Source organism: Cottoperca gobio, chromosome 9 (assembly GCF_900634415.1).
Source record: "Cottoperca gobio chromosome 9, fCotGob3.1, whole genome shotgun sequence".
NCBI classification, from domain to species: domain Eukaryota; kingdom Metazoa; phylum Chordata; class Actinopteri; order Perciformes; family Bovichtidae; genus Cottoperca; species Cottoperca gobio.
In genome coordinates this window covers 17,491,297-17,563,385 of record NC_041363.1, presented here as the reverse complement: position 1 = coordinate 17,563,385, position 72,089 = coordinate 17,491,297, and the positions used below count along the sequence as shown (strand labels likewise).

Sequence of the window (72,089 nt, the reverse complement as noted above, 5' to 3'; positions counted from 1 at the left end):
CCTTACTTTTAATTGATGAAAGGTTGATGTTTCTCCTCACGATCACATGCTCAGCTTAGTCCAGCTCTTCATTGAAGCTATATGATGCGAGCGTCTAGTGAAATGTTCATGTTCTGTGGGTTTGAGGAAGGGTTAGCTGAACATCATTTTATAAAGACAGACACACAAGGTTTTAAGAGCAGTTTCACCACCTTATGGATTCTGTGTTCGTTACGTAAACCTCCTCCTGTTCGCTTAAATTTAAAGCATAAGTAAGAAAAAAGATGATTGGCAGTGAGGGCTATTCATGCAAAAAATGTAAAGAGTCTTCTATTGGTCCAAAGTTGCTGTAACGAGTGAGGAAACGTGAGGAAACGTATTCCAGCTGCCTGAAAAACAACCCTAGAGAGAGTGGATCACATATAGTTGAATATATGTATTCACATCATATGTGCATATATCTTCAATGTTTTGATGCACATCAATTATTAACAATGTGTTCAATTTATGCCCGGGAGCCCCAGGTTGTCTTTACAGCCATTATGAGATTCTGAGAGTAGAAGGTAGAGAGATGTTGATTCATTGTTGGTTTTGAGACTGATGCCACGCTCTATCCTGTTCTAACACTGTCTCTTCGTCATAGTTGCATCTTGTCATCTCCCTGCCTCTGCCTGCGGGGCCGTTCCCTGTGTCCATGCAGTTAACCGTGCCCTCCTCCTTCTCTTTCCCTCAGGGAAGAGTGCAGTGGATCCTGTCCACCCCACTGGGAAGACGCGTGTCTTGGCACAAAAGTGGAACGCTGCAGGCAATGTATATATCTCCATTTGTGTGGAATTTCATTGATTTTTTTGATGTGTGAGTCTGTATATATATATATATATATATATATAATAGCTGGAGGATGTGGCCCGGAGAAGGGAAGATTGGGGTTCCTTACTGGAGCTGCTGCCCCCGATCCCGGATAAGCGGTAGACGATGGATGGATGGATGGATATATATATATATATATAATAAATATATATTATATATATATAACAACACCTTGCTTAAGCCCTATCTCATTACACACACACACAGGTTTCCCAGGCAGTACTGGATTCATGATGGTGCGGTGCAAGGATTCACTCCCTCCTTCATCAATAACCCATCAGTATTGATGGGGGGCTGAGTACACTCTCTGAATCAATACCTGATCTTAAATTCAGTGGGTCTGTTCATGAAGCATGGGGAGGATGTCCAAGGCCTCTGTTGCAGGTATGGCAACAAGACGAGGTCAAACTAGCCACAGATAGTGACTTGCATGAGATATACAAACTAAAAATTGCAGTTCCTGAAATTGTGGATTTCTGGAAGAGAGTTAGTTACAAACTATGTCTTTGTTCAACATCCATGAAAATCACTTCATAATCCAGAACCAGGTGCAGCTTAGGCCTCTCTTTCAATGCAAAACAAAATACAGTACCTATGTATCTGCCTGCTTCTTTCACCCCTTTTCACTCTCCCACTCAAGAAATTAATCTTTTCTCTCTCTTTTTGTACCCTTTTTTTTTTTCTTTATTTCATGAGGCCTCAGCCTGAATTGAACCTGGACTGCTGAGTCACCGAGCGCTTGACGGTGAAAGGCAGAGAAAGAGAGCAGAGCGAGAAGGGAGAGATGAAGGAGAAAGCGCTCAGCAGGTGGTGGGCACCGCCACAGCTTCAGCCCGCGAAGTCTTTTCAGCTGGCACACAACTGCTAGGCTGCCACAGAGGCCCTGCTTTCCATCAGAATATTCCCCTCTTTTCCCCCTCTTTAAACGATAAACGAGGAGAACAGGCTTGGGCCGGGATAATAGGATCCTTTCTTTCTGCCTCTGCCATGTGTGAGGACAGGAACAATGGCAGGGACCGGGAGGGGAAATGATTCAAAGTGAGATTTTCACCTGCTCCCTTCAACCCCGGCCCTGCTCCTTTCAGAGCATGCTAATGCCAGTTCATTTACAGAGTAGTACTGTAAGCTGTAACACACAGGCACACACACACACAAATGCACAGATCCTTTTTGCTCTTTGTGATGGACAGTTTAGATTATTGTGCTCCAAGACGTCCATTTCGGTAATTATACTCATTATCATCATTATCCCATTTTCAGAGCTAAATAAGAATTAGAGACTGGCTGACCTGCTTTGTGGTACAGTCTCTGCTTTTGGTTTTTGTTCGGTCAGAATGGCAACTGTGGATTTTTTCCTTTTATTTTCTGTGTTGATGCTCTGATTCTCAGAGTGGCTTTCAGTAAACTTGTTTTGTTATAGACGCTCACTTGTTTCCTATTCTACAGTGAGCAGAGAATTGAGATTTTGGACACATGCATATTGGGAAAGTAGTGAACATGGAAAGTAGTCACTTCTTTCCCCCAGTTTCTGAGGGCACAATAGTGATCTTAGATTTACACACTCAGAGTTCGGACAATTAAACAAATAGGCGGACAGTGAAAGTAGCTTATTATAGTTAATAGGGAGTGATTTTCGACAGTCACAATCTTCCTCAGCAGTTAAATGTTCCCAGCTGTTGCAGACATGTAGCATTTTAGAACCCTTTGGTCCACATTAGCTTGAACATTGAGTTTCAGCAGCAGTTGACAAAACTATTTTAAAACATTGAAGTTCTCAGAAAAGTAATAAAAAAAAATAAAAAAAATGAAATGTCAACTCGGTAGACTTGTCATTATCTGCTGATGAAGATCATGTGTATACGATCAAAGCTCAAGCAGAGCTTAAATGGATCTTGAGGTGGGATTGTTTGGTTCTTCCAAACGTCGAGAATGAACGTTGACACTCAATTGATTAGTGAGTCAATAGGAACATTAATCAACTACAATTTTGACAATGGAATAATCATGGAGATTAAGTAAAAATGACGTTCTCTGGCCCCAGCTTGTCAGATGTGAGGATTTGCTGCTTCTCTCTCTTTTATATAATTGAAATATGAATATCTATGAATTTCTTTGCACTGTTGCTCAGACAAAATGATTAAAACGAAGTCGTCACCTGAGGCTCTGGGAATATTGCGAATTACATTTTTATGACATTTAATCAATTCATGAAAAGAATACTTCATATATAACTTCTACAACATCTAACATATACTCCAGATAACAGGAGTTTAATATTAAAGCCACATTTAGAGCCAACATTAACCTCCTCCACACCACAAAGTGTCCTCTAAACATGAGGTCATCCACTGTTTCTCATTCATTTGTCCTCTATAACGAGATGTGTGGAACAATCAAGTCATAAACAGTGGAAGGATATCATGAAGGGAAAGGTATTTGTCTCAGAGTAATCAGCGTCATGGCGTATGGGTAAACTCATTTGGTCTCTAATCTCCTCCCCTTTGTACTAATTTGTTTATCTCCTTCTCTCTCTCTCTGTGTGTGTGTGTGTGTGTGTGTGTGTGTGTGTGTGTATTTTGATTGTAATTCCCTTTGGTGGCGAGTGAATTAAAACTTGCCTAATTTATCATTCACTGGCTGACATTGAGTGTTAATCAGACTGCATATTAACTCATTGAAACAAACACTCGTCACACACACACACACACACACACACACACACACACACACACACACACACACACACACACAGATAATCTTGTGTGAAAACTATAAAAATGTAATTACAGGCCTTACTGCTTACATACAATGTGACAAATGTATTATGTGCTTCTGTGTTTTACAAAAATCATTAAAACAACTGAAAACACGGATCTGTGCACTCACAATAAGATTTCACGTAAAAAGTAGAACGTATTATTTTTGTCGGCTTAAATGCTTCCCTTATGCTCCAATCATTTGCCCTTTCTGACCCTCCATAAATAAAAAAATCAAAGCAGGATATGTGAAAGAAGAATAAAAAAACAAAACCTCTCATTTCAGAGTTGAATATTTTAAGCGGAGTAACGATGATGGCATGAAAGAGCCATGGAAGATCTGGAACTGTTAGAAGATCAAGCAGTGAGTCTGTGAAGAGACACGTGTTTCAATTTCAGAGACATTCCCCTTCTTTCCTTTTTGTTCCTCATTAAAGGCGTAAAGGATGCTTTATACGAAGCCGTTACATGGGCATGTTGTTGTTGTTGTGGGGAAATCAGACTTTGCATGTTAATTTTGAGTTATTACATGAGGAATCGTTCTTCAAAATCAACTTCTAGTTTTTCTTTTTTTTTTTTACAAATTCGATGGTGTGTGTGTTACAGTTTTATTACAGGCCCATTAAAACAATAATGGGTTCATTTAGCCAACATTTCTAGCTTACGCAAGGGCATCCCTATCACTGCCACATGTTTCTTTCTTTCTATATTACTATTTATGTAATTTAATTAACTTGCCTTTCTTTTGGACCTTAAAGCTTTAACTGTTTGTCCCTGTGGGTTAGAATTGGTCTGTTTTTACAGACTGGCCACCACATCAAGTGTTTGTCTTGCCATTGGTGCTAACAATGATTTAACTGTTTCACTGTTCTCAATTTAGTTTGTAAGCAGCTATAAGAACATTTAAAGTGCTCGTTAATGTATAGTATTTGTGTGCTATTCTTCTTCACTTATATTTCTACTTATTTTTTAATAACGCAGTTGTTAAAATAAACCGTTTAGAAATCAATTGTCAACAGGTTTCAATGATCATATTCAAATTCACTTCTTCAGCTGTTGCTGTACTCATCATTATTAGTTTGTTGTTTGCTGCTTTTGTCTTTTCTTTATGCTCATCACTTTTCACAATCCCATCCTTTTCTGCTCGGATTCAACATCCACTGGCCTCAATATCCTCTCGCTCTCGCTCTCTCGCTCTTTCTCTCTCTCTCTCTCTCTCTCTCTCTCTCTCTCCCCCCTCTCTCCCCTCTCTCTCTCTGTCTCTCTCTCTCTCTCCTCTCTTCGCTCTCTCCTCCCCTACTCTCTCTCTCTCCGCTTCTCTCTCACTCTCCCTCTCTCTCTCCTCTCTCTTCTCTCTCCCCCTCCCTCTCTCCCTCTCTCTCCTTCTCTCTCTCTCTCCTCCTCTCTAGAGCTCCCCCAACGGAGACTCATCTACAAAAATCTCCTCCCCAAGATATCACTCCACCCCCCAATCTAACCAAACCTCTCTCAGCCCTCTATCTCTTTATCTCTCCCCCCCTCTCTCTCTCTCTCTCTGTCGGCCTCTCCTTCCCCACCCCTCTCTCTCTCTGTCGCTCTCTTGCCCCCCCCCCCCCTCTCTCTCTCTCTCCTCTCCTCTCCTCTCCTCTCCTCTTCCTCTCTGTCTTGTTACATTAGGTTAGTAAGAATACCTCCTTCCACTAACCGTTTCACTTTACGCCTCAGCTCCTTCTGTAATTGGACAGAATTTGATCTGCTTCACTTTCTCTTTCTTTCTTTTGTGTTTTTCCTCATTTTCCCTTTTTTGGTGACTGCTCTCTTTCCCCATAATGCAATATATTCTACCTTCGTTAATTCTCTCTGTTGCTCGCTCTTGCCCCTCGCTCTTCCACTCTCTTTTGTGTCTTTACTTTGTGTTCAAAGACAGAATAAGGGACTGAAGAGAAGAGAGGAATAGAATAAAGGCAATGGCTGTGTGTTACAGGGCAGGAAGATAGCTCCCTTGCGGCACTGAGCTACACCCTGAAGCCCTGAAGCCACCACAGTGCATTGTGGGAAGCAGGTCAGTGGAGCCTCACCCCAGGGAGTAACAGTGATTAGGGAGTTTTCTTACTTCCTCACAACAATATTAATGCAATCTAAGCAGCCATGTATTATGTATATCTAGAAATATACTGTAGAACATAATAGAAAATATATCACTTTTTGGATGAAAAGGTATAAAAAATATTTTATTTTACTTTTGAGCACTGAAGATACTTTTCTGCTTCCTCCTACATAGAAATTCAATTATTTTCACTTAACGCTGATACAATTGACCAAGACTTAGCAAACCTAGCTAATGTTTTTCCATTTATCAATGTTCATGAAGCCATTTGGCAAGCTGAGCAAAGCTTTATTGCTCTGGGTCCGTCTCTCACTTTATTTATTTTTTAGGCAAGAATCCTAATCTGTTCCTGCTCGAAAACCTTTTCACATACACACCTTATGACATAGTTAGCCTTCTTTTCGTATAGTTACATCTATTACATGAATATCAGAGAGCCCTTAGAAAAATGTTGCATTGACACATAAAATGAGCCTGCAGCCACGGCTGAATGGGATCAGTTTTAGATTTGAGGCACCTGGAGTGGGTCTAATAACCTAAGAGCTGTACCTCACCCAGTATTCAAGACACCATTACTATGCTAATGCTTGCACAGCAATTGTGGCGGTATTGTTCAGTGAAGGCTTCCTTGAGCATGCTTGTATGTGTGCATTAAAGAGAGAGAGAGGGTGAGGGGGTGAAGCTACTGTATGTAAAGAGTGTGCGTGTGTGTGTGTGTGTGTGTGGGTGTATGTGTATGTGTATGGGTGTGCCTGCAGTGGAATCAGATACTTCCGTGTCTGATACCTTTCAGGAGATAATGGAGCCCACCGTGAATGAGTGAGTGGCAGCTTCTCGCGGAGCCCACAGATTCATCAGCTCTTTCTTCGCTCCAAAGTTTCTCCATGCCCTCCCCCAAGCCTCCTCTCCTCATTCTCGGCTTATGGTGATTGGCTGGGCGCAGGAGAGGATGTTATAGTGTATGAATAATTGAGGCGAGGGGGAGAAAGAGAGATGTGTAAACTGACCCTTAGCTGTCCTCATCACCCGTAGCCAGCCTTGCTCAGGAATCCACGTTCAACAGTACACAACCCAGGTATCAACCAGCTACTTATTGGAAAAGGTTAAAGACACATAGAGTTGAATGGTGATGCTGGATTCCCCTTTGAAACCTGGTGCTTGAGTTAAGTGTGCGTGTGTGTGTGTGTGTGTGTGTGTGTGTGTGTGTGTGTGTGTGTGTGCGCGCATTTGTGTGTGTGTGTGTACATGTGTTGGTCTGCACGATTGCATGCACCTTCAATCAACCAAGGGTCAGTTTGAGGTTGCGTTGCACTTATCCTTTATCCCCACGAGACCACCATATTCTGCAGCTGTACATGTCCGTGTGTGTGTGTGTGGGTGTGCAAAAGTGAGTGGGTGAGTCAGTGAATGAGTTTTATGCCCTCATGGTTTCATTTAAGGAGCCCGGAGAGCCACAAAGGAAGAAGAGATTGTTGCCATGCAGGCTTGACCCTATTCATCTCCTGAAAGACGAGGAGTTGCTCCAGCGAGGGTCGGTGCAGCCAGTCGGACTGTGTGAGGCTGATGGGCACTGGAAATCCTTAAAGGCAAGTAAACGCACCACACACCCTCTCACTATACCTAGGTTGCCATGGTTTCTGGGGAATGTTGTTGGGCAAGTTGAAGCACATCTCTGGTAATTCCACCCGGCCTGGAAACCTGTGTGTGTGTGTGTGTGTGTGTGTGTGTGTGTGTGTGTGTGTGTGTGTGTGTGTGTGTGCATGGCAGACAGGAGGGTAAATATGCTGTGGCTTGCAACATAGGAGTAGATTCCAGATTTCACATGAGCAAAAGATGAGCCGCTTATCTATTTAATGTTAATATGTGCTTCTGCAGCAATATCAATTTTCTCCAGATGAGCACAAAAGAAGTGTGGATGATCTGTATCTAGAAACTCATTGGTGCAATGAGTCATAAAAAGGGCTCCGTGCAATCGATTAGAGGAAATATTTCAGCTCCTCCTTTGTGTGACTCAGTGTAGTGCTTTGAACATGTTACGTATGTCATTAACATTACATAGCTACAGTGTTAATGATTATTGATTCAGTGTGGCAGTGAGGCTGTCGGTCACAAGACCGGCCTCCACTGTGGAATTTCTTTATGTGGTGTCATCGGTCAGTTCTCTTTGAACCCTGATGGATCTTATTCAGAAAAACAGCCACACCTGCCTTCTCTCTTGCTGAATGATTCCACTTATTTTAAAGAATTATACTGTACCATTTGTCTTGCATGTTTTGGCCTATTTTCTAAAAATAGCATATGCTTATATCTAACTGCTCTGTGACTGCTGTTGTGTTGCATTTCTAACATTCCAAGCAGCCTGGTTTTCATCAACATCAAGTCTGCATAGCTGTTATGAATGCTATGAATCAAACCTGCACACAAATACCTAATTTATTGTAATTACCAAACATATTTCTCATTTACTCTCGTGTATCTAGCCAAGTACTATAGATCATTTTTGTTTTATTTGTCAAAGTGTTAAGATTTCTGTTTCGTTTTTTTGCAATGAAGGTGAATGGAGCTTCTTTTGTTGTGTTCACAGCATTGAAAAAAATCCATTTAACCCTCTAGGTGAACAATAGACTTTGCCAAGGCCTCACTGTGAACAGTTTTCTCTGCTCTTACTAAAGCAAAGGTCTCTATGAAAAGAGTTGCATCTTCTGTGGATTCTATTTACCTCCATTATATCAGGATTCATGGGGGCAGAAATCTCAGTAACAAATACAACCAAACGTATCTGCAAGGAAAGTTAAGTGAGAAAATGTGTATTTTTGGTCGGTGTATTGACGCTAATGTAACTTTTAACAGATTTCATATTCCCTGTTATTATTACAGCATGCGTTTTGATTGTAAGCTAAATGATTTTCATACAAACAAAAATTATGAAAACCAAACACTGACAGGAACAGTAGAAAATATTCCTTAATACATTTATAAATGTGTGAAACTTTTCAGCACAAATGTAAAGAAAATGATAGTTAGGTCGCTAGAACTAGCAAAAATATCAGTGTGGTCCTTTATGTCAAAGGTTTGCCTGCAAGCCTATACCCACAAATGTATAGCAGTATATAAAAGTGCTACACACACACACACACACACACACACACACACACACACACACACACACACACACACATGCATAAAAAGCTGCGTCCTGCAGCTGGGAAGTGGCCTCTTGACTTTGACTGTTAAAACAATAAAACACAACTTCATTATGGTCTCACCCCAAGCGATTGGACAGTTACACTGTGGCAATAAGTCGACAGGCAATAAAATCATGAACTACCTCAAGGGGACAGAGGAACACACACACACACACACACACACACACACACACACACACACACATACACACACATTAGAGGTAAACTCAGTGTTTCCTCTACCAAAGCACTTTTTCTTTTTGTGTTTCTTCATGAGTCTGTTGAACCTGTCCCCACAAGAATACACACCACGACCCTAAACATACTAACAGCTACTTGCTCCAGGCTTCCTCTTCAGCCTTTTTCTTCAAGTGTTTAAAAGGGGTCGAGCTCTGTATCTGTGACTGTGACAGCGTCTGTGTACATGCCTGAACTCCCAAACTCTGCTCCAAACACTGCAGTTGTATAATATATATATGTCATTTCCTGACGTGTTTCCTGTGCAGGTCCGCCTAATGCACAGAGTGCAGGAAGGAGATGATTTTGCCTGTAATGGCTTTACTCGGCCCACCTCAGCACTTCTTTCTCTTGGTGGGGTCTCAGTGGCCCTGTCCCCTTCTTCGCTCTCCAATCCACAACACCCACCCTCCCCTTCCCTTAATCATAGTGACCCAGCCCACCTTGAGCCTATGTGCTTTAGCATACTCAGCAGTACTGTGGTAATCAGTAATCAGCCTATGGGTCCAAGCCTCTTTTCGCACCAACAGCCCGTGCTCCTCCGTCATCACATCCCAGTCAGAGGCATTTGAGCATCACAGTGCATGCGTATGGCTCACACAGGAAACTGCTATTGTCTTTTTTTTTTTTTTTATCATCAATGGGAAATAACTGCTATGATTGGCTTTGAATCACTGCAAATAATTGATCAACTGAATTTGAATGACAGCAAGAACCTAGTCATAGTATTCTTACCCTGCAGTTAAACTGAAAACAAATGGCCACAGCGTTGTTTGCAGATTGACACAAGGTCACAATGTGCAGACACATGTATGCATATGTAAACACACATCATTCAGCAAAAGGAATACAGCATTAGTAAATATTGAGCATGAAACTTGCTTCATCCGTGTTTTTCACATTTTCACTTCATTGTGAAATGTCTTTTCTTTGCTCATGAAAAACACGGCAGTTTAGAGAGGTTGGTATATTCACCTGACAGTGACAACATATAACTGTGTTTCATAAAGACACACTCCGTAAGACCTTTCCTCAACTGGTTATCTAATTTCGTTCGTTGTTCCAATAAGTAATTTCATCAAAAGAAAACGGTCTGTATCTGCACACTGGTTTTCTAACTGTAAAATGTTTGTTTCAGCAGCCGCATGAATGTATTTTATAGGTGTACACACTCTTCGATCAGATAATGAGAACATGCTCCATGAAAATGCCTTTGGTGTTTTGTTGATGTTGTAATAGTTTTGTTCCGTCTCGATTAAATCAAATATATCACAGTCTTGACTATTTCATTTCAAGTGGTCTCGCTTAATCACAAATCGTAACTGTGTGAGGAAAAAAAGTGTATTGAAACATCAAACACCACCACACGCACACGCACACACACACACACCAGGTTAAATCAAAGAATCTTCCATTAGGGTTTGCACTACCAACCTCTGCAGCAGCCGCAATTATATACTATCTTGAGGAAAGGACCATCACACATAGACAGAGGGGGTGGGTGTCATTAGGGTTGCCACAGCAACCTCCATCACCTCCCACCCCCCCCCCGCTCCCTTCCTCATTTTATAAATTTCCCCCACTAATCTAGCCCAGATACAAGGAAACGGCAGTAGATGATTTATTAACAAGCTGATGGAATTATTTCTGATCATCATTCATGGACATTAATTTTCAAAGTGCTCAAATGTGACATTGTACATGCATTAATTTGCTGTATAAATAGGCATTTACTGGTTGGGCATTCGCCAGGGTCATCCTTATCATCCTACCTTGGTTCTCTTTCATTTAACACAGAATACACGAACACAACATCTGCAGCGCTATCAGATTTAATAATCTTGTCATCATTGTTTCACTCAAGGCTGACTGCAGCAGCGTTGAAAGCTTCGCTGTAAAGTCTGTGTGGTACAAGGCTGTTTGAGAGATGAAATGATCCCACTCCCTTCCTACGTTTACCAGCAGAAGATGACATTTCTGCAGCTCTTCAATATAAATATGATGTTTTATTGTGCGCAAAATAAGTATACACAACATTTGTTCGAGGAAAGAAGGAGGGGGAATTTGGTCCTCTACAGGTCTGAACAGCAAGTGTGTTTACAGGAAATGACAAAGTAGCTTATCATGGATTGATATGTTTTTATTGTATGCTTAAATATACAGCATAACTTTCTACTCTGCTATAAAACCTGATGCCTCTTTTGGTCCTCCAACATATGACAAACATTTAAAACAACACTTCTGCATATAAAGCAGAATAATTCATCTTACTCGCTCCAAGCTCTTTTCATAATACAAAGTATAATACAGTTTACTGACAAACCATCTCATCATAGATGCGTTGAAGTTGCTCTCTCACATGATCAGACTTGTAGAAAATTGATTGCTTTGTACTTAAGAAGAATAAAGAAATCAAACTGTTGACCTCTTCTTCTACTGTGTAATCATGGTAGAGAATCAGTCCACTATTGTTTGTCTTTTTTTGTTTAATAATCTTATTACCGCCAATAGCACCGTGTTGGAATTTATAATAATGACAATTATGTTCACTCTCTTGTTACAGTATGTCCACTCCCATAATTCAGACCCACAGTGTTTTTGGGTCACTTTTTGTTTACATTATTTGCTTTTTTTGCCCCCTTATATGCAGGTCAGGCCATCTCCATTCATTGTGAGGCTTTGTTCTCCCTGCTGTCATAATAAAACCTGATTGCTACAAGATCTGATGGCTGACTATGGGAAATTACATCCTTCTGATCGCCCCTTTTTTCTGTATCCTCCTCTTTTCTTTCCGCTGTCCCCTCTCACTCTATTCCCCCATTAATATCCTTCCTCATATCCTGCAATCTCTCTCTCATTCCACATCTTTCATAACCACCCCCTCTCTCTTTTTCCTCCCGCTCTTTTCTGTTTCTCTGCTTTCTGGCATGTTCATTAGTCTGACAGTGAGTGCTGTTAATCGTGGCGAGCGGAGGAGGGAGGTGAGAGAGGCCCGGGTCCATAATGGGAACCAGCATGGTGCATATGGTACATAAACACATCAATGCTGCCACCTCAGACGCCCTGCAGAAAGGGAAGGGAGGACTGTATGTGTGCACATCATTATCATGACCTTAACAGGTATGTGGTACACTGAGAGCTGGTACAGATATCTGGAATAAAAACAACGATCAACACTGCCCCGAGCACACTCACTATACTGTACAGTACAGGTCTTTACTTGGAGGTGCTGTTCCTCTCATAATTGTTAGCTACATCCTGCTGAATAATCACCTCAATGCTGTAGCTAACCATTACGTTACATTACAGTTCATTTAGCTGACGCTTTTGTCCAAAGAGACTTACAATAAGTGCAACATACAGAAACGATAGAATACAAACCCCAACCATCAGCTTCAAAATAAGCCAACCAATTTAAATGCTACACAAAAGAAAGTGCTGTCGAAACATATGGGTTTTCAGTCACACAATAAGCAAGATCCAAACACCTCCAATGGAAACATTAAAAACTAGAAAAGGTCTCGGAGAGTGCAGACCTCCGCCAAGACTGTTTCCATGAAAAATAATGCATGTATCCATCCCGTGATTTGCATCCACTTCAGAACTGAATGGGTTCTTCCTTGGTCCATGCTACACCCTTCCACAATGTTTCATGAAAATTGGAGCAGTAGTTTTTCCGTACTCCTGCTGCTAAACAGACAAACAAACCAGCGAACCAAAACCGTAGCGGAGACAATAAAAAAGGCCTGAATAGAATATTTAAGAAGTCTTAAGATCTAGTCTTTGTATACTATGTGTATATTTATTTTAGCCTGTAGCTTAAGAACTAATTAACCCATTTAGTTTAATTTCAGATGAATAGTAGGACAGAATAAGAAAGACAGAGATCTTCATCTAATTTGATGTATAGTCCATGTAATGCTGTGTGTTGCAACAAACTTACAAGCTTATTTCCACTTTAATCAGATTGTAAAAGGACCCTGAGCTGAAACAGGCCTCCTGTTATCAGCAGCGCAGCAAGCACCTAAAAATATTTGATTCTACTTTATTTTTCTAATTGTTCCTTTCTTTTAGAATTTTTTTTATCGAGGGAACAATTTTGTTAAGTAATGGATAACACCAAAGATGAACACGTTGGCTCTTGCCAGTCCAGCTCTGGTATGGGAATGTGACAATGAAAGCACGAGGAGAAATCATGAATAACCCTTCTTATGAAACCTTCATTAGGATCTGTCAGGGCTGTTTGATTAACATTAATGGGACCAGCCCTCATTTCTCAAACCTTCCTTACTGCTCGCCATCTCCCCTGTTTTTCCTCCTTCTTCTTCTTCTCTTTCCTGCTCAACTCTATCGCTCCTCCCTCTGGTGCAGGTGAATCTTTTCTCCCCCTTTTCTTTCCTCTCTCACTTTATTTTGTCTTCTTTCAGTATCGTCATTCTCTTGTCTTTACCATCCTCTTACCTTAATGATCTCCTCCATCCTCACCTCCATTGCAGATTGCCTCCCTCCCCTCTTCTCTCTCGGCCGAGTCCTACACCTGCACCCTCCCCGACCTCCCTCCCTTCCTCTTTCTCCTCACCCCTACAGTCTCTCCTCTCTCGCTCTTTTTCTCTCTCCTCACCTACATGTTCACCATCTCTCCTCTCTTAGCCTTTTTATGCAGATAACTCCCTCCGCTCTCTGCTCTCTGGACCCCTCGTTGCTGGAAGCCGTGTGGTCCAGCTCCATTCATCTCTGTCAGACTTCATTAGTACCATAAGAAACACACACACACACACACACACACACACACACACACACACACACACACACACACACACACACACACACACACACACACACACACACACGGGTCCCTCGTCTGGTCTGCCATGGGGGGGTGGGGAGGCCATGACAGCAGACCTCTCCAAAGCTGGCCAATGAATATAGATCACCTACCTATTCTCAACCACAGGGGCCCTGAGACCCTCTCTGGCCCTCTGGGACTCCAAACCTTTGGACCAGGTCAGACCTGTTCTATGAGGACATGCAGATAAAGCGTTCACCAGCACAGCACCAGCACCCTTTGTGTGTGCGTGTATGAACATTTTGCAGTCAATAAATGGGCAATTTTTGCAATATATATGTGATGTTATTCGACAGCAGACTCCAATTAGATATTTTTTTATAGGAAACTGTAGTGTTGCAGTTCTGGTAGGAAACAACAGTCTTGGGACTAGAGGGAAACATAGCCAACAGCTCTGTGTTTACTTTTCCCTCAGCAGAGCAGATGCGGATGAATCACATGAGGCATTTTCTGCCAGTGTTCCATAGTTCAAATGAATGCTTGTGCTCGTAATATAGACAGGGCTGTGTTACCACTGAGGACACTGAGGTTGTGTATTTTTTGTTGGAATTTAGTGCAGTCCAGAGAGTTTTGAAGTCCTGTTACTGGACTACAAGCCAGTAGGCAAAATATCCTACGCTCGATGTCTATCTGAAAGTGCTGTGACTAAATTTAAGGAAGTGATTCCATCAGCACTTAATTCAATACCAGGACTCAATATCAATATAACGGAGGACTCCAATGCTAACTTTAGTCCCTCCCAAATAAATCATCTTGTTGATAGCGCTGCAGCCTCACTGCGAATAACACTCGACTCTGTCGCTCCTCTAAAGAAGAAGATCATAAAACAGAAAAAGAAAGCTCCATGGCTTAATTTACAAATCCGCAAACTAAAACAAAAGTCGAGAAATCTTGAAAGTAAATGCCGTTCCACTAAATTGGAAGAATCTCGTTTAGTTTGGTTAGATCATCTTAAAACGTATAAGAAGGCTCTCCGTAATACCAGAGCAGCTTATTACTCTTCCTTAATGGAAGAAAAATAAGAACAACCCCAGGTTTCTTTTCAGCACTGTAGCCAGGCTGACAGAGAGCCACAGCTCTACAGAGCCTTCTGTTCCTATATCTCTCAGTAGTGACGACTTCATGAGCTTCTTTAACCATAAAATTATAATTATTAGAGACAAAATTAATCTCCTCCTGACCTCAATTGGTAATGACTTAACTTCAACTGTTGGAATTTTAAAAACATCTGTAACTCCTGAAATATATCTAGACTGTTTTACTCCAATCAACCTTAACCAACTAACTTCAACAATCTCATCGTCTAAACCATCAACCTGTCTTTTAGACCCGATTCCAACTAAACTGTTTAAAGAAGTTTTACCCTTAATTAACACCTCGTTATTAAATATGATCAACCTGTCTCTATTATCTGGCTACGGACAAAAATCCTTTAAAGTAGCTGTAATAAAACCACTTCTTAAAAAGCCTAGTCTTGATCCAGAGGTTTTAGTCAACTATAGGCCGATATCTAACCTTCCCTTTCTCACTAAAATACTTGAGAAAGCAGTCGCAAAACAGTTATGTGATTCTTTACATAATAATAGTTTATTTGAGGTTTTTCAATTTGGATTTAGAGTTCATCATAGCACAGAGACGGCACTGGTGAAAGTTACCAATGACCTTCTATTGGCATCAGACAAAGGACTTGTCTCTGTTCTTGTCTTGTTAGACCTCAGTGCTGCTTTCGACACTGTTGATCATGACATTCTACTACAGAGACTGGAACATTGTGTTGGCATAAAAGGAACCGCACTAAGCTGGTTCAAGTCCTATTTATCTGAGCGATCTCAATTTGTACTTGTTAACGATAAATCCTCCATGACAGCCAAAGTCAGTCTTGGAGTTCCGCAGGGTTCTGTACTTGGACCTATTCTATTCACCTAATATATGCTTCCTTTGGGCAATATTATAAGGAACCACTCTATAAACTTTCATTGTTATGCGGATGATACCCAATTATATCTATCAATTAAACCAGACGAAACCAATCAATTGGCTAAACTTCAAGCATGCCTTAAGGACATAAAAACCTGGATCTCTAGCAACTGAAGTTATTATACTTGGCCCTAAATGCCTCCGAAATGCATTTTCTAAAGACATAGAAGCTCTGGATGGCATTCATTTGGCCTCCAGCACCACTGTAAGGAATCTTGGCGTCATCTTTGAAAAAACTAGTCCATGCATTTGTTACTTCAAGGCTGGATTACTGCAACTCATTGTTATCAGGTTGTCCCAAAAAGTCGCTTAAAACTCTTCAGTTGATCCAAAATGCAGCTGCACGTGTATTGACAAGAACAAGGAAACGGGATCATATTACTCCTGTATTAGCTGCACTGCACTGGCTCCCTGTAAAATACAGAATATAATTCAAAATCCTTCTCCTGACTTACAAAGCAATTAATGGTCAGGCTCCAGCATATCTTAAAGATCTCATAGTACCTTATAAACCAACTAGAGCATTGCGCTCCTAGACTGCAGGGTTACTAGTGGTTCCTAGAGTCTCTAAGAGTACAATGGGAGCCAGAGCCTTCAGCTATCGAGCTCCTCTCCAGTGGAACCAGCTTCCAGTTTGTGTTCGGGAGGCAGACACCCTCTCCACATTTAAGAGCAAGCTAAATACTTTTCTTTTTGATAAAGCTTATAGTTAGGGCTGTCTCAGGTTTGCCCTGGATCAGCCCCTAGTTATGCTGCTATAGGCTTAGACTGCCGGGGCACACCTCCCTGCTCTCCTCCTTCTCTTCCTCTCTCCTCCCCTCCCTCTCTTCTTCTCCCTCTCTATATGTATGCATTTATGTAAATGTATGTTACCAACTCATCATCCGGGGCATCATCCCCGGAGTGTCTGTCTCTCATGTGGCAGGTTGCCTCTGATAAAGTTTACGTCAGGATCATGAATCGTGACAGCGCCTGCTGACCTGGTCCTGCTGGACACCGGGAAGCCTTATTGACATTTTCCTGGATTCATCCAAACTTTCTATTTTTCAACACAACATCATTTTCTGTCAAATGTTGTATTTGTACTATGTTTATCCTGTACACACGACATCTATTGCACGTCTGTCCGTCCTGGGAGAGGGATCCCTCCTCAGTTGCTCTCCCTGAGGTTTCTTCCATGTTCCCCCTTTAATTTTGCGTTTTCTTTTAGGAAGTTGTTCCTTGTGCGATGCGAGGGTCTAAGGACAGAGGGTGTCGTAACCTGTACAGTCTGTAAAGCACACTGACACAAATGTATAATTTGTGACATTGGGCTATACAAATAAATTTGATTTGATTTGATTTGATTTACATTCTACAGCTAAAACCTCACGAATGGTGTGTAGATAATTTCAGTATTTTTAGTACTTTACAAGTATTATTTATTAAGTAATAACTAAATAAATAAATAAAGGATTCAGTATTACCTGGTCATAATATAAATCACGACAGTGTGGAGGAGGTAACTTTATGTTGTATGTAAAAAAACAAAACAGAAAAAAGTAAAATACATTTTATTCATAAACCAATACTTATTTAAATTATTTAGCAGACATGTCTAAGAGGAACCCACATGTATGTAAAAAACACATATTTGAACCCATATTCAAAAGTCAAAGGGAAATCATAAATATTAATTTCTCCTGTGAGTGCAAGTGCAGCAGACCAGCATGCATTGCAGCCAATATTGATTTGAGTATAGTTTCCACTCTCTAAACTGTATATTACTTTGTCTCACTACTCTGTTTACTTGCTTTCTACATATACTGTATAACCAACAGCTGAATAAACACATCTGGAACACAGCAGGAAGTGTAAGTCAAAAAATGGAAACACAAAAATAAAATACCTTTTTGAATGCACTGTAGAAAATCAATGTTGGTATTTCCCTTTAAATAAACATCACACAACAGAGGAGATTATCTCTGAGGTGAAAACAAGCAATGTGAACGCTCATATAATTGTTTGTGTAGATAATACTATGTATTGTTGAGAATGCGATATGACCTCTGTACAAACAGAAGAGATCAGCACCAGATGATCAGGCTCAAGTGCTCGGGTGTGAGCATGGTATGTGTACATGTGTGTTCATGTCGGTGTGTGTGCTAGCATGTATGCTTTTGTGTGTGTACAGCATTCATGTGCTGCATATCTGGAAAGAGTTGCACCATGTGTGTTTATGAATGCCTGCATAGTTTTAAATGTAAGAGTATAAGAGGAAGAAATGAGCAGTAATAAGTCTTTCCTGTAGCTGTGGTCAAGCGTGTGCCACTGCAGAGGTAATCTGTCTTGCTGTATTGTTGGCTGTGCTTGTTTGCCCAATCCCCTGCAAGCATGCAGTAGGCATCCTAATCTGCTTGGAGAATTACTAAACCAGCTCTAAGCTCAATGCTGCTGTTTCTTGAAAAACAGCAAAGGAACAAAAAGGGACGGGTGTTTTGGACCTTATCTAAAACCACACTGTCTATTTACAGTTATTTATACAAAATGGGATTATTATATTTTTTTAGCTAATCTGCCACGTTCATCACATTGTATCATATGTTCCAAATAAATATATGATTTAAGAGAACTAAGTACTAAAAGGAAGCGGACTCAGTGTTTTAAGTACGTATGTGTTCAAATCAAAAGAGCTGTTGGTGTGATCTCAAGCTCAAAGCATTGGATCCCCTTCCTTGATCTCATTAGGAGCAAGTGACCCAGTTGGTATAAGCAGATTGCTGATGAGTGGGCCACTTTGAGAGCTAAATGGCACCAGTGTAATAGAAGGACAAAGTAGAGTCAGAATTATTGTGAGGCAGAGGGCAGTTATACAATGATGGTAAAGGCCTCACACTATTGTTCCTCTGTACCTTTCAACAATTTGTTATTATGTTAGTTTTGTCCCACATGCTTTACGCTACAAACATATAAACAGCAAACTGTGAAGCTCATTCAGCACATGCTATAACTTTTGTTTTTTCATGCATATTCCATTAATTTATAACATTTATAAAATACATTTATGAGAGGAATGATCCAACTTGGTTCAAACCTACTCAACCTTTAAAAGAACGTATGTTGGCCTCCAGACTCCGGTCAAACTTTAAAATGACGTTGACTTTGAACACTTTGTGCCATGTGATGTGATGTTTTTTCTGCTCTCACTCCCATAGTTTTAACTCTTAAAGCGCTTATTATACCTGAGATGTAGCCACGTGCTTCCTCTCTCACACTGTTCACTACCATATTAACTGCAGGCTGACACCTTCCTCGCTTTCCCCTTTCTTCAACTAATTTCATTATATACAACATATATCATTATGCTCATCTTCTCCTGCTGCTATTATCTTAAGGCCCTGTCACACATTTAAAACAAAAGGTGCCATTTGGTTCACGTCATGCTGATGCTGGAGAACGGCTAGAATGTACTCTTGTCGCAGCCTCTCAGCATCCTCCATGCTCTCTGATGATGGGTTGATGTATTCATCAAGACCTGCTGTGAAGAACTGAGGACTCACAGGGACCCTATATACTATATTCAAATCCCAATAAGATCCCAAAACGCTAGCTGTACTGTAGAAACACGTTTAATAAGTTACTCCATCGTCAGGCATCATCTTAACATAGGGTAGGAATAGGTTATCCACTCGTTATCAATACATTGGCTGTAGGATTCACCGTCAGCCGACGTAGCCTATATCTAACGTTCCTCTAACGTATTCACGTACTGTATTCACGTACTGCATTTACGTAAGTATTCACGTACGTATTCCGTATTCACGTATGTCTAACGTCACGTCTGCATATCTTATGAAGCACACATCGGGTACGTCCGGTAATTTTGAACATGCTCAAAACATCAGCGTTCAACAACGCGCCCCAGCGTAACACCGTGAGCTCTTAACAAATACTACTTATACCTTACCTTATATCTACGTACACCAGCGTGTTGCCCATATTTTGTATACGCCATATTGTTGTATACGTTATGCATTCGTTGGGTATTCCTCTGATACATTTTGTATAAGTAAGTGATGCACTATCAATAGGTTAGACATGCATATCTGTATACGTTCACTTTTCCGATCCGATCCGATGAAAGGTTGGACGTATTTGGACTATGACACATTTTCATATACGCCAGCATACGTTTCTGTCATACGGATATGAGTGACGGGGCCTTTAGAGCTGCAAGCTTTAGTTTTGGGCCAATTAATTTCTCCTCAAGAAAACAGCTCAGTGGTCAGCTCTGTTCTCTGGTTGTGTGTTAGATCAAAAGGTTCAGAGCTTGATCCATGCTACAGACAGAGCATTGCTTCCACTAATATTTGTAAACATCTTGAAACTATAAGCTTTAGCTCTGGGGCAATTAAACTTTTCATGAAAATGTGAACCTGTGCAGTGTTTTCCATGGAGACGTGTTGCCTCAGGGTGGCTTTGCTCATGGTTGACAGAGATGCTCCTATAATCCTGTTCTGATTATTGAAGTTGGACACAATTTCATGTTTTCACAAACTATCAGGCTCTCACGAACGAGAGGGGTTTGGCTTTCCCCTCTCCCAATATTCACTGCCATTGTATTAAATTCATACTTTTCCATGGGTAGTCCACTTGCTCTGACATGTCCATGAGTGTGTATTTTGGCTCTGTGTGCTAATATATGTAAAAATATAATAACAATAGAGAAAAGAAATTGAATTTCTCCTTGTGGGATTAACAAAGGAATGCTTTCTTTCTTTCACCCATCATCCTTTGTTTTGAACTTATATCAATTTTAAACATTGTGTAAATGTTGCTCATATGAGCATCACAGTTTATACTTGTTCCTAATTTCTTTATTTTGTTAAAAATTCCAAAAATGTCAAATAAATGTCTACAAATGACTTTTTCTCTGTTTTGCATCATCGTAAACTGAATATGTTTGGGTTTTGGACTGATGGTCTGGAGATGTCATCTTTCTCTCTCAGATGAGCAATTTTTCCAAATTTTGTAAACTAAACTCTTAACCAAGAATATGATTGGCAGATTATTCAGCAATAAAAAATAACTTTTATAAGTTTTCTGCAGCTGTACAGACATGCATCTTAGGTGCATCGTGAGCCTCGTTGATTAAATGTTGCTCGTTCAAAACTTGGCTGTGCAAGAACTGTCCTTATGTGAAGCATAGTTAAAAGCTTTTAAAGTCTTAATCTTCAGCCCATCAATGGATATCTCTCTATAATTATAAATATATTATAGATAACTAAGTACAGCACATGTTCTCTATAATGGAATATCATTATATATCTTAACAAAAGCAACCACTGAAAGAGAAGTACATATTTTAATAAACTTCATTTGTGCTCACGTATGGATTACAGTTAGTCTTAACGATCAAATATTTTTTTATGTTTCTCATAAAAGTCCTAATAAGGCATGTAGTTTAAGAAAACACTTGAGTTGACTTTATGGGTCACACGTGCTAAGCCTGTAAGCCACTTGTGTCACAGCAGGAGCCGTCCCCTCGCGTGTTTGTCACTAAATCAAACTAAATGTGATTAGTTATGAATAAATTATGTTAAATAACATTACAACTAATAAAAAACCCCACAGCAGTCTATTGTATAAAATGTTCTCATTTGACAACAATCGTGTAACTTGTTTTACATCTGCAAATTTACCTCCAGGGGAGTACAGCATGCTGGTAGAATAGAGCAAGGACGTTGTGTGCATGTGAATATTTGTATTTCTCCTCTGCATATATTTGTCTGCCCATGTGTCTCACTCACATGCCTGATGTAAATGTGCTTTTCACTTCGGCACATGTTTGCTCACACGCACATATAGACACATACAAATACCCATAAAACCTATTGTATTGTACACACATACTGACAGGAACCGGTAGAAGAGGTGCCACTGGTTCTGCAGCAGTTAATAAAAACACGCACCAAAGTCACCAGGATACCAGGATCATGAATATTAACACTCTAACACTGTAAAATCGTAATTGTGTTTGGACAGCCCCAAAGGTAGTCAGTGTCACAGTTGAAGGTGTTTCATCATTTCTCCCAAGAAGCAGAATTGCCATCCAGTGATGAGTAGTGTATCCCTGGGCTATTTAAGATTCAAACAGACAGTTGAACTGCTCACACAACCACTCCTAACATGCAAATATAAAGGGAATGGCCCGCAGGTCCTCGGGGGGAAGTGCGGAGGGTAGCTATTAGAGAGCAAGAAAAAAAAACAGATTACAGAGAGACAACAGACAGAACAAGAGAGACAACGAGCCACATTCCTCCATGCCAGGGGTATCTTTGCTGCAAAGACAATTACTTCTTTACAATACCTGTCTATGTGAGCGAAGTGAAGCTGTACTTCAAACCTGTAGTACAGGTTGCCCTGCTGAGAGCCATCACTAACATGCTTCTACGGACAAAAACAGTCAAAGATTATTGGCTTTTACATAGAACCCGGTGGTACAGTTTGTCGAGCCGAACGTTGTGAAGCAGTGTGTGTATGTGCACACAGTTTAGTAGCCGTTAGTCCACCAGCCTTCAAACTCACACAGACAGCGAAAACCATCAACAAATGAGATCAACTACATCGTTGTGTAAACTATCATTATGCTCAGGTTTTTTATGTGTGGCATCACTTGGGGCAAAGCTGAAAAGTTATGGCTTCAACGTGTGCCAACTCCATTTCAGATGTCACTGTGCTTATAAACATAAATACCAACCTGGTAAATGCAGTCATGGTTGAGATGCAAGCAGGTGATGTTACACAACAACTACTTATTAAATCCAAAAATAATAGGTGACGAGGCAAGTTTTCTCAGTACTGCAACATTAAAAGGGAGCACATTTTCACACACACACACTGTATATAATAATCACTGGCCAAGCAAGAACATGTTCTGTGTTCATTAGAACAAATGATCTCAACCATCTCATTTGCACGGAAAATGTTGGCTATAATCCCAAACTGCACCAGCTGAGCCGCTCTGTAAACTGTGATTAATGTTTGGGTCATAATTTTATATAGTTGACATAGTTTAACTTTGTTTTCTTTCTGAAATAAGTTTGGCTCACCTGGTGCTTTGTGTACAACCTGTATGATCATGTGACCGCTTGTGTTTCTTACCCCTCGTCGCTTTCCCACGAGAGAGAAGGATCTCCCCGGGGGAGCTCAACACTGTTTCAGGGGAGGCTCAGTGAACAGAAGTGAAAACTTCAGAATCGAATGTATTTGGTGTAATCTGCAGCAATAGTATGTTATCTTGTGTATTATGTTATGTTATAAATTGTTGAGTGTCTATGTATGAAATAACATAATCATGATCCCACAGACATCCAGGACTACCAGGCAAAACTAAGCAAGTATACTAGGGGGGGTGAGGTGGGCCTTTTCCCAAGCGTTGTCTGATGGCAGGCACAGTATCAGACTTTGAAAGCTCTGTCTTACTGCTGTGTACATGTGTGACGATATTTGTCTTGAGCAAACAAAAATGACTGACGATGTCCTCACTGATGTATTTTCTTATCAGGCTACAGCGGCCTCAAAAACTCTTTCCCTTCTCTTCACAACATTTTGCCCTTTATTTTGTCATTTGGCACCACTGATCAGCGGGTGTCACTTATTGTTACCATGGAAACATGGCTCTTAGCTCTAAATTAGCCCCGGGTAACATTTTGGGCTGAACATAATACTTTATTTTTGTGAAGTGAGTCTAATCTAAGGGCCAAATTAAAAGTCTAAAGTAAATGTCTATGAAACGGGACCAGTTAATTGTTGAGAGCTATATTATTAGTAACATTTTGGACGATTAAAAACCATGACAATGTGGTCCAATAATCCAAAATGAATAACAGAGAATGATCCTTTAAAGCAGTTTAATGTATGTTGCTGAGTGTAGTTATGATTGAGGTGTCCATTTTTTTATGAAGGAAACTTAACCGCCGACCTACCAATCATACAATAGTATTTCTTCGATAAGCACATTATAAGATATATCTTTGACAGAATTAATGAAGTCCTTTTTGGTACCAAAACAGAACTTTTCAACCTCTTTCTGTCAGAGTGCAGAGCATACCGGTAATATTTTGAGTATGCGCCTTGTTTCCTTCTTGACCTCTGTTTGTGCATGTGCTAGTGTGGACATTTGTTTTTGTTAGAGTGTGTGTGTGTGTGTGTGTGTGTGTGTGTGTGTGTGTGTGTGTGTGTGTGTGTGTGTGAAAATGTGTGTGTGCGCATGTGTTTGAAGTGAAAGAGAGAGAGAGTTGTTGCCTGCTCCCTGACCCCTCTCATGTAAACACGGACACACTCCGGCGAGGTGCTGAATGGCAGTGATTATGAGAGAGCTCTGCACCACACACACACACACACGCACACACACACACACACACACACACACACACACACACACACACACACACACACACACACACACACTGGGAGCTCTGCCAAGGAGGGAAGACCTACAGAGTAAGGCTTCCCCTGGCTTGCTGCCAACACTCCATTAACAAGCAGAGGAGGAGGCGAGCAGGAGGAGAGCAGGAGGGAGGGGGGGGGAGTGGGAAAAAGAGGAGGTGAGGAAGAAGGGAAATGCAGTGGCAGAGGGAAAGGAAAGGGGAGTGGAAAAGGTTGATTGTATGGAGAAATGGAGGATAGAATAAACTACTCAGTGACTGTTTTCCTTTTATAATCTCTGGATTAGAGCCGGGTTGATAGGATAAGAACGTCGATGGAGTACATGGCTTTACTGAGATTAAAGTAAAACTAGTAGCTGTTCTCCAACACAGTTATTATACAATACAGTAATGAGATTATCAATACTTATATTTTTAAAGTTGATATGACTTTTTTAAAAAGCCCACCAGAGGGAGAAAAGGGTGATTTAGAAGACAGAAGCATAATTGTTATAATTTAATTAAATAATCTGTAGATGAGTTCTGTGGTTTAAACGCTGTATGAAATTAAACTAATTGTTAATTTAACAGCATGTTAATGGATTTTAAAAGCCATGTTAACCGAAAGTGAATAAACTAATCCAATAGTTTGTTTAAATGTTTCGAGGAAAATTGCCAGCATTAGTTTTGATTTGATTTGTGTTAACTAGAGTTTACTGGATTTATCTTGTCCACTGTGGTAGCTGATTTACAGTGTTTTTCTTTTTTGCTGATTTATATAAAATGTATATAATACAAAATTATAATCTAGATCAACAAACATTTGAGCAGTAACAATGTCAACATTACAAATGGAAATAATCCAAAAAGAAAAATGACAAAAAATAAGTACACCATCTGTTCTCATTACTTCCAGGTTGCCTGGAATAAGAAATTCAATACTCTCAAGAAAGCAATGCTACAGATCCCAACAACAAATCAACAATTAATCTCTGGAGCATTAGCTTCACTAAGAGAGATGTGCTTGGTTGAAAAGAGCTGATCATACCACTTCAATGGAGCCAGAGAGAGTGTGAGAGAATTACAGGGACAAACAAGGACAAAAAGACAAAGATATATGTCCGGGTCTCGTGTTGTTTACCAAGTCATACTTTTCCTGTCCTTTGCCCGTCTGGCCTGTTATCAGAGACTAGCTCGCCCTGTCAGCTGACCACAGAGGACCATACGTTGACCTCCAACCTCCAATCAAGTCATGAGATGGCTCCATTTGCTCCAGAAGCTAGACACGCTCATATTCATCACATTACATTACGGTTCATTTAGCTGACACTTTTTGTCCAAAGCGACGTACAAAAAGTGCAAACAATCATGGAGATACAACTCCGAACAGCAAGAATCTTGTAAGTACAATAGCTTCAAATAGGTATAATCGTATAAGTGAACACTGTCTTCAAATAAGCCAGTTTGAAGTGCAACATAAGTGCAACATACAGAAACAATAGAATACAAATTAAACTATTAGCTATAAATAAGCCAAACCAATATACGTGCAACATACATTCATATATTCCAACATAAGAGAACTTCATGAATCCTCTAAAAACAGCTGAGGTCACGTCGAGGCACTTAAGATGAGACCTCTGACTGACACTGACATGCTCTCTTTAGAGGCAGTAAATAACTGACAGAAAATGTGAGCGATATTGGGTTTAACACTCAGCTCTATCATTTGTCAGCTACTTCGGCTCCACATACATGTAGATTGTTGTGAAGGCAAACACTGCCATAAGATATGCACTTTAAAGTCTTACCCCACACCCCCCAATATCCAATTGACATGAGTCACGTTTGGTCATCTTCCATCAATGTGTCATCTTCATCTTCCATCAATGTGTCATCTTCATCTTCCATCAATGTGACCTGAACAATGTCGATTCTATTTATAGAAAAGCTCCTTTTAGGCAAAATTAAGTGGTTTTGATATTCTGGACTGGAAGTATACTATCCTTCAAAAGGATAATACAGTTTGTATACATACACTACGATCTAAACATCTATATCAGCTTCGCTTCCTGTGAAGAAGAATGTCTTCTCAGGTAAAAGGTGACAAGTTACATTTTCAACAACAATTTCAATTGACAAGCTTTTCATCATATTTAAATGTTTTAAATCCAACTCTTGCCTCTGGTATATTTTAATATAAAGTCACTGCAGATTGTCTGCAGTGACTTTAGATGCCTGTAAATTAATTTCGGAGCTGCCGTGTGGAGCTGTGGGAGTTGCTTTATTATATGATTCATGTCGCACCGTACACTTTTACTAAATTCAATTAGGAGGTGGTGGAGTGGCTTGTTGGAGCAACAAACAAGTGTACAATGAAATAGTGTATTCCTTTGCTCCATCTTCAAATATGATCTAATCTTACATGTGGCTATGTGTGTGTATAAGTGATTGCAAGCCAACTGCTACTCTTACAGCAAACACTGTACATGACAAAATCTGCAGGGGGAATGGAGCACATCAATTGCTGGAGTGAGATTTATTCAATCCATGCGTGTGCTTTGTAGTAGACACGGGCAACACAGGAAATCGGCCATAAAAACATGTAACACAAGACACAACAGTGTGGGTCTGGATCCAGAGTCAACATTTCTTGAGTGACATTTCAAACACTACTGCAAATGTGGCAGAGAAAATGAAGCCGTCGCTCTTATGACCAAATGCGGAGGATTGCATCCCTCAGTATCCCATAATCCACCATGCACCAGTGACTATTTGAGTCGTTTCTTCTGTGGGAGATATCAATCAACATGGATTACGACATGCGCTTAAAAATAAGATGAGCAGACTTCTAGGTATCTTCTACAAGGATGAGCCACCTTTCTCTAAAGCCAATTTCTGTGACCACTCGTCCATTTAGTTGTTTTCCCCACTTGACAGAATGAGCTACTTTATTTTAGAGCATGATAGAATCCCCACCTGAGATGCCACAATGAAAGCATTGTTATTCTGGAATAGCAGCTTAAAATGTCACAGCACCAGTCAGTTGTTTAATGGAGCGTCCAGGCGATCCTCATCAACTCATAAAGTTAGTAAATATGACATGGCCAGCTCAGATGGTAGATGATCACTAATAGTATCACATAAACTAATTAAAAAGCACCTGGTTGCTCTGGTTGACAACCTAAAAATACTGTTCATCGTGTGGCTTTGCAGGAAAATACAAGTTATTCCCCATGTGTTTGAGTGAAATGTCACAAGTGATGCTGTAAAATCTGGTGTTGCTGAACTTGCTCTATAGGTTCCCAAAGGTATTTATATTTTAACAGCCATTTACAGTAAGTGTAACGTCCTGGTCATAAACTTTAACATCACTACCATCATTTATGTGCTGTTTGAGGTAAAGAAAAGTGAAGACTGGCCCTTTTTTCACTTCCTGACATTGGAAGAAAAAGAATAGCGCTTTCCTTGGTCCACTGAACACCACACCTGCAATATGAGCCTTCCTGTGTGTGTGTGTGTGTGTGTGTGTGTGTGTGTGTGTGTGTGTGTGTCCGTGTTTGCGTGCGTGTATGTGAGTGTGTGTCTGTGTGTGTGTATGAATGGATTCAAAGCTCACATTTCTTTGATGCTGCTAAGCTGCCTTGGCAGACTGCAAAGTGGAATTTGACTTATGTAATGTCCTTTTTAATCAGAGGTAATTGACACAGAGAGACCTTCATCATAACTGCATATGCCCTTGCCAACCGTGCCGAAGCCCTGCAGTGCTCTGCCTCTATTATGACTTCCTCCACTTACAGTAGATCGGCTAAATAAATTCCTACAATCCAAAGAGAAGACGCCACCAGGCTTCATTAAATAAGTCACCTTTATGCTATGATTGTGACATCTCTCTTGATTATAAACTGGCCAAGTTATGTCCTCTAAAAAAACTATCGAAATCCGACTGAAACTCTGAGTAAACTTTTGTAACTCATCTGTAGTTTTCTCTCCATGCTCCGCTTTTTTTGTTAGCCTTGCACAGTTATGTGAGAACTTTGTGCCACTGGATGGTTCAATTAATATACCCTAACCAGTTTCCCCTTTTTACCCTCCATTCTCCTCCCGCCCCTGCTGAGGGGAAAAATGTGTCTCATACCAATTTAATGCATGGCCAATTCCCACCTCGACAGAGCAGTAATTAAAATCCACACGCAAAGCCCCATTCATCAGCGGAGATGACAGAGAGAGAGAGAGAGAGAGAGAGAGAGAGAGAGAGAGAGAGAGGAGGTGGGGGGAGAGGGCCTCTGTTGCTGTACCCTTGGATTTAGGAATCCAAACCAGTTTGTGGAGAGTGAAAAGCAGAGGAAGGAGAGTTGAGGCTGATTTCTCCAGACATGTGGTAAATGTTGTTTTCAGTCTATCAGCTCTGCACTCAATCCTTAAACACACATTTGTTTGTGCACACATTTAAACATATAATATTTCTGTGAGTAATTACCGCTTTGCTTATGTGTCACTCTCCACTACCTGCAGCGTTATCATTTCATTAGCATAGCACCCACCAGTTTAAGCCCCGCCTCTCATATTAGTAATGTTTCCCCTCCCTTATTACAGATCCCCCACCTTTTGCACCCCATGGCAGATTTTCTGTTTTGACAGCAGTCCTGCTGGGCTCTCTAGGCTTTACACACACACACACACACACACACACACACACACACACACACACACACACACACACACACACACACACACACACACACACACACACACACACACACACATTGCATGACCATGACCCTCAGAGAGCCCCATGCATATCCACAATGTCCTTTGGGGGCGTAGGGACACCAGAGGGGCTCTGGGAGGTTGCCGGGTGCGTGTGTCATTGTTTGCAATCTGTGATTACGCGTGTTGCCACTCAGCAGCTGTTTGCATGTTTTATCCTGCTGACCAGCTACACAAGGATGGGGCCGTGTCTGGCGCCTTGGTGACATCACTTCACTCTTGAGCTCACCTACATCTTTTTTTTAAATGCCCCCAAAACATAACCAACTCCTGCATGCTGTGCATGGCATTCATGTTTGACATACAGTAGGCATGCAGTGTTTTTAGAGGTCAATCAGATTTTATATGTGCACATCACCTTTTCAATATGCACCAATTTAGTTTTATTCTTAACTTGATAAAGTTTTTAAAAGAAAGAAAAACGTATAATTTTAAGCTATAACAGCAGAACGCCATTTTTCTCCTTGCAGCCTCTCCAGTCCCAGTGGTGGTGGCATATGTCCAAGGCCTCTTCCACCGCCCCATCCTCCCCCCAACTCCCAACCTTCCCTCTGTCTGTCTCCTTTCTCTCTATCCTGCGGTGGACTGCACTTGAGCTTGAATGGCCAGTGCAGGACAGGCAGCTGCCCGGGCCCTGTGCTCAGAGAGAGAAGGAGAGAAGGGGAGAAGGGGGTGCGGGGGGTGCACAGATTTTAATGAGATGCACAGTGTCAATGGCCACTCTCTCTGAAGAGGGCAAGAAGAAAAGGGTGCTCTCTTTCTCTCCACTCCCCTCTCCTCTGTGCCCCTTCCTCCAGCTCCCTCTCTCTCTATCTCCTGCCCTCCTCCCCAGCTGGCGAGGGGCTTTGTTAGGCACCAGATGATACCCCAGATGCCCCGGCCCAGCCGCCCCTTTCAGCTACATTCACCAGCCTCCCCTCGGGTCAGAGGTCACCACCGGGCATCTGAATGGGTCTCCGTGGCAACAGTGGCCAAGGCGGTTGAGAGAGTGGCAGAGGCTTTTTGCTGTTGCCTTGTTGCCATGGACAGAGCTTAATTCATCTGATTCAGCCACAGGGAGAACATCATACAGTTTCAGCTTCAATGTGGTCATAATGCAAAAAATAAATCTTAAACTGTTATTTAAAGTGAACATGTGTTTAGATCTTAGCTTTTAAAAGGCAATTAAGGTTAAAGTGAGAGAGAATGTAGGACTTGTAGGAAAAAAGACATGCAAGAAGTATTGTATATTTCATACAGAGATCTTCTTTCCTGTTTGGGCTTCATTGTTTTGGTGCTGATGTTCCTGCAGTTTGGCGCTGCTTCAGCCCTCTGCTGGGCAAACACACAACTGCACGGTTTCACATCAGCAGTCTGGCACCAGCCAGTAAACTGTGGGAAAAGTTTAATGCATAAAAGACCCTTTTTAATATTTGGAGAAATGTTGTTTGTTGTTGATTGTTGTTGTCTCGGATCATATTTTTCTTGTTGACAGATCCAATAAATATATTAAATGTGCATTTCACACTGAAATGTTCCAGCAACATGGAAAAAACAGGGATAATGTATTATCAAGTAAAACATACAAATGTGAACATAACAAGTATTAAAGGGAATAATAAGAGACTTGCAATGAATACATAAAAAGCACCCAGATGAGAAAGAACGGCATATAGCTGGGATTGACAAGACATTACAAGACATCACAGTCATTGTGCAATTTCTTTTAAATTGAATTCCAGTGTCAGTAATGAGTAAATAAATAGAGAGAGAGAGAAATAAGAACGTTTGTGATTTCCATTTTGAATACAGATATTCACTGTCCATACAATTCTGTTCAACTGTAAAGTGCACAAAGTCAGTGACAAAAAGTTTGGACTGTTACATTAAGTCAGAGATCATACGGACCGGGTAGGGTGACAGCCAGGAGAGGCAGTGGTGGTAAAAGTTTGTAGAGAGGACAGTAGGGAGGGAACAACAACAAAGGGTTAAGAGGACAAAGGCTGATTATGCTATTTTTACTTTGCACGCTATCTAAATGCAAACAAGTGATGTTCCACAGAAATGGAGCTTTAGGTGGAAAACAATGTGTTGACATCAGAGTTTTCTTGTAGTGGAAATCAGAAGTAAGTCTGCATCCTGAGATCTCACTGTGTAGGTTGAGCAATGCAGGTGTGGAATATCTCTCATGTCTGAAAGTATAAAACCATGCTGTCATGGACTAATGTCTCGATGTCAATACAGAGTTAAGCGGAGACACAGTGAAGCCCTGAACGAGTATTACAAAGAGCGTGGGTATCATATTTTAATTTTATCCACATAAATGTGCACTTGATTCATTTTTTCATTTTAATCCATGCATTTCATTTAGTGCTTTTCCGATTGAATTGTGCCGGGCTTCTTCTGCTCTGACTCGGTGTCTCTTCTTCTTGCAGCTTCTGTTGGTCACGCTGTCCAAACAGATCAAAGGTCACACGATAAGGAGAGGGCAAACACTGGGGCCCATTCATCCGCCCAGACCAAAAGCGTATAACACATGGGCACAGAGAAACAGAGAGAAAAAGAAGGAGAGAAAGGGAAAAAGAAAGAGTTTTGGCCCCAGTGTGTGTCTTGACAAGCCCTTTGAGAGTTCTGGGAGCGTCTTTTCATAAAACGTTGATTTGTTATGCTAATACTGCAAATTGTATTGAATACAGTAAAAATATATAATTCTGATGGATTTAGTCTTACTGTTGAGGAACAGTGCTTGTGCAGGTCTTCTTTTTGCGTATGGATACTGTTTGCATGTTTAAATGTACAGTGTTGCCCAGCGACTTTTAGCTTGTAGGTAAACAGTATATCTTGGTTAAGCCTGTGGCTCCGACCCCTCCCTTAAGCCATCATAGTCACACCATCAGAAAACATACCTGGTCAACAGTGAAGCACTGCCGAGGTTAACCCTACCATCGCCCTCCATCCTCATGCAAAGAGCAACCACAAGTGAAAGGGTTCAGTTTAGGCATGGGTAGATTATGAGACAATGGGCCCCTGGGCACAAACATGCGAAAGGTCCCACCACCTCTCCAACACAGGAGGAAGACACACAGGCATTATAGTTTTTTAGCATGTTTTTGTTATTGCCTTGTGTCTCTTGTGGCCCTTTTTAAGTCTCTTTGTAGATGTTTTTTGTCTCTTTGTTGTCATTTAGTCTCTCTTCACATTTAGCAGGTAAAGGCCTTTTGAGGAATCCATCAATGGGTTTGAGGGAAATTTAATTCGTTCTTACCAAGAGTCAAACTACATTTACAGTCAGTTGCCAGTTTATTAGACACACCTATAAGGCCGTCTAACAAAACAATAAATCCTACAATCAAGGTTATTATGTACAGTTTCTTGTTGAAACTGTTTTATAGAGGTGTTGAATCAACGTTATGGTCATTTTGGAGGATGTAGTTTGCAGTGCTGTTAAACTGTACATCCTTTGTGCTGTGACTGTGAACATATGTAATCAGAAAATGGATTGGTCGTTTGATATTAGCTCATTCGTTGTTAACAGTGAAATTAGTGACTTAATATATATGCAAATTACAATTTGTGCTTTCATTAGACCAGCCATCCATCTTTGTAGAAGTCTTAAAGTGACTTTCAAAACAAGCTGGTACTTGACCTGATAAACATCCATGTTTTGTGCTGCGCTATGCTAACCATATTGTTGAACACATCCATGAGTTTGTCAGACTCTGGTTAAGCAGGAATAACAGTAAAGGTCTCCCCTCAGCTTAACAATCTCTGTAAAAACAAATCAACGTTATTTAATCTGCTTTGTAGTAATGCCTACATTACAACCACCAGCACTTTTATGATGCAGGTAATCTCTTAAGGCTGATCCAAAGATTAGGTATTACGTTCAGGACCCAGTTTTATTGGATGCCCCAATGATGTGAAAATAAAAACTTACGTACAGCCTGACTTTTGTGTGGCACTGGTTTCTCTTCTCCCACAAAAAAACACATCAACGCTGCTATTCAGGGCACGGCAGCAACTATTCCTGATTAGCTCCAGCATCTCATCAATAGGCCTGACTGTCTGCACTGGCCTTTGGACAAATAGCTCTTTCTACTCAACCTCACTCCTTACAGCTTTAATGGCTGGAACGGCTCAGAGAAGAGTTAATTATTGCATAGCACATGGCTGGCATACAGCACTGTGGCTGCACCAGTTCAAGAATATGTCACAAGACGCCCCGCAGTTTAATGCATGTGATGAACAAGGATGTGTGGACCTACAGCATGTGTTTGTAGAGAGAGAGAGAGAGAGAGAGAGAGAGAGAGAGAGAGAGAGAGAGAGAGAGAGAGAGAGAGAGAGAGAGAGAGAGAGAGAGATGGAGAGAGAGAGAGAGAGAGAGAGAGAGACAAAGAAAAAGAGAAAGAGAAGGAGAATGTTTTCAGTTCATAGATTGGGGGGTTTTACCCAATTTATTCGATTCATGCATGAGCTAAAACAAACAAAAACACCTCAGTATGCACATGGTGGATAATCACTTACATGTGCTGACAAATCAAATGTCAATCCCTCCAACACCGCTACCCATTTATTTGCAATTACCACCCAAAGACACACAGACACCTCACACACTGCACTTCCCGCTGTCAACTACAATATGTCTTTGTTTGTACTGTGAAATCCAGAACATTCATTATTTTTCTTTGAAGCTCTAAGTATCATTCTCTCATGGTTTGATTGTAATATACTCTGAAATGTCAGTCAGGTTGAACTCATGCGAGGCAATGGAAAATGTGTCTGTGTATTATTTCAAATTATTTCTCTCTTTGGTCATTATCCACATCAAGATGATTTTTTTTAATGGCATTGTTTTATGTGCTTAAAAATGTGAAAAGGTAGCACATCCCAGATTGAAATGTGAAATATTAGTATTTTGTCCTTGCTATTTTTCACATTTCTTTGGAACATGTTTATTGGATTTTGGGTTTAGCACGTCACAAGAATCCAATTGTTGAAGCAGAACCTTATTTTCCATTATTGATTATGTGCTGGTGTCAGCTTTTTGTGTCGTTTGAGATCTTGAAGGTTATTCTCTTTTCTCTTGGATGTTGTCTTTCTCTGAGTTCTTTTTTGGTATTTGTCTACAAGAAATAAACATATAACACAGAAAAATGTCCTTCAATTAAAGACACAATATAAAGAGCATATTAAAGATTTTATGAGCTATACCATGAAATTAGTCCTATAAATACCTAACCCTGACAATATTACACAAGAACTTGAATGACCCCACAATTAAAGATGGATGCTAACAAAACTTTGCCGAAGCTGTCATTCGTGATTTGTGAGCCAATGTTACCTTTAAAGTTACATGTGTCGGCTATAATACTTATTTACACAGTGCAAAGTTCCATTCTGCTATGTACACACACACACACACACACACACACAAAACCACAGGGGGTAGATCAGTACACCTGCGAGACCACAGGGAGTAGTCCATGACAGTCTGATCTGATCTCATCAAAAATACATCAAGGTGTTTCCCCTCCGGACATCTCTATGCAATGAAATATTAACCAAATAGAGTATCGAGAATCCAGCCACAAACGACCAAGAGCACGTTTTTCTTTTTCAATTAAATCTGTAGGATTTTCATTAAAACTGCCAGTATATTGGTTGTGTGAACTAAAAGCAACAGCAGCCCAGTGTGCTGTCATGGGAGCTCTACCTTTCTCTCTCTCTGGTTGTAAGACCTGGAGCTGTGGCAGGCTCTTTTCTCAGGACTCTCCCCCCTGCTGACACACCCAACAGCCCCAAATCAACCCCCTCCCACACACACACACGCACACACACATCCCCACACTCACACAATTATATGAATGCCAGATTAACGTTGCTCTTTTTAAACTATTTACATATAAGAGAGCAAAATAAGACAAGACTTCTCTGTTGCATTTTGGTCTCTATACAAGTTTTAATTTAATTTAATTAAATATTAAATAAATGTTCTTGAGGTATGCATTTGCATTTGAATGTCTCCAATAATTCACTAATTTCCCCACACAGAATGTAACACACACTACTTGAGGCGTTTTACATCAAAGTTGAACAAATCTGTGAACCTGGAGGGAAATCTACCAATGTCCTAATACCTTTTTTCCAGTATTGATGTGTTTAACATACGCTGTTTTGCAAAAATGTATATGTAGTTGTACATGGCCAAATAGAGTATTTCACACAAGGCTGAGTTTCAAGTCCGTGTTTCACAACAGCAGAAAACAGGTAAGCACATGTCAGCCTGCATTTAAACTTGTTCTCCTGTCAGAGGCCTAGAGCTTCTTCAAAAGCATCAAAGCTTCAAGGCCACTCTCATTATCTGAGAGGGAAACAGTTTGACAGCTGTAATGCCTGAGTATGTTTCAAACATGTTTTCTGATATTCCTTTAGTGTTTCATGTGTTATCAGCAGTGAGAGCCCTCCTCTAAACAATACTGAATGCTGTGGACGCTGGTCGTTTCACACTAGTTATGATTGAATGTTATCTTCTTTGAACTGGCACTCACAATAACTTGGAAACACATTAAGTATGTCATTATGTGCTGCCCTCTGGTGGAAGTATATTTAAAATACAGCATGTAGGCGCTGATGAGAAACATGATTACGCATCGTCTGAAGCTGCTGACATATTAACATAATATATATATATTATCTAACATAAACAAGGTTGTAAATTATTAGTGATATATAAAAGGAAAAAGTCTTATTTTTTTAGTAATGATTACTTCTATTCCTTTATTTTTCTGTCCTTTTATTTGTTTTGTTCATACTCTTATTGTAAAATAAGAGCCCAATTCATTATTTTAAAAAATCACCACCACTGATCTTTTAACTGCCTTTAAAACATGCTCTATGAACTATTTTAGATTTTGTATAATAAAATGTTATTTGTTGAACTATAAAGCCTTTTGTAAAAAAACAAAAAACAGACCACGAACCCCCACTTTGGGAATCACTGCTTTAATGAAACACCACCAGCAAGAGTTTCTTTAAGTTAATAGATCTTTATTTGATTTCATATCTTATGCATCATCATTCAAAAGGCATGAAGATAGAAAAGGAGACAGAAAATGGGCCATGGATATAAATATACAAAGAGGCAAAATCTTTACAATCAGTAACATTACATAAAGGCATTAAACATTAACCTATCCATATGGACATGGGGCACAGCACTTTGGATTACTAAAGAAACGTTCACCAAAAGCCACATTGGACACTGGCTACATGGTAGTTAACGCTTAACTTCATGCAACTGCCCAACATTCAAGCTGTGTCTTACCTTCAACCACAAACAATAGAAAAAATTGATTTATGTGCATTATCTTCCCTCCCCCTTTGGCAATGCTAAACATACAAAACTCAGCCCCGGTGTTTCCCAGAACTTGTGTGCATCATATCTCCCGTGGTAACTGTAAATACGGAAACCCAAAAGTAAAGACAGTGTAACTCAGTTATATGCAGTCAGTTGTCACTGTTACAAGACAAGTATCATGCTACAGAACTCTGACTGGTCCAATAAAAAGAAGGGCGCAGTAGTACAGTCGGGTATGACGTGAAAGAATAGGCCACATCGGTCGGAACTGAAACCGGTCTACTTCAGCTACTTCAAGTATCCAATTACATTTCAAACCCCATCTAAAACCAACAGCTTTAAGAATCCACATTCACAAACATTAAAAGTGATTTAAAATTGGCACAAACTCTGATTTAGTATTTACTGAAGGTGCAGATTACAAAGAGCACAGAAGTCAAGATGCTAGTGCAATAATAGAATAAAACATCACTGTATCCAACATAACATAATAAATAGAAAACTAATATAAAGAAAATATGGTTTGAGAGGAAACAATAAGCTAAAGCAAACACAGGACAACATCCAACAAACAGCAGAACCAATGAGCCACAATCTTCAATCATGAAACATTAACAAAAGGCACATACGCTAACGCACGCACACTGTGTACCAGCCAATATATGCACATGCTTAGGCACCGACGTTTAGTACGGGATCTGGTTTTGGTAGTACTGGATCATGTCGTAGGTTCTACTCCTGTAGGACAAAAAGAATAACAAATCGGACAAATGTGAATAATGCTTCCTGGAAATCAATATTAACAAGAGTTGAAGAAGAAGAATATGTTTACTGTTTAAGTTTTGTTACTGACCTGTTGCTGAGGAAGCAGTTCTGGATGACTTTGATGATGAAGGAAGCCGCATCTTTCTCACTCAAACCAGGGTTGAATCGCTGCCTAGATGTGGCAAATTACAACAGCAAACAGCAAATTACATTCAAACTGCTTAACCTCATTCACATTCACACACACCTGCAGACACATCCACACGCCTCACTCACTTGAGCAATTTGATGGTCTGTCCTCTGAAGCAGGGAAGGCCAGTGTCCAGCATTAGTGTTACTAAGGAGACCACTCCGTCCATGTAGGGCCTGATTCACCAGAGAAACTCGTCTTAATGCTACAGGTCAGCCATCTTTATGGCGCAGTGAACACTTGCTTTAGCACTTCTGAAAACTCACCTGACGGCCAAATATCCCCTCACACACATCTCCATGAACCATTTGAAGGGTGTCGCCTCCATCTTCCCTCCCATGATCATCACCATCTCATCGGTTAGCTTGATATCTGGCTCCCAGCCGAGGTTTCCTCCAGGAGAGCTTTCAAAAATGAACCCGAAGTCTGAAAACACACAAACACACAAACACAGCTTATAGCTTAAGATTCCTTTTTTTGTTAATGCTTCAGTACCATGAAGATAATTCAATAAAACACACACAACACGCACCGATGTGGATGAGGTGGCCCTGGCTGTCCAGCATGATGTTGCCGTTGTGTCTGTCTTTTATCTGCAGCAGGAAGAGCAGCAAACTGTAAGCTGCCATACTGCGGATGAAGTTGTACCGTGCCTGAAAGAGAAACATTAGAAAGAATATTAGTTTAAACTGTTAGTAAATACAACATGTGAGCACTGAGAAATGTGGTGGCATTTTAAAAGGTGTAAATGACTGATGACTGGAAAAGCCTGCGAAGGTTGTGATATTTGGCATTTACCTTCTGGAACGCCAGTGTGGATTCATCTCCATACTGGTTCCTGAAATAGTCGTACATGCCGAAATCTGTCTGTCGGCCCAGCTGGTCACGAGACTTGCAGTCCGGGATGCACTCAATTACTCCACACTGTGGTGGAACATCAGAAACAAGAAGAATAAGGACACTCCTGTCATTAAGTAATATAGAGGAATGTAGGAAAACTTTAAAATAAACTTACTCCGGGGGCTGTTGCCACCACCCTGTAAGGAAACACGTAGAGATCCAGGCCCACCAACTGGAAGATGTTCTTGAACAGGCTTATGATCTGAAGAGCCAGCATGTCCTGTGAACACAAAGGGTGAAATGATAAAGAAAGGGAAGTCAAGCAAAAAATAATTAAGTGACTTCAAAAGGAAGGTATCCTGAGATGAATGGGAGACAGCAGTGTGGAAAGTGAAACGAGGGCAGTGTGGAACTGAGACCTGTCGGCAGTCGTCTCCCACTTTAAAGATGGCTGCCTGCCAGCAGATTCTCTTGGCCTCCTCTTCACTCTTCACATCATCTACAGAATCTGCGCTACACTTCAGACCTGAGGGGAAGATGTCATGACACACCGTTTGTCTGTGCACAACAATTGAGAAATACAATATCTACTTTAGGTTAATTTAATATTAGCAGTACCTTCTTTTTCCAGCTCAGTGACTCCACACCTCCTCACTTTGAACTTGGCCAGGTAGGGAGCTTTGGCAGCACTAAATAAAGGGAGAGAAAGGGACAAGTTCAGTGAGGCTGTCATATTTATTCGGGATTTTTCTAACAGTTTTGAGCATTATAGAAGAAGGGTTTGAAGCCCACCTCTGCATTGGGGTTCCAGACTTGTAGTCTATATCCAAAACTATGGCCTCTGGGTTACTGGGAAGATAACAGCCAGGTTGGACTTTGATCTGGGACATGGCTTCCAGGCAGGCCCTCTTCCTCTCCTCCCCTTTGGGAAACGGTCTGATGAAGACAAACAAAACAACTTGAACATCTCTATGACGCACTTTACTGAGAGTAGAATGCATGGGTATCTCACTGAATGACTTCAGACCACAAGTGACAGCCGGCTCTGCTGTTATTCACAGAGGGGAGTCACTGGGGTAGAGAGGAGGCCTAATGGAGAGTGGAAGCTAGGGGAGAGCAGAAGTTTCACCCCCAGATAGTTGCAATTAGTCCTGTAATGAAGGTTGAGGGGGATTTTGTCTGCCTGTAGTGAGTAAACAAAACACTCCATGTAAGAGCCGGCAATAATGGGACCTGTCAGAAAAGTTCCAGACCGGTGCATAATCAAAGGAACGGTACAGCAACCAAGAGCTAAATAAATGAACAACAAAGGGATTTAGAGAAGAGCACAGGTGGAACAAAACATCTTGGCTCAGGGGAACACTTGTTATCACTTCATAAACACCTTGAAGATCACCCACAGGGTTCAGTTTATCAGTGAAGTTAAACTGTAGTTTTACTTTGGGAAAGATGTGTGTTCGAGTCAGATTACACGAGTGCATTGTACTGTATCATTACTTGAGAGGGCATGTAGAAAGCTAAAGATAAGGATGAAGCTAAAACACGTGTGATGAAAAATAAACTTGTTTCAACATTATACTTAAGTATTCAATCCATTAGAAAACATACAATAAGGTTAGAATCTGGACATTTTGGAGGAAGAATGGCTGAATATGTGCACCGTGCAGTCTACTTCTACCAGTTCAGGTCCTTCGAAAGAAAGAAACACATTTGAGTAAATGTTTACTGTGATGGACAACGGCTGTCTGTGGGAAATTAATCCAAAAAGTTATGGTAAGAAAATTGCAGCAGTAACATAAACATTATGCTACTGCAATTAATGTCCGAGAACATGCTTAATGCACAGTGTGGTCCCTAGAGTAAAAAAAGAAAGAAAAGTAAAGTGTGTTCATACTTGATAATGGCCGACACATTGGTGATCTTGTTGAAGAAGTCAAACTCTCTTTGGTAGAAGTCTTTGGCCGGGCCAGACAGAGAGCCTGTGATCTCCTCCACCATCTGCTCCAGCAGCTCACCTATGTCAGCTGCAGGGAGAGAGAAGATCGTAGTTCTGTACATTTATATGTTCACGTGTTGAGTCAGTAAAGAGATAGTGAGGGTGAATATCGCACGGTCTTTCTGGTTTCCTTCCTCGTCCAGGTATATGTTGGTCTTCATGTTCCAGATGAACTGGTGAGCCAGAAGCTGAGACTTCTGAGCGGCCCACAGGATGTACTCTCTCACATAACCCATCTACATCAACAGGAAAGAGAGACGAGGGCGAGTTCTGATAACTAAAACATCTGAGGATGTGTGACCTTTAAGTGCATTTGCTTAGTTGCAGAACATCTGATATTTACCTTATCGTAACGAAGCGCTTGGACAATTTGAGGAATGTAAAACAATATGGCATCCTACAAATGGTGGAGAAAAGAAAGTTTTACCAACGGGGGGGGAAAAGAGAAGTACCATAAATGATTCATTGTATACAAGTGAAACACAGGGTCTCCTACAAAAAATGGGGGCATCCCTAGGACTCATCATCAAATTGTAATTGTAAATCAGTAATGTGTGAGATGCTTTATGTCTGAATGTGGTTAAGTCTACCCCATGTGGCAGTGCTGAAAGGAGCTCTCATCGTTGACTGTAATAGTAATACCACGGTGTAGAAATACTCCGTTACAAGTAAAAGTCATGCATTCCAAATTTTACTTAAAAGTATCAGCATCAAAATATATTTAAATGATCAAAAGTAAAAGTATTCATAATGCAAAATGGCACATTTCAGAAGAATATATATTAAACTATTGGATTAGAATTATCCAGTCATTAATATGTGCATAAAAGTGGAGCTCATGACTTTATATACAGCTGGTGAAGATCCTCCTGGGATCAATAAAGTTGCATCTTATCTTAACCTATAATAATACATCGTCATTTATTGTTGACTATGTGTTTATTATTCATCTGAATCTACACTGCAACCAGTAACCAAGGTTATTAAATAAATGTAGTACAATATTTAATTTAGTTTAGTGTAGTAGAAGTATGAAGTAGCAGAACATGAACAAAAACTAATCCAACAGAAATGACAATAGTTGCTTGTGTATGTTATATATGTATATTATATATGTATGTATGCCGTATATATTGGAACGTACAGGAGGAAAGGAGCGCAGCACTTTGACCCCGTACTGGGCTGTGAGGGGGTGAGGAGGATATAAAGAGGAGAAGTAGGACAGTCCAGTTGGGGGATCTGCCGGAGCCCAGCACAGGATATGACTCAGCTCTGGAGAGTCGGCATCGATTGTGTGCCACGTCACCAGGAACTGTAGGAAAACAAGAAAAGAGAGAACGAGGTTCTACTATTATGCGCAGCATGCAACACACAATCCATATTTCCGCATCCAATATGACAGCAATCTGATGCAAGGTTATGACCCCAAGCCTGACGGTGTGCTAACGAGCCTCCAGAGGAAACTCTGTACATTAGTAACTAAAGTGACTGGAATGAACAACTCTGAGATGTCAAGGAGGATCAGCTGTTAAATTATGGTGGCCTAGGGGGAAGTGCCTCCCCTGCTTCTTCCTCAGACAGGTATGAGGCTCATTAAGAGTTCAGTCAGCTGGAACTAAATAAAGAGGACTAGAGGAAGCTGCAGGGAAAAAGATGACTTCAACCACACCACCGTTCTCCACGGACTGAATACGGTCACTTGAAAGCAAAACACAAACTGTGTTTTGAGTGACAAACTAAAACTTTTTTTTTGCAACCTAACAGGAAGGCATTGGTGGCAACTTCAAAAGCCAAGGAACAAGAAACCTAAAAAAGGTTACGTGAGAAACTTTAAAATCTTTAAAGTAAAAGAGTCAACAGCATTATTCCTGCCAATTCAGATGAAAGTGTTTGACTGAATCTATAGCCATGGCTGTAGATTGATTCTAATGGCAAAATATAGTGTGTATTAAAATGCAAAATGATGTCCGGCAAGCATAGCTAATCTGTCTTTCCAGTCTGTTCGCATGTGTTTTCTGCACTTACTCTTCCTTCTATTATTTGTATGTGTAAGTTAAAGATCTGTTGTGATTGAAAACTCACATACAAATAATAGAAGGAAGAGTAAGTGCAGAAAACTAATTAAGAAAACACATGCGAACAGACTGGAAAGACAGATTAGCTATGCTGTTTATTTTCATAAATCCTATCGTATCACACGTGCACAAGCAGAGATTTGGCACAACATATGTATAGTTTATTATGCCTGTTACTAATATGGTGTTTTATAGAATTTTTTTTTTTCAATCTTGTCCAGCTGCTTAAACCTCAAAAGTCATTAACAGTTGGAGAACTTGTCCCCGTGATTCTATAATTATCTGCTACAAATACTTCACAATAAAAGCACCATTAATGAAAGCACCATTAATGAAAGCAACAGGACTGTCATCCTGTTGCTTTGTAGAGGCAGGCGGAGGATCTCACCTTGACTGCTTCCGGGACATCACACACAGCAGCCGGATCCATGCGCACAAGGCGAGTCACCTCAGCGACAATCGCCTCTGTGTTTTTAAATCTGACAAACAAATAAAAACTTTAAGTGTTCAGATAAATTGCACTAGCTGTCATAAACCTCCACGTATGTGTAACTAAACCATGTTCTATTCAAATATTGGCCATATTTATATTCTTCACATTCAGCCATTTGTTGGTTAAGGGACAGGGCGCTCGTCAGCGGGTCCAAGCCAACCCCAGGTTCACTCTCGGTTTGTCCACTTGGCGCTTGGCCTCGCTATATATTTGCATTTTCTCAGCGATTTGACCACCATTCGCAATGGCTGCGGGGATCAGGCTTTTTCCAAAGCGAGCCCTTTTACATTTTAGAGTTCTGTACCTGCGCCCTGATGGTAGTGGGGCGAGGTACTGATTGAGTGGGTGTTTAATGTCCTTTTCTATTGTGGTTGCGATGCGTGAGATGGCCCTGTTCTTTAGCACTGTGAGGTTGGGTGTAGGGAGTCCAATTATCCTGGCACCGGTTTTGGTGATACGTGTGACTTTGGCCCGGTTGATGACAGTGAGCATAGTGAAGAAGCTGGAGGAGCAGTACATGAGGGTGGGCTGGATAATGCTCTGGTACAGTAGTAGGAGAAGATGGAGGGAAACATATAGTCCTTTAAGTTTACGAATGACAGATAGTCTTTGTTGGCTCCTTGTGAAGATATGGGTGGTGTGTTGGATGTGTGTTACTCCAAGGCATTTAAAACTGTCAACCGTTTCAACTGTTTGGATGTTGATGATAATGGGGTGCAAGTTCATAATTTAAATACCTCTCGCAGCAACAGAAGGCAACAATGTGCAGAAAGTTATAGAATTCTGGTTTTAAAAACTTTACTTACTGGCTTGTTAAGGATCCTATTATTGAAGTTTTTCATATGTTCAAATTTGTTATACAAAATCTATTACACTTTCAGTTTGTGTACCTGGCAGGCAGCTGCAGGGCGAGGTAAGGTGCTATGCTCCACGCCAGGTTGATGTTGTCCTTCCACTGTTTCTCTGTCAGACTGATGTATTTGGACCTCCAGTTAGCAATGCTGGTCTCCACCGACTGTTCAGTGGCAATAGCAAGTTCCTGAGTGGATAACGGGTTGTACCATATCGTCAGCCGCTCAATCTCGCTGGCCTAAAGAGAGACATACAGGGAATGGGAATCATAATCATAATTGCCCAATAAGGTGTCATTTACAGAACTGTAAATGTAAAAATGTCATGTAATTTTCACGATTACCACATATTTGTGAATATATATATAGTGCTTGAGAAAATGTAAATACCAGTAAAGCCAGTAAAAGAGTCCGGCGTTTCATGTAGTACTTGTGCAGTTGAATGCCTCTGTTGCTTTTTTTAGACAGTCCTGAAACATCAATAACACATTGTGACAGAGAGAATTTTATATTGTTGAAGACATATTTCATCTACGATAAAGAAACAGATGGAGGTTAAGTTTCACTTTGGTCATCTTTGAAGCACAAGGTTTGTCACAGCACAGCTTTCTGAACCCCACAAGCAGCCGGCTGTTTAGAAAGGCATGTTGTCTTAAAAAGTCGCCAAATACTATTTGTTATTTGTCACCAAAAAAGAAGTGTCATTATTGTTGGATTTTCAAATGTTCTAATTTCCAACGGTCCTTGAATGAATTATTTGTGATGAACGCTTCCGTCAAGAAACAAAAAACAAATCTAAGCTTAGAATAGTGATTAGGTTTAACATCCAGGGTGTGTTTTACCTGATTTCTTGGATATGGTGGACATCCCGGAGGACAGAGGGTAGGTATTGATCCATCCCTGAGCCACCTGCTGCCTCTGACCCATAGCTGCATCGAGACTGTTCCTGCTATCTGCCCCTGCCACGACAGACAGGCTGTTCACAGACATGTCTTGGGGATCTACACAAAAGGAAAATCAAATCCACATATAAAGTGTGAAGTCTCCAATTGAGTTATTTTTACTGAAAGATTAGGCCACTGTTCTCTCAGAGTTCTACCTGGGGGAACCAGCTGGTTGGCTGCCAGATACTTCTTGTCAGACTGCAGGCTGGCATAGAACTTGATCATTATACTGATGTCTTCTCTTAACCTCTTATCCGTCTGAGTGGGAAATTTGGGAGTGACACTACACAAAGAATGAGATGGCAAAGATGTTAGTGGACAGAGAGACCGTTTTAAATCACACACAAAACTAATTGTATTCTACCTGAAGTAGTCAAAAGCCGTGGAATAGATCTTCTCTCGAAGAACATTTCTGATGGTGGCATTGGTCACAACATCAGCATGCAGAAGAGTCAGACCCAGAGTCAGCAGTCTGAAATAAAGCAAAGTGATGACACAATAGTATTATCAAGTTGAACTTTCTCGCAGCTGATTATTACAACATTTAACCTCTTGAAAATCACTGGTATCTTATGAAACTAGAAAAACCCAAGGAATACACTGGTACCATGTGATGCTAGCTGGTCTGGAAGGAGGATAAATAATGATCCAAAGTTAGGCTAAAGTTTGACGAGGGGAAAACTGAGGTCCCTTGACTCCTTATTTAAAGATTAAACCAATTTGCTGTTGTAATAATGAGACACGGTACCTGAATCTTGGTCCAATGGCAGCAACATGTCGGTTGAGGCTGCTTTTGGGTCCTCCGACGCTCAGAGACAAAGATCTCTGCATAATGGCGGTGAAAATCTCCACCTGGTCAGCACTGCTGTACTTGGCTATCTCAAACCTCTGCACCAGAAACTGGAGGCAGAACAGAACGAAGGAATAAAGAGGGGATCTTTTATAACCCTTCAAATATTTAACTAAACTAAAAACACATGAAAATGATAGAACCTTTTGCATCACAGCCCAGAGGGTTGGTAAAAACGATCATGCTGTGTGTATTTTACTGACATCAAAGTACATGATCTCAAGTTTCACAGTAACATAAGTTGGTAATAGAGGGTAGTTTATGTCTGTCTATGACTGACCTCTATCCAGAGGAAGTGAGGGACGACGTCAGGTTCACAGGGTGCAGGTTGACTCTCCTCTGATACAGCCAGAGGGCCGGCCTCTACCTTAGCCTCCGAAAACAAACCCATCTTCAGCTCTACTGCCATCTGCCAAGCTCCTGCCATCTCACGCATGAACTAGGTAGATGGAGAAGAGAAGATAATAAATCTATTCCATCTCAAAACAAGATGCACATTAACGTAACAAATTCTTCATACGATTTAATAGAAAGTGATAAATATACATACGGGCACTTCCACCCCGTTGTGTGCAGCCAGGAGCCATTCCCAGCAGGCGATAGCAGTTTCCATGCCGTGTTCTGTAAACATCTTCAGAGGAGACCAGCACAGATGGTGCAGGAGCTGAGGATTGCAGTCTGAAAGACAAAATATAGAAACTAACCAGTGACTGAAATATAACAAAAACAAACAAGCAGCACTATTTCTGAAAGACATTAAAATACAAAATTAAATGAGGCAGAGACGCTGACTTTTAGTAGTTATGAGCAGAGCGGCCATCTTGAACATGGCCTGGGTGAAGATCTCTGGGTCTTTTCTGTCCAGAGCACTGGTCATCTGCAGGATCATCATCTTGTTGAGGTCTGAATGGCTGTGAGTCGCCTCTGAGAACTGGATCATACCAGCCACCTGGACAGCACATAAACAGACGGGTATAAATCGCACTGCATGCTGAAAATCAAGAAAAGTCATATCATCGTAATAGTTATAATATTAAAGTCAATAATACATATTTTTCTTCTTACCTGCAGGGCTATTTATTATTCTAGATTGTTTGTTGTTGCCGAGTGTTGGAGATATCGCCCTTGTGTCTGCCTTTTCTCGAATAAAATCGAACTTGATGGCACTTACATTTGATGGAATGAGTAGATACACGCTTCCCTCCGAGTGGTGATACGGTTGGCGGGTGCAGTTTGGTAGAAAGAAAATAATTCCTACATGAAAGTGCTCACAGCAAGGTCTGTGGACTATCTTGAGTAACCGGGTCATGATTTTTGGAAAGACACATTGCTGTTGAGATTTTCAAATGTATTTTTAGCCTAACCCTTTGAGCACCACACAGAGTCTCATCTAGTTCCACTATATTGAAGAGAAGGCATTTTTAACACTCGGCAACTCGCACCAAAACAATCTAGATTGATAAATAGGACTGAAGGTAAAGACTTTGGGGTGAACTGTCCCTTTAAGACCTCACCTCTCCTGTGTAGCGGTTGCGCAGGTTGAGGGATGCCATGAAGTTGGAGTAGTCCTTCTTCACGCACGCGGGTCTCTCTGTCAACTGCGTGGTCTAATGAAAAACACAGTTTAGGGGCCACTTAGGGGACCCGCACAGACACACAAGCTAGGAAAGTGAATACGGAGCTGTACTGTAACACTTCTGGCTATACTGAAGGTATCGTGCCTGAGCCCTGACTCTCTGTATTTAGAGTTCTGACCAACCTGAGGGAAAGCAGCCTATGGTTGGTCACATGGTGGAGGACAGCACCAGCATAACCAGTTAGCCAAATGGGCAACCAGCCAACCAACCCACCCGTCCAATGCAGGTAAGTAACCAGGTAACCAGCAAATCCGCAAACCAGCCAAGCAACCAGGTAGGTAGTTCGGTGCAGTTTAATAAAGACAAAATACAACAAATGAAGCAAATGAAAAGACAGATATAGCAGAATTCAAGCCCAAAACACCAAAGGCAATGCATAGCAAGCAAAATAATGAAGCATGCACACGTGGACACACAATGCTGTAAGCGACTGGGAACAACTAGCCTCCCAGTGTTTACAGAGCTATAGATTATAATAAAACACATGTATGTGCAAAAACTATACAAGAAACTTCTGCTCAGCGTTACCAAAACTGCTTTGACAAAGCAACTAAATGGCACATGTGTTAACTGAAAAAGCCATGTTGGACAAATGTTAATAAGCATCAAATCAATGAGCCTGTAAATGTTCCATTCAAGTTACAAAAATGCTGCGTCCTTCTTGATGCCTCAGGAAGTGACAAGGCATTTACCACTTCCTGAACCATCTTTAATGGTCCTTTGTATGTTACACTTACATTGGTTTGTAGTCAATAGTTGAATTTGTATTCTATTGTTTTTGTATGTTGCATTTTGTTTGGCTTATTTGAAGCTATTGTTCTGCACTTAAAGGATTGCACCTATGTGAAGCTGATGTACTTGCAAGATTCTTGCTGTTCGGAGTTGTATCCTCATGAGTGTTTGCACTTATTGTACGTCCCTTTGGACAAAAGCGTCAGCTGTAATGTAATAATGTAATGTTAATGTTCCAAAAAATGTGTAACTGCACTTAAAACAAAATCATTGGTATGACTGTAAAAACAGACACTGTGCTCGTGTTGTTGTGTGTCTCAACGATGTTTTAAGTACCGGTAGTGTTAAGGTGATTGACTGTCTTAAAATATTGTAAAATGTGACAGGCAGCTCAGATTAAAACCTCAGCATTAATTTGGGATACGTAATATTGTCTAAATTCAGCCCGCCCTAAATGTGAGGAAAGGGTTTGTGTTCATGCATGCAGGGATGCCCAAATGTGTGTGAGACTCACGCCTAGTGTAGTACTCTGTCTGTTGTAGCCTGCGAAGTGCAGTATGCTCTCTGTGGCCATGGCCAGGCCGGTGTGCTGGGACAGTCCTGACACCCAGTTCTGATGCTTGTTCAAGTACTCCTGCACAACATACAGGTAAGATATAAGAATAGACAAAAACAGAGAGAAGGGGAAAAAGAGATGCAGTATTGGAGCAACAATGACAAATATCCTCTATACTCAAAATATACAATGAATTCCCTTCAAAAAACTTAAACAACTTGGGTATTAAGTTGCTATTTCTAAGTATTTTAGCCAAAGTAGTGTTGCTTCAAATACAGAGACAACCAAAGTCAGCTGTGAAGTTCAGACTTTTAGTTTCTCAACTTGCATGAAGACAATCAATGACGTTTCTTAGACTTCCAGTATAGAAGTATAGACACTTTTGCTTTCTTTGTTTTTTTATTAAAAGGAAGGAGTAGCTACAATTAAATTTACCCCAGCTCTGTTGATCTTTCTGACGCCTAAGAAGAGGAAACGTAAAAGGTAATGGAACTCACCTGAAGGTGGGACTTTGTTACCGAAGGGGCCCATTTCATTGCCTCTTTCAGAATCTCACCACAGCGAGCAGCAAAGTCCTTCACTATGCTCTACAGGGAGAGAAAGAAACCAGGACATGATTATTTAGTCAATACAGAAGGGCTGTTAGACGATATAATGGTAATTTCTATCTTGTCTTGTACCGTTGTATTCTCCATATGCTCATCTTATGTTTGTCCTACTTACAGTGATTAGGACCAGCGCACACTCTGGTCATGTCAGCATGTATTCTTGTATTTATTAATGTGTCAGCTTGTATTCCTGTATCTCTAGATGTGTCAGCTTGTATCCCTTGTATCAGCTAGATGTGCGTAGTTGCACAGCTGATTGTCTGTAAACATTGTCAGCCACTTGGTGACTATATAATCTAATTGTATTCTCTGTTCGTAGAGCTTCATGGTAGAGTGTTTGAACGTCACACTTGACCGTTTGACACTTTGTTTTGTTGTTCCATTTCTGCAGAAATAAAGAGCTCACTTCTTTAACCAAGTATCTTTATTTCAGTATAATAGATTCACTTCTCACAACAACCGTTTGGTTTAGTTTGTATCGGCAGAATTCCACGACAAACTTGGCGTCACGAACAGGATCCAGTGAGAGATCGTCTGGACGGTGACTGATCGTCTAAGAGACGCTGTCTTTTACCTCTACCTCGACAAAAGAAATAAGAGAGAGAGGACCGTTCTGCTGAATTTCCCAACTGTCTTCACTTGGATCCAGAAGAACCTGTTGTGTTCCTACCTCAAAATGTAATCGGGTAAGAAGCTGAAATATTGATACTTGATATATAAATAATATCTGGTTCAACATTGAACGTGTAAAGGTACTAGGATACATTTTCAGAGTGTGTATTTTTGAAAAACCTGAGATCAAATAGACTGTGTTACCACGGGAACAAGAGGAAGTTTCTCTGATCATTTCAATAAAATGTTAAATGTGGAGATTAGTCTGAGATTTATATTGGTACATGAATATATATATATATATATATATATGATATATTTACATATTTATATATATATATTTACGCTGGGGTAAAGTATATATAATATAAGGAGTTTAATTAGTTAAACAAATCATTTCCTGTAAAAACATCACGTTTCTTTCACATCACATCACACATATAGCTGATATTAAACAATCCAAAAAGAACTAAGACTGAGCAATAAGGAGACTGCTTCTGTGTTTAACACCTAAACTGTGCTGTCCTCTAGTGGTCTTAAGTGTAATAACAGTCTGAACTCACCTCTCGGGCCTCGTATGTGTCAGGAACAGTGATCCTGTACGGGGTGTCTGGAATGTCATAGTAAGGCTGATCCTTGTGGATATCCTGAATGCACAGAAAAGCCATTTGTTGCAACTGCAGCTGATAGTTACACCTTTCTAAACACTTTTCCAAACACTTCAAGCTAAAATAATTCAATCTCTGCATTTGTTTCACCACAAAAAACATTTTTGACGACTGACAAAAGCTGCACCAGAGGAGAATATTCCCCGAGGTGGAAGTAAGAATGGCAATCCTACAGTGTCGAGATACTTTGTTACACGTAAAGGTTCTGCATTCAAAATGTTCCTCAAGTAAAAGTACAAAAGTATTAGGATCGAAATATACTTAAAGTACCAAAAGTAAAAGTATTTATGATGATATACATTATATTATCTATTATATTATATTATGTGTTCATCACTTTAATGTTGCAGCTGGTAAAGCAGGATCTATTCTTTTAGCTTGTGAACTTCACCAAGAGATCAATAAAGTTTATCTTAATAATAGTACATGATAAATTATGTGTGGATTATGATTTTTAAGTAACTAAATTCATCAAATAAATGTAGTGATGTTAAAAGTAGATATTTGCCTCTGAATGGTAGTGGAGTAAAAGCATTAAATAGAATACATTGGAAATACTTAAGTAAATTACAAGTTCCTTAAAAATTGTACTTAGGTACAGTACTTGAGTAAATGTACTTAGTTACTGTCCAACACTTAATATTCTACACTGGCGCTGCACTTGTACTCACAGCACTTAGTGACAGAGAAAGTGTCTGCAAGATGTCCAACATGGTCTTCAACACACGACCACTCCAAAGCAGATGGGGGAATCTGGTAGAGGTAAAGCACAAGCACAATATCATTCATACTGCATACACCATGATGGAAAATGTTCTCGGATCATTAACACTCACGTCTCAGCTAAACCAGAAAGGTATTTGTCCGCCACTCTGCGGATCCTCTTGTGGGTGTGGTTAAAGTTGACCAATAAGAATTGGGCATGTCGCTCCAATTCCTCCTCGTGCCCTTTGGTCTTGGGCTAAAACGCATTGATGGTTATTCAATGATACTGAAGAATTAAACATACATCTAAGCCAGGGGTGTCAAACATACGGCCCGGGGGCCAAAACTGGCGTGCTAGAGGGTCCAATCCGGCCCGCAGGATGACTTTGCAAAGTGTAAAAATGAGTTGTTTTGATCATAAAGTAAAATACTGTTCCAGATACCTATGACAAAATGTTTTGTGCCTTTATAGATACGCTGTGATCTGTAAGTTGTAATGCACACGTGTAAATGATAAACTAATACTATTTTTGAAATTTCACCTTTTTTTCTTAAGAAATTTCAGGTTGTTCATAATGTTTGGTAAAAAGATCAAATTTGAACGTTTTCAGAATGTACGTGTACTTTTTTGCACAAAAAACGAAGGGAAGAACGTGGAGTTGTCGTTATTTACAGGTTATTATGCTGTGATTTTACTAGTCCGGTCCACTTGAGATCAAATTGTGCTGCATGTAGCCCCTGATCTAAGCCTTCAAAATTGTTTGCCATCACCCACAATTTGAAGTGAAAGCATGCTGCCTACCTTCTCAGCCATCATCTGGAGAAAGACATCAAACACCTTATCGCCAACACAAATAATGCACTGCATCATGCCTGAGAAGATAAAAAAGGGAATTTGAGAACATGAATAACACAGCATGAGGGGAAAGAATAGCCAGAGGTGAACAGGTGTAAAGCCCTTACCAGATTTATCTTTCTGGATGGCTTTGTCTTCAAAGTATCGGAACATGACCTGGAACCTGTCAGGATCATTTGATCGCAGCATCCTGAAAGAGCAGGAGGAAAGACATATGACAAAGTTTCATCATCAGACCTCAAAATAAAGAAAAAGTTAACAATGTAAACCAAATAAATGAGTGTAAAGGAGCTGACCTCATGTATTCCAGTCTGTAGACTGACATCAGGTACGTGCACATGGCAAAGTCTAGCTTGTTAATGAGCGCAGATACTTCAGGAGGGGGGTCGAGGAGGTTGCTGATGGTTGCTCGCAGGTCGCTCAACTCAGCCTGGTGGATAGACATTGACCATTTAAAGATTAGTCCTGGTGTTACGGTTTCCAAAAGTATTTTTTAACTACCTTACTACAAAAAAAGTCTAGTGAACTCTGTACCGGCGTGACTGTGTCATTCTTCAGGGCAGAGTTGTATTGCAGTTCGGAGCGAAGAGGTTCACCACTGGGAAAGGTGAGAAGAGGAGACGTGGTGGCAATCTCACACACACCTTCATACCACTCCTCTGGCCAAAGCCCTGAAAGAACAGATATATATCCAGAAATTAAGTGCACTGCAATAACTGACACTGATGTCGGTATGTTGATATGCTAATATTTCTGATTTTAATTATATTTTTAGAGCTGCTCTTCAGTATGTTTCTGGTTGATACTGATGATAGAATAAGCCAAACATCTTTCTTTTCTTCACGTCTTTTTTTAATGAACCACTTTTCACACAGATGAAATATTTCTACATCCAGTGTGAAAAAAATCTACATAATTACTTAAAAAGGTACAATCACCACAGCTGAGTTTCAAAACATCGACATTGTACAGGGAAGAGATTTTGGGAAGCTATTGGCCATTTAAACAAAATGAGAGAGTACCTCTCCCACTCAGTTTACGTGATATAGTGCAGAAGTGCAGAATCTCCTGCTAAACAAGTATAATGTGTGATATTGGGCTATATAAATAAATTTGATTTGAAGTACTGAAATCAGTTGCTCACCTGATCCTTCCACAGCAAAACCCATGACCACCGAATACAACCAGAAGTCCCTGAACAGCTTCTGGAGACGGGGCTTGGCCTCTTTGATTGGCGGAAGCCGCCTGGTCAACTGTGCCATGAAAAAAAGGAACAAAGGACTGTTGAATTATAAAGTATCAAGCGCTGTTTAAAAGATTTCTGACGGAGTAAAACGGTAATTATTCAAATAGAATTTTCTAAAATGTTTTTTTGATTTGCTGCACGCTGTATAAAATAAAGATATACAAATAATATAAATGAACAACTGCAAAACATCTCTTACCAGACAACTAGCCCTTCGATGTTTAATTAGTATTAATTCTATTAGCTGAATTGTGAAGAGTTAACCATTTTAGTCAGTCGCAGCACTTTTTGGTCTGTTTGATCTGGTGTATTTGTTCAGGAGAAGCCCACATCAAAGTTCAGTTTTGTATTCAAGTCTTTGCTCTTAGTCCTACAAACAGAAGCAACACAGCACTTCCTGCCAGCACACAGTAAAGGTAAGACATTGTACAGAAATAAACTGCTAGAATGGGATTTTCTTACTTAAAATCTTTTGTATTTTTAGCCAGTGAAGACATCATTTTATTCCTACAGAATACATTACATTTATACATTTATTCAAACGGTATTTCATTGAATCTCGGAAACGTTGATCAGATTATTAATTAGGCCATAAAAAAAACCTTCTGCCTCAGCCTTCAGCATGTGGGTCATCACCGTCCTCTCTGCGGCCTGTCTGCTGGTCAGTCCATCCCTGGCTGGGATCAAAGAGCTAACCTCTCACTTCACTGACCCTGAACTGGTCCCTCGAGGCCTAGAACCAGGGGGGGCCGTGGATATAGAGTCCATCCCCTTGGAGTTCCACAAAGAAAACACCGTCACTAATGACCTAGTTTTTGATGGCTTTGAGGATGAAGACTATTTAGATTTTGATAAGATCCTGGCTGCGGGCAGTGACGACTACATGTGAGTATTAACTGTTGTTACTTTTGGTGGATTATTTTGAAAATGTAATGATGAGAAAAGAAGTTGATATGTAAATAATAAAGTTAAAGAAATTACTTAATTAAAAAAACTAAAAAGGGACAACTGCTGCGAATATGTATAAAATATTTACCCATCCAAAAATAATTAGTGACTTATAAAGCAGTATGATGCAAAGTGCATTTAGTCTTTTGAAACAAAATATCAAAACAGATTTCGAGTGGTTCTACCATTGAATGTTTGACTGAGGAGTTTATGACACGTTTCAGTGAAGGGGACGAGATAGACGAGATCGCCACACCAGCCCCAGACATCGACATCTTTGCTGAACCCTCCGACCCGAAGATCCGGCGTGCCAGACTCCTGCGCCTGTTCCACGGTCGCTCTCGCCTCCAACGCCTCAACATTGTTAATGCCCATTTCGGTTTCAACCTCTATCGAAGTCTTCGTAACGACGTCAACCAGAGTGACAACATCCTGCTCGCACCTGCTGGGATCTCCATCGCTATGGGGATGATGTCTTTAGGAGCAGGACCTGGAACCCATGATCAAATCTACAAGGCTCTGGGGTTCGCTGAGTTTGTCAATGCTAGCAATCACTATGACAACACGACAGTACACAAGCTCTTCAGGAAGCTAACGCACAGGCTCTTTAGGAGGAACTTTGGTTACACGCTACGCTCTGTGAACGATGTCTACGTAAAGAGGGAAGTGGCGATGAAAGATACTTTCCGTGCGGAGACAAAGGCTTATTATTTTGCAGAGCCGCAGTCAGTGGACTTCAGGGACCCGGCCTTTCTGGACAAGGCCAACCGTCGCATCCTAAAGCTGACCAAAGGGCTGATCAAGGAACCGCTCAAGACTGTGGACCCAAACATGGTGCTGATGCTACTCAACTACCTGTACTTCAAAGGTGAGTCAAAATGGGGACACACTGTCCTCCACCTACTTTCAAATGACGCAGAACTGTGAGGAAAGTAAATTCACAGCACATCTGTCTGTTTTGTTTGGTTATTTGAATCCCAAAGTAAACATGACTATTATTTGTTTGTATAAACAGGTACATGGGAACAGAAATTCCCCAAAGAAATGACTCACTATCGCAACTTCAGAGTTAACGAAAAGACAAACGTGCGCGTGCCAATGATGACCAACAAGGGGAACTATCTGGCTGCTGCCGACCACGAACTAGAGTGTGACATCCTCCAGGTGGGTGTCCTCACACTGATTGTACATTTGAACTTTTCAGAGTGGCAATTTCCTGACAAACATGCATTCTGGTCTATAAACAAGTCTACTTGGCTGCATAATAATGATATAAAATGTCTCAGCTCCCTTACACAGGGAAAATCAGCATGCTCATTGCCTTGCCTCAGAAAATCACTGGCATGAGGACTTTGGAGCAGGAGATCTCTCCCACTGTTGTCAGCAAGTGGCTCAAAAACATGACAAACAGGTCAGCAGCGTTCTCCCAACAAACTAATGGATAGCTGAGAAAGCCGTAAATATTAATATGTAATACATTTTACATTGGGAGCTCCTTTTATAGTTAACGGCTTGGGGGGAAATGCTGAAAATGTTAAGACCTAGTGGAGACTTAAGAGCTAAAACATGAGGAAACTTGCCTTTGCCTCCCTTCAGGACTCGAGAGGTGGCGTTACCTCGGTTTAAACTGGAGCAGAACTATGACTTGATTGCAAATTTGAAGGAGATGGGCCTCACTGACTTGTTCCAGGAGACTGGAGATTTCTCTGGAATGACCTCTGAAAAGGTCTCCATGAACTGGGTGAGTAGGACTAAATCATTTATGGAGGCACACATCAAAACGAAATACAAGTTGTGGTCTTTAGAAACTATTTCTAAAATAATGGAAGCCTTCTGATCCCCCCCCCCCCAGCTGAAGCACCAGGGAACCATCACTGTGAATGAAGAGGGGACTGAGGCTGCTGCTCTGACCCAGATGGGCTTCATGCCCCTCTCCTCTCAGATCCGCTTCATTGTAGACCGTCCCTTCCTCTTCCTGATCTACGAGCACCGCACAGACTGCCTTGTGTTCATGGGCCGGGTGGTCAATCCTTCACAGAACTAAACTTGACCCAAAAAGCAGTTCTAAACAGCTAAAACATATCCTACAAAGTCCATGTTTGGTTTGAACATCGAACTGAAACATTACTAATTTAATAGCTGGGGTGTTGTTTTTGAAATAATCACTTCTATAAGTACATGTATATGTAACATCAAGTAAGGAGTATTTATGTGTATGTAGTCTTCTTACACTACATTTAAACTTCTTCTTCAAATGTCTCAAGTGTTGTGAGTCTGTCGGAGTGACTTAATGAGTGTTTGTTATCGGTCTGTTAATGTTTTATCTTGTGCAATGATGCAAGTAGAGAAATGTGCAAAGAAATATACCTTACATAACTGTCATTACCCTTATGTCGTACTGTAAGAATTGCAGAAAGACGAATAATACAAGAAAGGGACGAATAAAATAATCTGAAAAATGACTAGCCAAGAAAGTCTGTGAGAACTATAAGGAGAGAGCTTCAATGATTATTATTAAATAAATACAATATTAAGTTAAAATGCATTTTATAATTTAATTTAATTTAATATCAATAGGTTAATGGTAATAAATAATAATTCTCTCTAAGTATAATAATATATTTGAAGAAAAACTAGGTTGTGCGATTGTAACAACATTCAGCAGTGAACTGGTGACAGATGTTTGTACTGCAGCTAACAGGGTAAATATTTGTCGATAGAGTGAAGCACTCAAGTACTGTAGATCAATTAACTGTGCTCTATGTGGGTATTTTAACACAAATTGTTGTCTTGAATTAATGTTAATTGTCTCCAAAGGTGCAGCAGTTTGCTCACATACTCACCACAGCAATCACTGGAATGAGGACTCCGAGGTTTCCAGCACTACTTGATGCCTACGGGAGATAAAGAGCCATTAGCAATATACCAGCATTACTGTTATCAGTTTCCTGTTGTGTTTAGATGGCTGTGCATTTAATCTCGTACCTTCAGCGCTGGTCCTTTGTCTGAGGCCCTCTCACTGGCTCTCTTTCCTTCCAGGCCCAGTTGAACAAACAACTCTAAAAGGTTCACCATCAGCTCATCCACGAGTTGCTCCCCCTGCAGGTTGGCTGCAATGTTGGCCAGAGCATTTATCACTGCCAGAGAGCAGTGCCTTGGGGGGGGGGGGGGGGGGGTAAACACAGATCAATGCAGACATAAATCTAAACAAGACGTATTTATTGTAGATATTCCTATGAACTTTTATTCATCAAATATAACAGAACACATGAAGAAACACAAATCAGAGGAATATGCATTACTATTGTAATCTACTACTGCCGACTACTTAGTAGCAGTGAGCAAAGATGAACAAATATTAACGTTCTCCCAACTAACTTTCTTGCTTCTACAGCTGTAGAGCAGCCTGTAGTTCTGTGAACAGGGTAAGAGCAGATGCTGACCTGTAGCCGTGATCTCTGTAGTCTTTGGTAGCCGAGTAGACCACTGAGCTGGCCTTCACACTGATCTGCTGGAACAGGTTCCACCCCTCCTGGTAGATGTATTGCTACAAGACAGGCAGACAGACGGACAGGCAGGCAGACAGGCAGACAGGCAGACAGACAGACAGACAGGCAGACAGACAGGCAGACAGACAGGAATAAGACTGTAAACTAAAGATACAAATAAAATAAATGCTTTGTATGTTAGTTTATCTTCTCTTACTACTTATAACATTACAAAAAATGCTATATTTATTAGGGATGCACTGATACTGATACCGGATATCGGGCCGATACTCAAATAGATGGATTGGGTAGCAGTGACAAAAGGGCAGATCTATTCAATTCAATTATATACTGGAATTGTAATTTCTGTCTAAGTTTTGGGAAGTGAGTTGATGGTGTACAATTTATTATTTTAATAAAAAATAGCAATTCAGTAAATGTACATCTATGTATTTATGTTTAAGGTTTCCCAGTCACTTTCACACAGTGAGGACTATTAAACACTGTTATTGGATCGGTACTGGGTATCGGCTGATACTCAAAGCCCAGATATCGGGATCAGGACTGTAAAAGTGGGCTTAGTGCATCCCTAATTATTTGCAAGGAATGCATGTTGTAAGTGATCTGTTTCTGCTGTATGACGTCAGATCCTTTTCCAGTCCTTTGTTAATTGTAGTCTATCTCACTCTGAGTACACTGGCTGTCAAAAACACCCCATTACAGAACACTGGAACCCATTCTTAATGCACAATGCACTGAGCAAGTGAACAGCAACCAGCGGCTTTCTAGTAATTACGGCGTGGGTTAAGAAAAAGGGTTACATTGCCTCTTCTTAAGCAACTGTGATAGAAATGTCAGTCTAATATACCACCGTTAATATGCAATCAATCTGCATTCCCTCTCCAACTCTGGATGTTACTCTGGATGCTAGAAAAGTATCAAATAATGGAAATAAACGTGTAATCATTGCATCTTTGAACTCACATTTCCTGTAATGACCATGCAGCCAAGCTGGTCGATGATGAGTACATCCAGCTGTGATGGAGGCTGGCAGAACTTCTGTTGAAGGATTTGTAGGATGTGCTCCATGACTTTCGGAGTGTCTCTCAGAGCTACTGCAATGTGGCCGAGTGCTCGAATGGTGTGATCTGGGATCAAATGGGCGTCCCTGGCAGAAAGACAACTTTTATTTATAGAGTAGCTGTTATGTCAAGGACTTGAAAATATCCACGAATACAAGGCAAAAATGTAGCTTCTTTTTTTTCAAGCAGTAATGTTGCTCACTTGTCATTCTCCTGTGAAATGAATAGCCGGTTGGACAGACTGGCCAGAAAAGCCTCCACTATCACATGGTCCATGGTCAGACCAGCTTTCAGACATCTGAGGTACAAAATACACACACAGATGAGAAATGAAACAAAAACATAAAAATCTTATCGTCTGATCACAGCTGTGCGGGTGTTTGTGTCTGACCTGCATATGTTGTCGATGGAAATGTCTCTGAGCTGCTCGTACATGGATGGCTGGTCTTTCTTGTTTGACAGGAGGTTGAATGTGGGCTGAGAGTGCTCATTGGTCACATTTATCCTAATTTCTCCTGTGCCTTAAAAAGTGATTACAGCACAAAGACAGAAACAACAAAAAGATCATTGATAACAAGCTATTTTAGATCTATAACAATTTAAAACATTGTATAAAATATGATCCTGCACAGAAAAGAAAAAGGCTGATTGTCGTGCCAAATCTAAAGAGATATCTTTGAGAATCTAACAAATTAGCAGCTAATCTGTGAAAAAGCAGTAAACTGTGAGAAACCAGTCACCAGAATTGCATTTCCAATTGTCTGTATTTGCAGCGGCTCATCAATGAACACTCTGTTCAGATCAATAGTGCATGAGAGCCGGATGCGACAATGACACAATTATTGACGTATATTTGTCACTGTATCATCAAGCGACAGCACTTTTGTCCTGTATACTTCCAGCTCTGATCATTTGTGCTGTATTTGGGATAAGAAGGTTCATGCCGGACGTATCGCAGATACATTCTCATTTTTTAGGATGTTACATTTTGTTTAAATGGAGAAATGTACCTTATTTTTAAATGGTCAAATATTATATTCCAAAACGTGGAGCCACTTTCAGAATAACTCTTGGGAGTTTCAACCATTAGTTAAAGATTTACCTCAAATAGTAAATAATAAATATCTGTACCTGTGTTGTACTGGCTGTGATATTTATAGAGTTTTATAAGAACAGGGGAAGGAACCACCAGGAAGTCCTTAAGAGAGGTTGTGGCAGAGTGAGCAACTACTGGAAACCTCTCACACAGACGACCGAGGCCCTGAAACAGAGGGGGAGACAATCAAAGAAAATGAACATGAATACCAAATAAATATTAGAAATGTATGACATGCAACACAGGTCTGGATCAGCTTCAGCCCACTGAAGCAACCTGATATTTACTTACTTTTAGTCAAGACAAAATCCCACGATCTAGTGCCTTGTGTAACATTTCACTTCTATTTGAGCAAACATCTTAGCATTCTGTCTTCCATGCAGTATCATACCTGTAGACAACAGATGAGCAGGGGCATGTGAGCAATGATGACTTTACTGGAGGTTTTCGACTGCAGCTTCTCGGACAGTTTGGTGCACAAATTCTCAGCTCCTTAAAGAAGGTATTAGGAAGGAAAAGTGATGAATCCAGAACAAATAAACACATCCAGTATCTGATTATGACACAATGCTCTGCACACGCTCTGCTACAATTGATTACCTTGCTCATCTTTGACAGCCCACACCATGAGGTCCACGCAGGCAGCGTTGGCTTGGCAACGAAGCTTGAGGGGGCTCTGTTCCAGCGTCACCCCTACCGTGTCGTGAAGTACCCGCTGCAGCTCTGATTGACTGCTGCTAAACTGTTCCAGTACGAAAGTCATGCACTTGCCGTACAAATGCTGCCTGCAAGTCTGAGAAACATGAAGAGAGCATGGACATTTGAGACAGTAATGTATTTTGATAGACCACAGTATACAGCTATAATCCAGGACTGTGTGGCTTTAATGCACATCAAATAAGATATTTATGATGCTTTACCTTTCATGTAGTATAGTGTGTCCCGCAGCATTTTGAACACACACACATAGAGAGTGTCATTGAAGGTTTTGTAATAGAGGTTGATTCCAGGATTAGACTTTACAACAGATGGAAGAGACAATGACGGAGAAGATTATTTAATTGATAAAGACACAAATTTTACTTTACAAATTGACAATTGTTTGTACGGACAGTATTTACATAGTTACCTCTGTAACCTCCGTCATAGTGGCGTTCAGAGTATTCAGAAACGAGTCGGAAACAAACTTCTTCACCTGTAAATCGACAAAATGCACAACCACTGGTGAAAATGCAATATACTGCATGTATACAGGATGGGAGACAACAGTTACAGTATTTTGGTAAACGGGTAGTGTGCTATTGTACCATGCCCAGGAGCTGTCGGAGCAGGTCAACGGGCATCTCCACCTCGTTTTCAGCTCCCATGTAGAGAGGAGACACTGAGAAACTGGAGCTGACTGTAGAGAAATAGTAGTCAGGATCTAGTGTGCTGCTGTCTGGGAGGTAGGCACCTGAAATGAAAGAGCCCACAGGACATTAAAAAAAACACTGGACACAGTATGTGTTACCAAGCAAAGGTTTCACCCAAATTAAAATACTTTTACTGTATGCATGACTGTATTATTACAGCATGTGAGATATGTCTGCAGTGTAAATATCAATCATGAAGGATGCACACAAGTACAGATAAGTAATATGGAAGTACCTACTTGTTACATAATGCTAATGGCTCACAATGATAAGCTAGGATGAGTTGACAGAAACCAGGTTGACATTGGAAAACACAAATCTAATCAAAGCAGCTTGTGTTTCCTTTTGTTTTACCTTCAAAGTGCTGCGGGCCAGGGGTTGTAGGAGAGCATGGTGAGTGGCCTCCTGAATCTGTACAGGCCTATGAGACAGCACATTACAGAAAATATAACTATATAGTGTTATATCTTAACACTAACTAAACATAAATAAAGTCATCAAAAACATCTCTCTCTCTCTCATATACACACACACACACACACCTGTGCAGCGGGATCGAGGTTGGTCCTGCGCAGAGTGTCACTCTGGCACACTGTAAGCAGTGAGGATGGCATGATAGAGCGAAAGTCATTGAAGGATCTGCGCCGCACTCCCTCCGTTTCCTCCGTGACGCAGGGAGCCTGAGGCAAATCTTTGGGAAACAGCTTGGACAATAGGGCATCGTCTGTGTAGCTGTAGCGGCCAAATGCTCGAGTCATGCCGAGCAGGCCTGGGACAATATACCTGCACAAGTACACTGCAGGCAAGAGAGCATCTATGAAGCTTTTTATGTTTTGAAAGGACCGATGTTATGCACCTTGTTGCGTGTGTGTGTGTGTGTGTGTGTGTGTGTGTGTGTGTGTGTGTGTGTGTGTGTGTGTGTGTGTACCTTTGTCATGATTATCAGGTGTTTGGCACATGTCCTGCAATGACTGCATGACCTCCATCATAGTGTTCAAGATCTGGAGGGGAAACATAACTTAGCACTTCACTACAATGCGGCCTAATCAAAGAATGATATATTATCAGCACTTTTTAAGCTGACCTCTTGTCGGTAGTCTGGGTCCCTCTGAGCCACATCTGCCAATAGAGTCACTAGACAGTAGCTGAAGTTCTCTGCAACCGGCAGAAATTCTGAGGAGCAGAAAACAACAAATACCTACTGTTAAATGTCAGATATGTGCGCAGCATGAAGTGGCATTTTATGGAATGGATATCAATACTATAGAAAATGTCTTGAGCTAGTATTGAAAATGAGAAATAATGATTACAAACTATACTAAGTGCACTTTGACAGCAAGTAAATACAGGCTGTGTAAAAAAAAAAGCCCCCCCATATAAGAGGATTGTTCTCACCCTTTCCTTTCTTTCCAGAGCTCTCTTCGATCCATTGGACCCGCGGTAGCCCTCTCAGTAGGCTCAGCAAGTAGGAAACAAGTATGTCTTTGTGCTGCCAGAGTGAAGCAAATTATTACCCACCAAAAACAACTGCACTTGTTGGCACAGAGCAGCACTTTTGTTTGCATGGATAAATCAGGCTTGTTAATACACAAAATATTAATAATGTATCAAGAATTACTACTGAAAGTGAAACTAGCATTTATACACAATCAGATGGCAGGGAAGCTTTCCACACGGTGTCTCAGTGTGATGAGGTAAGAGGCTTACATGGCCAACTGCATGTCTAATCGCCAGTTTAATCAGATTATGGGAATAGGATTATCATGGTGATATATGTGGAGATCTGCAGAAAGGCTGGCAGCAAAAGCGGATTAATAGAACTGATCAAATAAAACTAATGATTTCTAAATATATCATGGTACTGCATCCCTTTCTAATGAACTACGGTTTGGATCTTAAAACATATGATCTATTAACTGTCAGGACAGCCTAAAGATGTAATCTTTAAAGTGAAATGCACTTACTGTGTTAAAAAAGCTCAACAACGGCTTGACTTTTTACTGATCCCCACCCACCTGTAAGCCAGATTCCACCAGAAACACAGCCAACGCAATAACAGCATCTCTGCGACGCACATCTAGAGTGAACACACCACGGACTTCCACTGGACACATACATTGTAGCTTCTGGACCTGAAAAAAAGCATGAATTATAATCTTTAAATACATTTATGATAGAGATCAGACAAATTAAATGCAATTTTCTAGCTGTGCAGTGTTGTTAAACAACCGGTTTTGAGAGTAATGCATGTTCTAATATTAAGTTTGGATTTTTGCTAGTTGTACCAGGAATATCAGGAAAGGGTACCACTGGTTTGCACATACATTACATTTATGTACACGGGTCTTGGGTTACATTGAGTAGTTTTCTTCTTGGATGCATTGTTCCTACCTTATCTGTCTATTTCCCTCCTGGGGATCAATACAGTTTAAGCTAATGTATGTTGGAAACCATACGCTATTATGTTGCTGCCCACTATAACAAGGATATCCTTGTACAGGAGTTTATGATATTTGATATAGAGCAACACTATGCTTCAAAACTGGTCATTGCCCAACACAGCTATATTTTACTAATCTTTCTGTATTGAAACAAAAACCCGTTTAATTTAGACCTGACTATCCCTGCAACAGGTTGGAATCTATGGCATGATATGTTGTGCTAAACAGGGCGCACTGTGCGCCTTTTCCCAGCAACCTGTTTGACTGCAGTGCTGATCAAGCCTGACTGCTCTGCCTGGTGCAGTAGCAGGAACCACACAAGCAGCGACGCCACTTTCTTTTAGTACAGGGAAAACATCTACAGTGATTCGTAACTACAGACGCACACAAACATCTGTCAAATGTTAGCTTGGCTGTGACGACAATGATCAAAATAAGCGGTGGCTTATTTGTGCGGAAGCCGAGCTGCACCCTTAACAATCTGTTGCTTAACGTTACTGACGTTAGCTAATTAATAGTCATGTATCTTGAGCTCACTGGATTTTCTCTTTCCTCACCTTTTCAACCGGTGCAGGATGGTGGGCAGCTAAAGAGCGGGCTAGCGACAGGACTGTGTTGAAGTAAAACCCTCTCGTACCGCCTCCCATTACAGACATGTTTACCCCTACATCAAGCGAGCGAGAGTCAGTGAGCAGAGGAAACAAGCGAGCAGTGGCAGCTGGCGCTGGCGGAGCCGCAGTACGGCACCTCAGCAAGGACAATCCTATCGAGAGCTTTTAGGTACATTAGTGGCATTGTAATTTACCATACAAATACTATTTTAATAATAAGACAGATAAATATGACACTCTCTAGTTTAGTGTCATGTGTAAATGCTTTTCTGTAATAAGTGGCTTCAGTATCACTTTGTGCGTTTCTGTTGCGCAGGAATAGCCGTTGGGACAACACGCGGCGACGTCACAAAACTTGACAGGAAGTATTCTGCTGCTAGCGGTCAGCTGATCAAGCAAACGTCTACAGGTCCAACAGGCAAAGGTTGTTATCTATTAAGTTATTCATACTATGAATATATGATCTTTACAGGTTTTTTTTAATTAGTTATCATCTATTCTACGAGAAGAACATGTCAATGTTGGCACAGCACCATCTTGTATTGGCTTATTTTAGCTTGCATCCTCGTTCATTAACGTTAGCGGTTAGCTCTCAGTTTACTAGCCAGCCAACACCCCTTAGCTAACCTTATCACTTGAAACATAACTATCTGTAGCATTGTTAATATGTCCCAGTGGAAGTTTAGCAGGTGATTAGTGTGAAACGTTTTGGCAGATTGCTCTAATGTAGTTTTATTGTTTGGACATTGTGGCTAGCTGAAGCTAACAATCTAAAGATGTTTTTTTTTTAACTATACGTTATAGATAGCGTTAATTAATTTCCCTTAAAGTTGGAATAGCAATTGTCAAATCAACATGTCAACTGACACATCATTTGTTATTTTATAAGGCTAAACATGCTTAGCAAAGCATTATTACTATGTATCCGTTATCTATTTATTGAGTAGCTACACAGATAGTTAAATGTCAAAAGCAAGATGAATGCAAAAATATAGTAAATGCTGTAATTTCCACAATACTAATCTGACTAGCGTCCCTAATTCCATTATTTTTCATGTGTAATGATATGAAATTAAGATAAGCAACTCTTGACATTTGTGAGGTTGTATTAATAATGTTTTGATCAATAGGATTAGTAAAGTAAATTGATTACCAAAACTGAAATGTATTATTTAATCCTATGTTAACTCATTAAAAGTTACATTTTCTTCCCATTTCAAACATAGTCTTCACTGTACAGGTTTTTTTTACAGAAGCAAAACTCTCTTTTGAATGTGAAAATTCATTGTTGACCTCATTAATGATTGCTTTGATGAAGATGATGAGCTCTGGAAATTGGTAGTAGACCATGAGTTAAGATTCTATTGTCAAACCACTGTTTGTCTGCTCCACAGATGGCCTACCCTAAATCCCACAACCCGTTTGCAGACGATGACGATGATGAAGGTTTTAGGCCTAAAAATAGGGGGTTCGATGACGACTCCTAGTGACAGTGGGATGAGTGAAGCAGAGAGGAGACAGAAGCACCTCCAGCAGGAAGTGATGCGTACAGCTCAGTCAGCTGTGGACAGCAGTTACCGTTCCATCGGCCTCATCTATCAATCAGAGAAGATGGGTGTGGAAACTGCTGAAGTATGTCAAACTAATTACATTTACTCTGACAGGCACACAATGAATGATATTGTCTCTGAAAGAGTGACAATCAACAACAGCAAAATATTGTAGTGCGTCTCATTCTCTCTCTCGTTCTCTCGTTCTCTCGTCTCTCTGTCTCTCTGTCTCTCTCTGTCTTAATCTCTATAGGAGCTGGTGCGACAGGGTGAGGTTCTGAAGAGGGCCGACAAGATGATGGACAACATGGATCAGGACCTGAACACCAGCCAGAAGCACATCAACAGTATCAAGAGTGTGTGGGGGGGCTTTGTCAATTACTTTAAGGGTAAGCCAGAGACAAAGCCACCACCTGAGGAGCCAAAGGCCTACCAGGCAAACGAGAGGTTAGATTCAGTCATTTATTATTTATTATTTTTCTTTTTTTACATAAAACAATACCAATTCCAAGTTGGCTGAAATTTCGTGTTGATTTATTTTTCTTATTTGTGATGTATGAATCTCTGTTTAATCACATATTTTTGGTTATATTATGAATTCTTAAACCACAAATATTGTATCCATGCACTAACACTAATTCTTGAACTACAGTATAATTATAGGCTCATTACCAATATCATGGTACTAAATTAAAATATATATAAATATTTACATATATTTTTTTGTTTTTATAATAATAGAGTAATTTATGATCCATTAACTCAAAAGTAGGTAAATGTCTTCACTTCACAGATCAATACTTTGTATTTGAGATTTCTGGAGCCAAGTTGGAAATCATATTTGTACAACAAAGCCATCATAACAATGACTCACAATTAGTGTTTGAGTAATGCTGACGTAAAATGTGTGCTTCTGCCATGTGTTTCTTCTCATCATTGAATGTCCTTCACTAAATTACTGAACAACGCTTATCTGACTGTCTCAGATTACAGAACGCCATGTCCAGCAGCAAAGAAAATGAAGATAAGTACCAAGCCAGCCACCCTAACCTAAGAAAGTTGGATACAGGAGGTAAGAGTTTGCAGAAGAACCTCAGCATGGCATAGTCCTACCACAAACTGGCTGCCATCATTCCTGATTTCTATGTTCCAGGGTTTGGAGCTTCTGCATCAATGGATGACAGCTCATCTAGACAGAATGGATACTCTCAGAACAGACACCTCCAAGAGGCTCACCAGACCCTCGACAAAAACCTAGGTAAAAAACTTGTTTTAATTCTCTTGTATTTCTTCATGATTATAATATACAGTTTTAAACAATGCAGTCACAAGAAAGACACAAGGAGATAGAAGCTTTTGATAACGTTACAATTTTTGTAATTCTTTCTAACAAAATCCATTAAACATCATTAAAATAAAATGTTTCATTCTTTCGAAAGTATAACCATAAAATATAATGAGGGAATCTAAGATAGCAGTGTACTCTATATTCTCTTATATTCTGAAGAAAAAAAAGAACAAATCCCTTTTTAAGTATTTTCTGGTTTAACTAATGTCCGATGTCCGTTGTGAATGACCTAGATGAGATGTGCGGCGGCTTGAGTAGACTGAAGAGCCTTGGACTCGGCCTCCAGTCTGAGATTGACGACCAGGACGACTCCATTGATTCTCTGATGAATAAAGTGGACAAGATGGATCTCAGGATCCACAACACGAACCAACAGATCAAAAACCTCAAATAAAGCAAACATTTGGACTGACCTTTACAGAGACAAGACACAGCAACAGGTCATCCTCTCACTTGGCTCTCCTTCCTGACCTCCGGTCAATACACTATGTGATCTTATTGTCTTTATGGATGACTAAAAAGTCATTTCAGAACATTCATTTCCGTGTCAGTTTTGTCCATAAATTCCTCCTGTGAATTGTTCATTTGTGTGCTTTGCCAGGAAGATTTTATCCCATGTGCATATTAGTTGTAAGGGACTGTCCAGGTAAAATTCATTTCTTTATCAAGCTACGCTGAGTGATGAGAGACGTACAATTGGCTACTAGTTTTCTCATCAACAGATAGTTTGACTAATGAGGAAGAGCTTTTTAAATTCATTAATAAAAGACAAGAACACGGCATATGTCTGAAACAGGAATGTTTTGTGTGTCTGGTTCATATGTCAGTGTTAACTTCCTGGACCTCCCTCCACGTATGTACTAAAAAACACTTTAGAAGTTCGCGTCACTTTTGCCTTACACATATTTTGTATGTACAGTAGACTAGCTTTTGGTTCTGTGCCATGATTCTGTCTTCTGTGCTACATCTCACGATGAGATGCTTCACTTTTTGATTCTTTGAAGGTTTAGTTTGAAGTACATTCATGTTCTTCAGTTCTTTCCTGAGCTTTATATAAATATTGTTTTGAATTCTGCAGAATGTTATTGAGTGAATTATTGTACAGCGTAAATAATGTGAACAAGCTGTGAATATAAAAACTCAAAACTGGAACATCATGAAACTTAAAACCTAAAAAAACATTTAGGAGTTAAAACATCAGGTAATAAAATTATCAACCATAAGATAACAAATAAGCCTTCGTGGTCACAATGTTTAATTCTTGCATTGTATATAATGTATTGTAATTAAAACCACATACCCAATAAAAGCATTTTAAGGGGAGTCTCATGTGTTTTATAAATTGTGTTTCAGTCAAAGTGGAGCCGGAAGTCAAAAGCACCACAAGGTGTCGCCACATTTCCAGGATGGAAGTTGCATGAGCTCCTGCAGAAAGATGCCACTGTGCATGTTGACACAGCGTCTGACTTTTTTCAGTTTTTATGCATTGGGATATAGCAACAAGGTGCTATTTTTAGGTGACAATGGAACACGTGCAATTTTATAATCCAAGTACACTTCTAACAGTTGATAATAACTTGCATATATTTCAAAACTGTATTCTCAAAGTAAACTGCAAAACAGACATTTTCTTCAAGTTCTATCCTATGAGCAAAGAAACTCATATTTTACTGCAAACACTATATACAAAAATCCTTGAAATATCCTTTCTTGTTCTCAAAACAAGACATTGATGATTTTTATTTGATCGTTATTCGTTATAGGACGTGTGTGTTTACTATACTGACTCTGTTGTGCACCAGCTGTGTGTAGCTCAGGTCCTGTCAGGTGTCTATTCATTATCATTCCTCTGTGCTGGACCAGCTGCTCCTACAGTGGCAACAAGCCTTCATTAGGATGACTTGCTAATTACAGTACGCACTTCCCCAAAACCCATACACACACAACACTGGGGCAGCACAGAGGGAGAAATGAGGGTACCAACTACCCAGGGCCCCATGCTGAAGGAGGCCCCTGCATTGTCTGAACTAGAAGGTTCTACTTTCCTTTTTTTTTTGCGAGATCTCAAGCATGTATTTCATATTTTATTTATTTTACTTCTGGCAAGTTCGGGTGAATGCTGCAGAACCACCAACCAAATGCTCTCAAGATATAAGCAGCTACACACACAAACAGACGAGTAACAAGGTAGACAAGGTACCAGGTAATGGCAGCATCATTTAATCATTAGGATAGGATGGGAAGACTTCAACGATGTTTCAGTAGACAAAGCAATGCAGTCATACAGATAACTGTATAACATGCTTGTATAACCATTTAGTTTTGGTCAAGGAAAGATGCACCTAGTTAGAGGGAATGTTTTTGTAGCTGCAGGATAGAACGGTCTCAAGATCAGTGTTCAGTGACAGCCCTTGTTTCAGGAAGTTTGACTTGCTTTTGTGACTCAACCATAATCATGTAAAATCAATGGGATTATATGAGATGCACAAACTGGGGCTCCAGATAGATATACTGCTGACGCAACCTCAGGTGGAGGTGATACCGCACAGTCAACGACACCACCGATAAACGGAAGTCACCCCTGGATTCTTTCCCTTAACGCCATCCGTGGGGGCCGGGAGGGCTTTGAACAGCTGTCTTGTCAAAAGCAAACAGTGGCCGTGCTGTGACAAAGGCCGCCGGTGCTGGAATGCCCCCCTTTTCAGCGGGCGTAATCCCAGAGCACACTGCTGTCGGAGCCCATCAGGCACTGGGCCAGAGATGGGCCTTCCTGCCCTTTGGAAAGCGGGTTAACAGCAGAGGCAGGGCAGCCAGGGGGGTAAAGCCTGCTTCAGAGGGGATGGACTGTCAGGCTGACAGCACTCTATTGCCACTGTTGTAGTAAGAGAAAATAAAGAGTTGTGCTGACGGAGGGGAGTTTGGTATGGATCTGGGGAGAGAGGAGGAGGGAGGGAGGAGTGCAGAGAAAGGGGGGAGGGTGGCTGGAGAGATTAATCTAGGAGGTAAAGTTCAAGTGCCTCTGAGATGGCACACATGAAAGTAGCCAGGACTATGAATCTTTCTCAAAGGACTAATGTGGGAAGTGTTGATTTGTTAGATCTTGGGTCGTGTCTTTCTATACTCATTTTCCTTCAGACAAAACTGCACTGCATTTGTAAAGAGAATGGAAGAACTTTAATATTGTCTCAACTTAAAGCCTAAATAGGTGGCACAGGTAGTGTTTACTTCCTCAAATCCATCCTACATCCTGCTCTTATACCTCACCTTTTCTCTGCTGAGTCTCATTGCCTTCCTGTTTCCATACCTGCTTGTGATACTGTTCAGTGAATAGTCTGACGAGTAATCAATACAATGGATGCATTAGTGGGGTTTTGCAATATAATATGAAAAAGGCCCCCAAAAATTACTTTATAATTGGTATTTGCGTGACATGTGGTTGGCAAATGTTTAAACTGTCAGCACGGGCAAGCAGCAGTGGCTTTGTAAACAAGTTTCAGGGTTAAAGTCAAGGTTAAGCTACATCCCCTCCTCCATGTCCATTTAATAACCCATATATCACATAAAGGAGGCAAACTGGCTTTCAAATTGGGCATCTTGGTATTCTCTGTCCAGAGCTCCTGTGAAAACAAAAAATGTGGGTAACAGATGTATTTCCAGATGATGTAAGTGTTTCAGTGTTTAGCCTGTCCACACATCATCTCTGGAAGTTACATCACATAAAGAAAAACAAAATTGTAGGAGAATATGCCGCAAAAACATGATTATACACATTAGTTGTCATTTTGCTTGTCGTCATCCAGTTTGCACCAAAGCGAAAATGCCAAGAATTCAACAAAAATATGTTGATGGGTACATGTTTGTATTAAGTTACGTATGCTCAACGCCGCTCTTCTTTTAACTGTGAAGTGCTGCATGTAAACACTGGTCAAACTGAGGGATATACTTAGCGGGGATGGGCTCATAGTAGTAATTGCAGAGGAGAGAGGTCAGAAATGCTAATGATGGTCTGTGTAACATCTGAATGCAATGGTGCAATGAAATACCAACATTAGAACATTGACAGAGGGGGAGAAATGACAGTATAGTTGTTTTTATTTTAACTAATGGACAGTGTACAGAGTATGTTGTGCTGCACTAATGACATTATCACTTGTTTTATAATAAATAAACACACAAACACAGACACAGACGTGGGAGAAAGAGAGAAAGTCCCTTTACTGCGACTAAACTTGTCCTCTTCTTAAAGCAGAAGTACGAGAGATGCGGGAAGGCGTACTGAGCCGTTTGACTGACTCCTGTTTTTAAGAAAGTCAGTAGAGGGCAGAGAAGAAAAAGAAGTGCAGATCAAGGAGCTGTGGGGAGCGCTGGGAGGAGACTCTGTAATGAATACAATGGGAGTAACATGGCTGCGATAGTTATATAATGAAGCATTTCTTTTCAGTCTTGGACACAGAGGACAGAGAGAACCACAGTGAAATTCTCTTAAATGGCTCTTTTTCCTCTCCAACAATATTCGGTCTAAACAGATGGGACTGGTTTCACCTTTGAGTCACTTTAAAACTACTAAAACCATCCGTCGCTGACCATCAGAGGAGGCAGACATGAAAGAGGAAGCTTGATGGGAGACAAAGACACAAATCTCAGCACCTGAGAATCAATACCTGATATTCAACTTGACTTGCTGGTATAAATGTTTTTGTTGAAAAGAAATTATAACAGGGACAAAACTGTAAAACAAAGATATATTGACTTAAGGATTCTAGCAATGATACAATTTGGATGAAGCAGTTTTAAGCGTCTCCAGCCTGCAGGTGGTTTAGGGACCCTGGCTGGGGCTTAAACTGAGTGCAGCAACTGCTGTTTGGTGTTTTAACTGTTTGATACAAATAAGTGTAGATATATAGACACATATACATAACACATAAACAATCAAAAGTAGAAAATGTATAAAGCAAAATAATATATTTATATATTTATACATTATGCATTAACAAATGCACTTGCATTGATGGAGGTAGATAGCAAAGATTCAGAGGTAA

The 72,089-nt window shown here is 40.5% G+C and overlaps 4 protein-coding genes across 5 annotated transcripts in view; 2 read left to right on the top strand and 2 right to left on the bottom strand.

The window, feature by feature from the left end:
- Positions 1–36,125: 36,125 nt before the first annotated feature.
- On the bottom strand, positions 36,126–64,302 carry pi4kab (phosphatidylinositol 4-kinase, catalytic, alpha b). The gene is given in 56 exon segments (XM_029439027.1): positions 36,126–37,188; positions 37,304–37,387; positions 37,492–37,581; positions 37,672–37,831; positions 37,938–38,058; positions 38,204–38,329; positions 38,421–38,525; positions 38,665–38,771; positions 38,864–38,934; positions 39,038–39,181; positions 40,140–40,269; positions 40,357–40,477; positions 40,585–40,638; positions 41,386–41,553; positions 42,705–42,795; positions 43,700–43,899; positions 44,051–44,130; positions 44,503–44,661; positions 44,760–44,887; positions 44,969–45,076; positions 45,353–45,504; positions 45,735–45,893; positions 46,005–46,132; positions 46,247–46,403; positions 46,969–47,061; positions 47,214–47,228; positions 48,338–48,457; positions 48,877–48,966; positions 50,163–50,246; positions 50,939–51,020; positions 51,104–51,228; positions 51,775–51,845; positions 51,936–52,018; positions 52,125–52,258; positions 52,363–52,499; positions 52,973–53,081; positions 56,866–56,916; positions 57,008–57,176; positions 57,466–57,569; positions 58,495–58,678; positions 58,795–58,890; positions 58,984–59,113; positions 59,724–59,853; positions 60,080–60,180; positions 60,289–60,445; positions 60,447–60,481; positions 60,609–60,705; positions 60,818–60,883; positions 60,996–61,141; positions 61,455–61,521; positions 61,643–61,896; positions 62,029–62,101; positions 62,185–62,273; positions 62,496–62,589; positions 63,116–63,232; positions 64,099–64,302. Coding segments are annotated over 56 exon segments (6,297 nt in total). The 5' UTR covers positions 64,198–64,302; the 3' UTR covers positions 36,126–37,136.
- On the top strand, positions 53,697–56,066 carry serpind1 (serpin peptidase inhibitor, clade D (heparin cofactor), member 1). The gene is made up of 6 exons (XM_029439028.1): positions 53,697–53,959; positions 54,247–54,890; positions 55,038–55,186; positions 55,309–55,433; positions 55,619–55,763; positions 55,875–56,066. The coding sequence occupies exons 1-6, from the start codon at positions 53,697–53,699 to the stop codon at positions 56,064–56,066; spliced, it is 1,518 nt and encodes a 505-aa protein (XP_029294888.1).
- Positions 64,163–68,373, top strand: snap29 (synaptosome associated protein 29). Its single transcript, XM_029439029.1, is given in 8 exon segments — positions 64,163–64,321; positions 64,469–64,576; positions 65,547–65,636; positions 65,638–65,784; positions 65,956–66,149; positions 66,689–66,774; positions 66,856–66,960; positions 67,284–68,373. Coding segments are annotated over 6 exon segments (783 nt in total). The 5' UTR covers positions 64,163–64,321; positions 64,469–64,576; the 3' UTR covers positions 67,445–68,373.
- A 2,751-nt stretch (positions 68,374–71,124) lies between these two features.
- LOC115013598 (somatomedin-B and thrombospondin type-1 domain-containing protein) overlaps positions 71,125–72,089 on the bottom strand; it is a 13,354-nt gene continuing 12,389 nt past the window's right edge. For both annotated transcript variants that reach the window (XM_029440020.1, XM_029440021.1), the window contains exon 5: positions 71,125–72,089. This exon is cut by the window's right edge and continues 363 nt beyond it. The gene's annotated coding sequence lies outside the window, so the exon portion shown is untranslated.

Coding starts and splice junctions, on each gene's coding strand:
- serpind1 (XM_029439028.1), top strand. CDS start 53,697: ATGTGGGTCATCACCGTCCTCTCTGCGGCCTGTCTGCTGGTCAGTCCA. Junction 55,187..55,308: donor TAGAGTGTGACATCCTCCAG/GTGGGTGTCCTC, acceptor AAAATGTCTCAG/CTCCCTTACACAGGGAAAAT. Junction 55,764..55,874: donor AAAAGGTCTCCATGAACTGG/GTGAGTAGGACT, acceptor CCCCCCCCCCAG/CTGAAGCACCAGGGAACCAT.